This window comes from Cibotium barometz, chromosome 26 (genome assembly GCF_041138505.1).
Source record: "Cibotium barometz isolate CiBa-2024 chromosome 26, ASM4113850v1, whole genome shotgun sequence".
Classification (NCBI taxonomy): domain Eukaryota; kingdom Viridiplantae; phylum Streptophyta; class Polypodiopsida; order Cyatheales; family Cibotiaceae; genus Cibotium; species Cibotium barometz.
The window spans coordinates 28,657,564-28,729,652 of record NC_141071.1 but is presented as its reverse complement, the minus strand read 5'-3'; positions in this window follow the sequence as shown (position 1 = coordinate 28,729,652).

The window sequence follows — 72,089 nt, the reverse complement described above, 5'->3', positions numbered from 1 at the left end:
GTGAATTTACAAGAATTCCCAGCAAGCTAATTCATTGTTCTTGACTCTCGTTGGACTTCCAAAATGCATCTAACAATCCTTTGAACCCTTCTAATATAGAGGCAGGTTGCCAAGAAGCTCCTTCCTTAGGTAGTCCTCCCCATTTGACGAAGTACTCCCTAAATGTACGGTTGCGAAGAATTCTTTCTCTTGTACCCAAAATTGCTTCCCGCACACCCTCCTCATTCACTAAAGGTACCTCATCTTGCACAAATATCTCCGACCCAAGGTAAGCTTTGAGATGTGACACATGGAACACATCATGAATCTTTGAGGTTGATGGAAGTGCCAATTGATAAGAAACTTCACCAACACGCCTCACCACCTTGTATGGTCCATAGTAGCGACAAGCTAACTTGGTATTTGTGTTGCCTTCGAGAGAACCATATCTTGTCTTGGGAATCCTCAAGAATACCCAATCACCCTCCATGAACTCCAGTGGTCTCCGATGAGAATTAGCATAGTATCTCATCCTTTCTTGAGCTTTCTTCATATTAGCTTTACATTGTTGCAAGAGTGCATCCAACTTTTCAATCTTCTCTTTTGTATTAGGATTCACCCCCTCTTGCTTTTGAACCATCATTGGCATATTCACTTTGTACCCATAGAGAACTATAATTGGCATATTCACTTTGTACCCATAGAGGGTAATTTCTATCCGAAAATCTATCGGGTATACAGAGTTTTTAGTGGGTGAGCCTGAGGGAAAGTCCCACAGTACGTGGGCTCCTTCGGGAGTTCTTGGTCACTGTCATGCCCAAGGTCTTCCGGGTCATGCCTTAAGGAAGTAGCGAAACCGTATACACCATAGAGACGACGAAGCTAATGACATAAGCATTTCTCTGTTCGAGTCTTAGAACGAGCATGCCCGTTTCTGACCTCGGCTCGAAAAACAAAACAAAAGTGCCTCAAGGTGACATGCCAATTCTCTCATGATGCGTACTATTCAAACTTGGCAAGTGAAAACCACTCATCCCAAACACCTTGTTCACCCTTTTGGTTTGTCTATCGGTTTCACAGCGATAGGAGGTGCTAGGTGTCAAAATAATCTCGATCTCAAACATGTCCTCCAAAATGTACTCATAAACTTTATATCTCAGTCACTAACAATTTGTTGTGGCACTCCATGTAACTTGATCCACAAACTATTTTGCAACCATAGATGCTGAAAATTTGACCTTGGAAGGAATAAAATGTGCTATCTCCACCACCACATATATGCTATCCCATCCTCTTCTTGTGTGAGGTAGCCATGTGATGAAATCCATACAAATGTGTTAATTTGCCATCAGGAATGGGCAAAGGCTGAAACAAACCACCGGGCTTATGTGTGGGATCCTTGTTTTGTTGTGATAAGGTAAGCAACTTGTCACAAAAGCATACACACCTTTTCACATTCCTTTCCAATAGAAACTCTTCCGCACCTTCTCAAAGGTCTTAAACAACCCCATGTGTCGCAATAATGGAGAAGAATGCATCTCTTCTAGAACTCTCTTCTTGTAGCTTGATGCACAAGGTAGACTTTGCCTTTGTAGTAAATGAGTCCATTCCGAAGCTCAAAATGTAGCAAATCATCATGGGACCCTTGCTGTAATTTTTGCCACATTGGTGCCACTTCCTCATCCAATAAATACTCATCTTGGATATCCAAAATCCAATCCTTATGAACCTCCGAAATTGCCATGCATGTGTATGCCCACATACGTGATAATGCATCCGCCACAATATTCTCTTTCCCTTTCATGTAAGATTTCGAAATCATAATTTTGCAATGTAGCCACCCATCTTCTTTGCTTGGGAGAGAGTGTAGGTTGAGACAAAAAATATCGAAGTACTCTATGATCACTCTTCACAAAGAAGTGACTCCCATACAAGTAATGATGCCACTTCTTTATTGCATGAAGTATTTCCCACATCTCTTGATCATAGACATGCATAACCATTTCTTTCTCATCAAGCTTTCGGCTCTCAAATGCAATTACTCCATGATCTTGAAACAAAACAAACCTAATGCCTCTTCCACATGCATTGGCTTGAACTATAAATGGCTTCATGAAGTCTGAGCACACAAGTATGGGGGTTGATGTGAGCATTCCCTTGGGTTTCATTGAGACTCAAGGGGTTTTGCAAGTGATTGAAAAAATGTATCTTGATCAACAAAGGACTATGAGCCAATTGCTTGAGAAGATGTATCGGGATGAGCAAAATAATTTGCTAATATTTGGAAAGCTTATGGAGAGTTTGAGCCAAAGATTCCAAGCTAATGATCAATTCTTTAACCGCCTGGATCAAAGATTTGTAGCCATGGATTAAAAATTCCAAAGAATTAGTGACACTTTGCATGATGGGATTGTTGAGATTAAGGAAGGGTTTACTAGCTTAAGGTAAGACTTGGGCAAGGTAAAGGAAGTTCCACGTGAACCAATGGTGTCTTAAGCATTGGGGCCCCAACCTCTTGGATCTACCATGGGCCCTTCAAATGCTAATAATATATATCTACCTCAAGCTAGTCCTCCTCATCAACTTGAACCAAGTCATGGGCCCATGCTTGGAAAGGAGAATTTGCCTCCTCCTAGGATACACCAAGGTGGATATAAGTACATTTAGAATATCGATGTAATAAGGTGGTTATTGGATGCCTATGTAATCAAGTGGAACAAATGTGCCAAACATGTCTATGCACCAAGTGAGTGCTAATATGCCAAATACATCGGTGCATGGTTTGTCTCCAATGCAAGGGAGAAGGTTGGAAAAGGGAAAAGATATTCCATTAGGTGAACCACCTCTATATGGCAATTGGAATGGCTCTCCAAGATTGCATGATCGTTATTCCAATGACTTGGGTGGCCGCTTCATCAATGATTCGGGTCATCATTTCAATGGTTTGGGACCCCATCATATTAGGCCACATCCATTTAATGAGATGGGTGCTCTTCATCCTAGGCCACGTGATCATATAGGGATGATGGTGAGAGGAGTTCAAGGGTGTCAAGGATAAGGTTACTTTCACTAAGTTCAAAGGGAAAGGTTCATCGAATGATGAATTTAAGGAATGGATCGACAAGATGGAGCTTTACTTTGAGCTTAACCCTTGTAGTGATAGGGCTAAGGTGTTGTTTGCTACCTTACATTTCGAAGGTTATGCTCATGCATGGTGGAGACACTTGGTTATGAAATCACTACTTGGGAGGATTTCAAAGGTGAGATGAGGACATTCATTTCAGTCCTCAATCAATCAAAGATGGTGGAAAAATGGGATGACCTTACTCAAACAAGCAATGTCAAAGACTATATGCACAAGTTCATGAAGCTTTCACTTCATGTGGAGGGTTTGAGTGAGGGTCACAAGTTGAAGAAGTTCATCAAAGGGTTACAAAATAGCATAAGAGTTGATGTGCAAGCTCAAAGACCTGACATCATCAAGGAGGCTATTCTCTTAGCGGAGATCTATGAAGCAAAGTATGCAAAGCAAATATGGCTAAATTTTGTGTTTCAAATGTAGGCAAATCTTCAAGCAGTGTCACTCCTTATTATGCTCCTCCAAAATTCCCAACTGTCTATAGAAAAGGGGTGAGAGAAAAATTCAGATTTGTCAACTCTTTTCCTAAGTCTTCCAATGTTGATGATGGAAAGAAATTTGATGCAAAGGATGTTAGCAAGAGAAAGGTGATTGGTGAAGATCGTATCAATGGCTTGAAGAGTAACGGTTTATGCCTAGGAAAATGGGGTAAAGATCATTGGAAAGTGTGCAAATGACTCTTAGCATGATCCTCATCGAGTCTTGCAAAGATGGGGCAAAAGAGGAAGTGGAAGACTATGAAGAGTGATTTGAAGATGCCAATGAAGTTGAAGAGGAGGGTGAGTTCCCTTTTGATCCGGGTGGGTCAAAGAAGTAAAATCTTGATTATGATGATGGATTTCTTCTATCTATGTGTGCTCTCATGATGACAAAGACCATGTGGCTACTTTGTGCAATTTGTCTAGTGATGCCTATGCCGCGGATGCAAAGGTGCATGTACATTGAGGCTCTAGGTATGCATTAATGGGAGAGTAGCACATGTTTTGATTGATAGTGTTGTGCGAGGTTGACATGAACCCATAAAAATGATTGCAATAAATAAATTATTGAAAAATAAATAGAACGAACAATATACTCAATACTCAATATTGGGTCCAATCTGCCCCCACACGAGTGAGCCACGCTTCCTCTTGGTGTACTTAAATATATTTCACAAGTAGCCTTTGGGGCTCAAAAATAGTATACATTTACAAAAATGTCGACTTCCTCAAGAATAGTATTCTTCAAAAGTGGCTTGCTTTAAAAATAGCTTTCTTGAGCATGTAAGCTAGGCTTCCTTTTAAAAATAGGTGTGAGCCTTGAACCTTATAAAAGTGCACGTCTTGAAAATTAAAATATGCACTTGTCAATTAACATTTATACATTGTCAATAAATATGAATAGTGTCCAAATAAATTAATGGCACCTGTCTTCACAAAATTAAATATTATCTGTTGATATCCAAAATTTATCATCTCAAATTATATTTCCTGATCATCACCAAATCGCCTCCATTATCCCGTCCAATGATCTACATTTGCATCAACTAGCCAATCAATCAATAAATTAATTGATTAAAATAAACATCCATATAAAATTTCATATCAACAAGATGATGCAATCAATACTTTCCACGCATGTACAGATTCACCTACGTACGCATAAAGTAAGCTACGATTTGCCCAGGTTTAGAAAGGCATCCCTATCTAAACTCGTCTAGGAGAATTCATAACATAAAAACTTGGGAATATAAATATTCCATGAATTCTTTTAAGAATCCATAATTACACATGGGAATATATAAAATATTCCATGAATTCATCCTCAATAACATGCCTCGGGGGTGACAAGTAACTGTCCTCAATTCTCACACAAAATCATCAAAAATGATCCTGGGGCTAGAATCCCTATAAGATGCAATCAAGGATGGATAGGCGGCAAGGGAATGATGATGTAACCATTGAAAATCTTCGATTGGGTGACCTTTATATTTGACCAAATAGCTTGCGGTCCAAAATAATCTCTGGTTTTACGATTTTAAAATCTTCATCTAGGCATTTGCTCTTCTCCTCAAGTACTCACCACCACCGCTAGGACGAAGAGCGACTTATGGCCAGGTTCATTCAGGGAATGAACGAACCTTTAGACACCCTAGTCAAGAATGCCAAGCCAATTTCCATGGCTGAAGCTGTAAAAATGGCGAAGGACTTCGCCAAATCCTTCATCGTTAAAGTCCTGTCGCCAAAACGAGCTCCCTCATCTTTCAAGAGATTCCAAACACCGGGAAGTTCTTCCAACCTTCCGTTGCTCAAAGAGACACCAAGGTCCCAACCAGAATCTAGAGTCAAAAAGTTTCAGGAATGAAGGAAGAACTTTTCTTGGAAGCTCTTTCTTAGGAACTCCGGCTCTTTTAAGAATGCAGAGGGAAGAGCTTCGAAGTGAGAACATGTGCTTCGGATGTCAGGGATTTGGGCACCAGCTCAAGGATTGCCCATCTCCTTTTGTGGGCCAAGGAAGCCAGGGTCCTAGAGTTCAGAGACGTATCAGTCCAATCAGGGTCCCCCACACCAAAATCAGGGCAACCCCAGAAGAGCGCTAGCTCAGCTTATAGCCTCCATGCAAAGAAATCTCTGAACTCCCTCCTAGAATTGGGGAAACCAAAGAGAGAGAGTTCCACCACCTGAGACACTGTAGCAGCTAGAGCTATCACTATAGTTGAGGAAGTGGAGGAAGAAAAAGGATAGATCTACTGCAATTGAGCATCAGGGGAATAATCGTCAATTTTCAGTCCTCCAGACTCCATCAGAGTACCAGGGTAAGAGCAATTCAAGATTTTGATTGATTCAAGTAGTACTCATTCTTTTATTTCCCCAGGATGTCTGCATAAGTTAGTCCTAAATCAAAAATCAGGAAACCTATGCAAGTGGAATTGGCCAGTGGAAAGATTCTTTTCACACAACTTGAGACAGACCTTATTGAGTTTAATCTAGATGGGAACGTAACAGAGTGCCAGTTCAAAGTCCTACCCTTGGGAATCTATGATGGAATTGTTGGAATGGATTGGCTCCATATAAGAATCAGGCTGACATTCATTGTCACAATGGAACCATCTCTTTCCTTGATGTTCACGGGAATAAAGTTCAAGGAGCTGAAATTTTTAGATCCCCAGTGCTGCAATTAGTCAAGGCTTCTAAATTGTTAAAAGGGATCAGAAAGAGGCAAGCTATTTATGTCGTTAAGATGAATCCGGTAGATATAAAATGCAAGGCTAAAGAACCAGAGTGGTTAAGTGAGTATGCAGATGTGTTCCCACCAGAAGAGCTGATTGAGATGCCTTTGTCTCGCGCGAAGTAGATCATGAGATCGAGTTAATCCCCGGCAGTAGCCCAGCGTGCATACAAAATGCCAGTCCCTGAAGCCATAGAACTTAAGGAGCAGTTAAGACAACTGTTAGAGCAGGGATTCGTCAGACCTAGTGTCTCACCTTGGGGTGCGCCCATTCTCTTTCAAAAGAAGAAAGATGGAACGTTAAGACTCTATATTGACTACAGAGGATTGAATCAATTAACAATTAAAAATAATTATCCTATCCCAAGGATTGATGAACTTCTAGATTAGTTAATTGGGACCTAAATGTTCACAAAGATAGATCTCAAATCCGAGTACTACCAGATCAGAATCAAGGAACAGGACATCCCGAAAGACAGCATTCAATACTTGTTGTGGGCATTATGAGTTCCTAGTCATGCCGTTTGGATTGACTAATACCTCGACGACATTTAATCATCCCGAAAGACAGCATTCAATACTTGTTGTGGGCATTATGAGTTCACAGTCATGCCGTTTGGATTGACTAATACCTCGACGACATTTAATCATCTTATGCAGGATATTCTCAGAGAATACTTGGGTGATTTTGTTCTTGTCTTCTTGATGATATCTTGGTATACTTAAAGCATGCAGATCATGAAGATCATGTGCGCAAGGTCCTGGAAATCCTAAGGAAGCACCAACTCTTTGCAAAAAAGAGCAAGTGTTCTTTTTTTGTTGACCAAGTGGAATACTTAGGATTCATAGTGTCTAAAGATGGGATTTCTCCTGACCTCGCAAAGATCCAAGCAGTCGTAGATTAGCGAGAACCCAAGACGGTAAAGGAAGTCAGAGGATTCCTAGGATTAACCGGATGGTATAGGATCTTTATACCCAGGTATGCTCAAATATAGCATCCCCTTTAACTAACCTTCTCAAGAAGAGTACCCTATTTCAGTGGTCTGCTATGTGTCAGAGTGCCTTTGATAAGCTGAAGACAGCCTTAGTAACCAACCCTGTCCTTAAATTGCTAGATTTTGCCAAACCTTTTGAAGTAGTTACTGATGCTAGTGGGTTTGCCTTAGGTGGTGCTCTTATGCAGGAAGGTCATGCAAGGTCCTATGAATCCAGAAAGCTCAAAACAACACATGAGAGAAATTATGCCGTCCATGACTTAGAATTACTCTCAGTAGTTTCTTCTTTGAAGGTATGGAGACATTATCTTTTGGGACAGAGGTTCACCTTGATGAACAGATCATCAAAGTCTAAAGTGAATCTTTTTACCCAAAGGGATCTCAACAAGTGTCAAAGGAGATGGATGCAGACCCTGCAGGAATTCGATTTTGAAATTAATTATCGGCTAGGGAAAGAAAATCTAGTGGATGTGCTCATCAGCAAAAAAGCCTCCTTGCTCCTCCTTACAATTACAGTGGTGTCAAATCCATTAATTTGTGAAGAAAGGGAGAGAATCATGCAGGACAAATTGTTTGCCCCTATTGCTACCCTTCTGATGCAGGAAAGCAAGACTCCTTAGGAAATGAGCGGATGAAGGATGCATGTATTATAATAATCAGTATTATAATAATCAGCTATGCATGTATTATAATAATCAGTATTATAATAATCAGCTATGCATTCCCAACAATGATGAGGGAATAAACGGAAGGATTCTGAGAGAAGCCCATGATAGCATGATAGCTGGACATCCAGGGTTTATAAAAACCTAAATGTCTGTGAAGAAAAGCTTCTTCTGGCCAAGACTCAAAAAGGATGTACTTGATCATGTGCGGCAATGCTTAATGTCTTAGAGAGTCAAGATGCCAAGAAAATTGCAGCCTCTAGACATTCCATAGATGAAGTGGGAATGTATTAGTATGGATTTTGTCACTGGATTACCTTCAGTGCAATCAGGTTACAACTCCATTTTTGTGGTAGTTGACAGACTAACCAAAGTTGCCCATCTGATTCTAGTGATGAAAGATACATACACTACAGTGGATGTTGCTAGAGTTTTCCTTAAAGAGATCTTCAAATTGCATGGCTTACCCAGGAGGATAGTAAGTGACAGAGATCCCAAGTTCACGTCGAGATTCTCGACTACATTCTTCGAAGCAGTAGGAACTTTCTAAGATCTCAATACAGCCTATCACTCGAAATAGATGGCCAGACTGAAAGAGTGAATCGGGTAATAGAAGATATCCTTCGATCATGCTGTGGTAGGAACCCAAGAAGTGGTTAAGCCATTTGCATCTGTTTGAATTCGATTACAATGCTTCTTATCTCATCGAAGCATTGGAATGAGCCCTTTCAAAGCTCTGTATGGACAAGATTGCCTTACACCATTGACTTGGTCCGCCGACCCATTAATCAGAGTTAAAATGTCTAGACAAATTCTTGATGACATGGACCAGCAAATGCAATCAATCCATAAAGATATTAAGGCAGCCCAAGAAAGGCAAAAGCAGTATGCAGATAAAAAGAGATCAGAGAGAGAGAGAGTTTGAAGAATCAGATATGGTCTTCATTCAAGTACGACCAAAAAGAAGTTTCTTATCTTTAGGAGTACAAAAAGCTCTCTCCTAGATACGGTGGACCGTATGCTATTATATAAAGAAAGTAGGTGATCTAGCTTATAAACTTCTTCTGCCTCCCCATCTCAACGTACACAATGTATTCCACGTCAGTTTGCTTAAGAAATATGTACGTAGCCCGAGTCACATGCTTGATGATGAACAATTGATTTCTCCAACTCAAGGCTAGATGGTACTCCACCCTGAAGAAATCCTTGACGTTCGGGAGAAGGTTCTCAGGAGTAGAGTCCTTAGAGAACTTTTAGTCAAGTGGAAGTTCTTCCCTCTAGAAGACGCCACCTGCAAGAAAGAAGAAGAGATGGTAAAAGATTACCCCCACTTTGTGAGATGAGGACATCTCGTGTTTTTCAAGTGGGAGAGGATGTAAGATTCTTCCTCAATCTAAATAATGAATAAGCTTTTACCTCAATCCTCTGTAATCATTCCCTATTTCAGAATGCAAGAAAATATTATTTTTCCTTGTTTTTACCTAGAGAGAAGAAAAACTCTAGAGAAAGGTAATTCAATATTGAGATATTTTTGGATATAAAAATTCTCCTAATATCTAAAATATATTTCCCTGAAACACAAGTTCAAAATAAATTATCCAATGTGCATTAGGAATCAATTAAAAATAATATAAGGGACCTTAGCCTAAGGGTCTAGATTTTCAAAAATTTCTGGATTATGGTCCAATTCAGGTTCTTATGAGCCAATAGGATTACTCCATGTGTTAGGATGAGATAAATCCAATGAATAAAAGAAAATACCCAAAAATGAGTAAATGCTTACATAAGATGAAGAGTTGACTGAGTACAAGGTTTATTAAAAATTGAGAGATATTACTAAAAAAATGAGATATTTTAGAAAAAATGATGAATTGTTGACACCTTAGTAAGGAGAGGGGGACCTTTGAGGTAGGCACCTCCTTCACATGTGTGGGAGGGTTTTTACTTCAAAACATTGTGATATTTTTATCTCTCCTCTAACCTGGATTAAACTCGATCAAAAGGGGAGCCAAACTGGTCCAAATCTTGTTCAAATTCAGTCAAATAATTGAAGTTGGAAAATTCTAGAACCCACTTGGACTCAGTTAGTGGCCTCCCTCACCTATAAATAGACCCTCATTCTTTTGTATTCTCATCTGTGAGCTATATGATGCCAGTATTACATTAAAATAATCATATTTTCTATTATCCCTAAAAAATCCTCTACTTTTGGGGAGCTTGGAGCTTTTCTCTCTCTTCACATCAACAACTCTTGGAGCTCTCTTCTCCACTTGATAAACCAATTGATTGGTTAGGGGCTTCACTTATAGAAAAAGAAGCAAGCTAATCCTTGAGGTAAGAATGAATTTTAAGGTTTTTTGTTAATATTCTCAAATGACTTTTCTCAACCCCTCTCAAGCTTGAGAAGTTTCTAATTGGTTGTTTTAAATTCAAATCAAGCTTTCCCTAAGAATTTTAATGTGTAATCAAGAAAAAGTTAATCTTTATGCTTAATTAGAATGCTTTCTTATGTATATCTCTCTCTCAAAAAGAATAGTCATTCCTATGGCTAATTCTTTAGCAAAAGAATATTTCTTATTGATAAATTCTTAATTCAAAACCAAACTCTAAGCTTGTTAAACTAGAGAATAAGAAAATGGTATTTTTATGCTTTTATGTTAACAAAATAATGGTTAATTCTTTTAGATTATTTATAAGAAGTTAAAAACTACTTTAATTGATTCTAAATGAGAAAGAGATAATCCTATCAATTTGGAAAAAGAGAAAAAATGGAAATAGCTTAATCTAGTGAAATTATGATAATTAAGTTTATGATTATGGTTAAAATTATGATTTAAATTTATAGTTTAGATTTAAGCTTAAGAATTGATTTTTTAATCATATTTGCATTAAAATGTTTTATTATTTTAAAAAAAATTAAAAATTATCAGTAATAACAAAGCGAAGCTATGGCAAATTTTTTTAAAAATAATACATATCTTATTTTATGCATAATGCTAAAAGCGGACTTCCTACCATATTCTAGGATTGGACATCCTACACAAAAAGAATGATTTTCATTATATTCATGTGAAATAAATTTTTAGTATTTTTGCATAAATATTTAATTAAAAGAAAAGGGGAATTTTTGGTAAATTTATTTTTATGCAAAAAGAGGAATTTCCATGATAATTGAGATCCAAGTAATTAAATAGTAAAAGAGAAATTTTTGGCATATTTAAATTAATGGATATTTTTATTTAATTAAAAAAAGAGAAATTTTAGATAAATTTATTTTAGGCATAAGAAATTTTTAAATGATAAAAGAGAAATTCCCATGACATTTGGAATTCAATCATTTAAATGCAAAAAGAGGATTTTTTAGCATATTAAAAAAATTAGATATTTGTATTTAATTTAAAAGAAGATTTTATATTGTATTTTAAGTAGAGAAAGGTTTAAATTAAATTTTGGTGACAAAAGAGGAATTTTCACCATAATTCCACCTAGAAACTTAGGGTTGATAATTAAATTGGTAGAAAGAATATTCTTAGATATTTTAGGTGGATAAATCACCAAATTGATATTTATACAAAATTAGATTAATGGAAGAAGAGTATTTTTATAAAAACCCGATATTCTTATATAGAACCAATTCTTAATCTATTATGGTTAGGAAGGAATGAAATTCATAAAGTTGGACTTTTTCTTACGGTTAGAAGTTCATTAGATTTTTATCTGAAAAAAATCCTTAGGAATCAAAGTTAGAAGTAAACCGAATAATTTTGGTTAGACCACGACTGCGAGAGGGGCGGCCAATAAACTACTTGCCCATCTCTCGAATCTGAATCAAGCAAAAACCTCGTGGATGACCAATTCCAATTCTTGACACAAAGAATAGACTACCGTTGAATTAGCATAGTTTTTCCTTAACCGAAATCATCAAGAATCTAGTTGGAAATTTAGTCAAATGATGAGTAGATTACCCTGATGAGAGACCAATGATTCTCATTAAGAAGATCTAGATTAAGGGAAAAGGGTTTTGTGAAACCAATCTCGAACCGCCGAGAATTCTACTTGCATAGAACCTCTATTTTCTTTTAAAGGATTGTTTTACGCCAGAATGTTGGAGGAAGCATTTGGTATGTGATTTAACTAAGGAGAGACTTGTTTGCGATAGCTGGCGGGGGAGTCGTCGAGACGTCGGTCGCGGCAAAACCTATCGAGGTCTTGACCAGCCTCAGTATGGTTAAAATGGTACGCTTCCGGTACGATGGGCGAGGATCGACGAAGCGGTCCCTGAGTGAAGTGCTAGGACACCTAAGTAGGATCCTAGATGGTTCTGTGCTAACCACGTGATGCACGAGCTTGCGGCTGCTACGACACCCATGCATACATCAAGGAAGATACGGATGTACCGAAAAGAATGACTTTTGTGAATTGAATTTTGATATTGGATCTCATTGGTTGACCAGCTGATCCAATGGAGAGTTCGGATGATATATTTTGTAAAATAATGGACTCAATATTTTGGAGGATTATGATCAGTAATACTATGATTTCGTTAAAAGATTGTTTTAAAGACAACCGAATATGTTAAAATGGCAATTTCATATTGGGTGTGTAAGTGGTATGACTACCTTGAATTTTGCTTGAGACACCAACTAGGGGGTACGATGGGCGAGGATCGACGAAGCGGTCCCTGAGTGAAGTGCTAGGACACCTAAGTAGGATCCTAGATGGTTCTGTGCTGACCACGTGATGCACAAGCTTGCGGCTGCTACGACACCCATGCATACATCAAGGAAGATACGGATGTACCGAAAAGAATGACTTTTGTGAATTGAATTTTGATATTGGATCTCATTGGTTGACCAGCTGATCTTCAATGGAGAGTTCGGATGATATATTTTGTAAAATAATGGACTCAATATTTTGGAGGATTATGATCAGTAATACTATGATTTTGTTAAAAGATTGTTTTAAAGACAACCGAATATGTTAAAATGGCAATTTCATATTGGGTGTGTAAGTGGTATGACTACCTTGAATTTTGCTTGAGACACCAACTAGGGGGCCTGGGAACTCTTTTCCTCGGTACGCGGGTAAAACAGAACCAATTTTTCATAAAGGAATCCCACCAATACACTGGTTGGGCGGTTGACTACTAACCCATGGGCCAGTTGGGGTTAGGCTGGATTGGGAGATTTCTATGATACAAATAGTTATGCGATTAAGTTACGTTAGTTAGAATAAGTCCTAGGAAGACCCTTGTTCTGTGGGAGAGAATCAGCGGCTGTGCCTCGCTAAAAAGCAGTGATTCTATGGACCAAGTGCAAGTCTCTTCCTTGATCTGACCATGTGACTTTCGGGTTCGGTCGGATCAGTTTGGTTAGTTAAGACTTTGACTCGTTAGATCGATTCTCCCATTAGATGATTTCCCTGGTGGAATTGCTCGTGCCTTCCGAGCGAGGAAAGTTTTTCCGGGTTCGATTTTGGAGGAGCTACCGAGCTAGTCGCCTTCGGAGGGGGCGGGGGTCTCACAACTGGTATCAGAGCGTTGTTGAAAGCTAATAAGGAAAAATGAATTCTTATCAGAAATTTATAATAAAAACTCAGAAAGAGCATTTATGTATTATATTTTCATTCCTTAAGCTTCATTAAATCAAAGAATTTGGTTTTATAGATGGAAGTTCCACACTTATCCGGTATTCTTGATCTCACCCAGTCACAAGATATGACTGCTTCCGCCTTCGAGCATCTCATATCTTCCGCTACAACTTGAACGAGTTGAGCCAGACTCGCAAGACATTTCGAGGATTTATATTTCCCAGACCCAGGAGAGAGACGACAGCATAAGTGGTTTACAAGGCAGTATGTCCATGCCTCTTGCGATCAACGTGTAATGATGAGGAAAAATATCTCGTTGGCCATGATTCTAATGAGACTAAAAGTGATTCATGGTGTCATTTTATATCACCCTATGCCTCGCGATTTCAGACTTTCCTGCCATATCTACAGACTTCTTAGCCACTTTATTCCAAAGGAGAAGATAGTAGCTCCCTTGGCACTAAGGGAACGTTTGTATCAGGGCATGTCTGTAGCCCAGTATCACCATCTTATGCATATTCCGAGGAGGTTTTGACTTTCTGGAGCCGAGATTCTCTATGTACATATTTTGCAACCTTTATATAAATAAAGAAATGTTTTGTGGAAAAATTTCCTGTTGTATAAGTGATTGTTTATTATATGACGAATTGATGAAGCAAAATCTACTACTTGGACATATGTCATAGATCTCCAATAAGATCTTTTATCTTGTTTAAGAAATTATTTTCCGAACCTCTTAAGTCTTAGGATCTCGTTGTGACGAAATCAAAATAAAAATTTAATAATGTATCATTTTTGGCAAATTATGAGGCAAGGGAACCGTGGGCCGACAGCCAGATCCTCTCATTGATGAGGAAGAGCTTGACCTCGACGTTCGCAAGGCTCTTCACAGAGCTCAGCCAGGACCCTTCAAAGGTGAAAGGGGAGAACTTGGGCGAGGCTGTGGAGAAGTGGGTTGAGGCCATGGAGGAATATTTTGATGTCACCGGATACAATGAGAGGAGCAAAATGGCTCTCGCTAGGCTGAAGATTATGGAAACAGCCACGGTGGCATGGGGAAACCATTGCGACACCAACCATCTGGATAGGAATACCCACTCTTGGAATGATCTCAAAGCTTATCTAAGGAAGAGATTTTGTCCCCCCGGATTTTTAGAAACCAAGATGACTGATTTTTTAGAGCTAAACAAGGGGGGTAAAACTATTGAAGAATATCACCAGGCATTTGCTCTTCTCCCCCTCCTCAAGTACTCACCACCACCAGGCATTTGCTCTCCTCAAGTACTCACCACCACTGCGCCGCTAGACAAAGAGAAACTCATGGGGCAAGGTTCATTCGGAATGAACGAACCTTTAGACACCCTGGTCAAGAATGCCAAGCAAGTTTCCATGCTGAAGCTGTAAAAATGGCGAAGGACTTCGCCAAATCCTTCATCGTTAAAGACCGCCAAAACCAGCTCCCTTATCCTTCAAGAGATTCCAAACACCAGGAAGTTCTTCCAACCTTCTGTGACCAAAGAGACACCAAGGTTCCAACCAGAATCTGGAGTCAGGAAATTTCAGGAATGAAGGAAGACCTTTTCCTGGAAGCTCTTTCTTAGGAACTCCGGCTCTTTCAAAAATGCGAAGGGAAGAGCTTCGAAGTGAGAACAGGTGCTTCGGATGTTAGGGATTTGGGCACCAGCTCAAGGATTGCCCATCTCCTTCTGTGGGCCAAGGAAGCCAGGGTCCTAGAGTTCAAAGACAGACTCTTTTGTAATCAGTCCAATCAGGGTCCCCCATGCCTTAGGGCAACCCCAGAAGAGTGCTAGCTCAGCATGTAGCCTCCATGCAAAGCAGTCTCCGAAATCCCTCCCAAAATTCGGGAAACCAAAGAGAGAGAGTTCCACCTCAGATTGCAGCAGCTAGAGCCGTCACTAAAGCTGAGGAGAAGTGGAGGAATAAAAAGGACAGATCTATGCCGCAATTGAGCATCAGGGGAATAATCTAGTCTTACAGACTCCATCAGAGTACCAGGGTAAGCAATTCAAGCTTTTGATTGATTCAGGCAGTACTCATTCTTTTATTTCCCCAGGATGTCTGCATAAGTTAGTCCTAAATCAAAAATCAAGGAAACCTATGCAAGTAGAATTGGCCAGCGGAAGATTCTTTTCACACACCTTAAGATAGACCTTATTGAGTTTAATCTAGATGGATTGGCTCCATAAGAATCAGGCTGACATTCATTGTCACAATGGAACCATCTCTTTCCTTGACCTTCACGAGAATAAAGTTGAAGGAATTGGAATTTTCAAATCCCCAGTGTTGCAATTAGTCAAGGCTTCTAAATTGTTAAAAGGGCTCAGAAAGAGGCAAGCTATTTATGTCGTTAAGATGAATCTGGTAGATATAAAATGCAAGGCTAAAGAACCAAAGTGGTTAAGTGAGTATGCAGATGTGTTCCCAAAAGAGCTGTCTGAGATGCCTCTGTCTCTCGCGAAGTAGATCATGAGATCGAGTTAACCCTGGGAGCTTAGCCAGTAGCCTAGTGTGCATACAAAATGCTAGTCTCTTAAGCCATAGAACTTAAGGAGTAGTTAAGACAACTGTTAGAGCAGGGATTCGTCAGACCCAGTGTCTCACCTTGGGGTGCGCCCGTTCTCTTTCAAAAGAAGAAAGGTGGAACGTTAAGACTCTGTATTGACTACAAAGGATTGAATAAATTAAAAATTGAAAATAAGTATCCTATCCCGAGGATTGATGAACTTCTGGATCAGTTAAGTAGGACCCAAATGTTCACAAAGATAGATCTCAAATCTGGGTACTACGAGATTAGAATCAAAGAACAGGACATCCCGAAGACAACATTCAATACTCGCTGTGGGCATTATGAGTTCACAGTCATGCTGTTTGGATTGACTAATGCCCCGGCGTTATTTAATTATCTTATGCAGGATATTCTCATAGAATACTTGGATGATTTTGTTCTTGTCTTCTTTGATGATATCTTGGTATACTCAAAGAATGCTGCAGATCATGAAGATCATGTGCGCAAGGTCCTAGAAATCCTAAGCACAACTCTTTGCAAAAAAGTGCAAGTGTTCTTTTTTTGTTGACCAGGTGGAATAGTTAGGATTCATTGTGTCTAAAGATGAGATTTCTCCTGACCCTACAAAGATCCAAGCAGTCGTAGATTGGTCGGAACCCAAGATGGTAAAGGAAGTCAGAGGATTCCTAGGATAAACCGGATGATATAGGATCTTTATACCCAGGTATGCTCAAATAGCATCCCCTTTAACTAACCTTCTCAAGAAGAGTACCCTATTTTAGTGGTCTGCTATGTGTCAGAGTGCCTTTGATAAGCTGAAGACAGCCTTAGTAACAACCCTGTCCTTAAATTGCCAGATTTTACCAAACCTTTTAAAGTAGTTATACTGATGCCAGTGGGGTTTGCCTTAGGTGGTGCTCTTATGCAGGAAGGTCATGCAGTGGCCTATGAATCCAGAAAGCTCAGAACACATGAGAGAAATCATGCCGTTCACCCCATGACTTAGAATTACTCTTAGTAGTTTATGCTCTGAAGTTATGGAGACATTATCTTTTGGGACAGAGGTTCACTTTAATGAACAGATCATCAAAGTCTAAAGTGAATCTTTACCCAAAGGGATCTTAACATGCATCAAAGGAGATGGATGCAGACCCTGCAAGAATTCGATTTTAAAATTAAGTATTGGCCACCAGGGAAAGAAAATGTGGTGGCAGATGCGCTCAGCAGAAAAGCCTCCTTGCTTGCAATTACAGTGGTGTCAAATCCATTAATCCGTGAAGCAAGGGAGAGAATCATGCAAGACAAATTGTTTGCCCCTATTGCTACCCTTCTGATGTAGGAAAGCAAGACTCCTTAGGAAATGAGCTGAGTTATTGGGTACAAATTGGATGAAGGATGCATGTATTATAATAATCGGCTATGCATTCCCGATGATGAGGGAATAAAGGGAAGGATTCTGAGAGAAGCCCATGATAGCTTGATAGCTGGACATCCAGGGTTTATAAAAACCTATATGTGTATGAAGAAAAGCTTCTTCTAGCCAAGATTCAAAAAGGATGTACTTGATCATGTGCAGCAATGCTTAATGTGTCAGAGAGTCAAGGCAGAGAGAGTCAAGATGCCAAGAAAACTGCAGCCTCTAGCATTCCATAGATGAAGTGGGAATGTATCAATATGGATTTTTTCACTGGATTACCTTTAGTGCAATCAAGTTACAACTCCATTTTTGTGGTAGTTGACAGACTAACCAAAGTTGCCCATGTGATTCTAGTGAAAGATACATACACTGCAGTGGATGTTGCCAGAGTTTTCCTTAAAGAGATCTTCAAATTGCATGGCTTACCCAGGAGGATAATAAGTGACAGAGATCCCAAGTTCACGTCGAAATTTTGGACTACATTCTTCGAAGCAGTAGGAACTTTCTTGGATCTCAGTACTATAGCCTATCATCCCGAAACAGATGGCCAGACTGAAAGAGTGAATTAGGTAATAGAAGATATCCTTCAGTCATGGTGTGGTAGGGAACCCAAGAAGTGGTTAAGCCATTTGCATTTGCTTCTTATCATCAAAGCATTGGGATGAGCACTTTCAAAGCTCTGTATGGACAAGATTGCCTTATACCATTGACTTGGTCCGTCTAGACAAATTCTTGATGACATGGACCAGCAAATGCAATCAATCCATAAAGATATTAAGGCAGCCCAAGATAGGCAAAAGCAATATGCATATAAAAAGAGATCACAGAGAGAGAGTTTGAAGAATCAGATATGGTTTCATTCGAGTACGACCAAAAGGAAGTTTCTTATCTTTAGGGAAGTACAAGAAGCTCTCTCTCAGATACTGTTTCAAGTGGGAGAGGATGTAAGATTCCTCCTCAGCCTGAATAATGAATAATCTTTTACCTCAATCCTCTGTAATCATTCCCTATTTTAGAATGCAAGAAAATATTATTTTTCCTTGTTTTTGCCTAGAGAGAAGAAAAATTCTAGAGAAAGGTAATTCAATATTGAGATATTTTTAGATATAAAAATTCTCCTAATATCTAAAATATATTTCCTTGAAACAAAAGTTCAAAATAAATTATCCATTAAAAATAATATAAGGGACCTTATCCAAGGGTCTAGATTTTCAGAATTTTTTGGATTATGGTCCAATTTAGGTTCCTATGGGCCAATAGGATTAATCCATGTGTTGGGATGAAATAAATCCAATGAATAAAAGAAAATACTAAAAAATGAGTAAATGCTCAGATAAGATGAAGAGTTGACTGAGTACAAGGTTTATTAGTTAAAAATTAAGAGATATTACTAAAAAAATGAGATATTTTAAAAAAAATGATGAATTTTTGACACCTTGGTAAGAAGAGGGGGACCTTTGAGGTAGGCGCCTCCTTCACATGTGTGGGAGGGTTTTTAATTAAAAAACATTGTGATATTTTTATCTCTCCTCTAACCTGATCAAAAGGGGAGCCAAACTGGTCCAAATCTTGTCCAAATTCAGTCAAATTGAAGTTAAAAAATTCTAGAACCCACTTGGACTTAGTTAGTGGCCTCCCTCACCTATAAATAGACCCTCATTCTTTTGTATTCTCATCTGTGAGCTATACCATGCCAGTATTCCATTAAAATAATTATATTTTCTATTATCCCTTAAAAATCCTCTACTTTTAGGGAGCTTGGAGCTTGGAGCTTTTCTCTCTCTTTATCAACAACTCTTGGAGCTCTCTTCTCCACTTGATAAACCAATTGATTGGTTAGGGGCTTCACTTATAGAAAAAGAAGCAAGCTAATCCTTGAGGTAAGAATGAATTTTAAGGTTTTTTGTTAATATTCTCAAATGACTTCTCTTCTCAACCCCTCTCAAGCTTGAGAAGTTTCTAATTGGTTGTTTTAAATTCAAATCAAGCTTTCCCTAAGAATTTTAATGTGTAATCAAGAAAAAGTTAATCTTTATGCTTAATTAGAATGCTTTCTTATGTATATCTCTCTCTCAAAAAGAATAGTCATTCCTATGGCTAATTCTTTAGCAAAAGAATATTTTTCATTGATAAATTCTTAATTCAAAACCAAACTCTAAGCTTGTTAAACTAGAGAATAAGAAAATGATATTTTTATGCTTTTATGTTAACAAAAAAATAGTTAATTCTTTTCAGAAAATAATACATATCTTATTTTATGCATAATGCTAAAAGAGGACTTCCTACCATATTCTAGGATTGGACATCCTATGCAAAAAGAATGATTTTCATCATATTCATGTGAACTAAATTTTTAGTATTTATGCATAAATATTTAATTAAAAGAAAAGAGAAATTTTTGGTAAATTTATTTTTATGCGAAATGAGAAATTTCCATGATAATTAAGATCCAAGTAATTAAATAGTAAAAGAGGAATTTTTGGCATATTTAAATTAATGGATATTTTTATTTAATTTAAAAAAGAGGAATTTTAGATAAATTTATTTTATGCCTAAGAAATTTTTAAATGATAAAAGAGGAATTCCCATGACATTTGGAATTCAATCATTTAAATGCAAAAAGAGGGATTTTTGGTATATTCAAAAAAATGGATATTTGTATTTGCTTCTATTTATAGGAAAAAGTGAGCCTCTAACCAAGCAAACTGATTCTAGAATTTTCCAGATCAGTTTGGTCAAATTTTGATCATTTTTTGGTCAGTTTAGCTTACTTTTTGGATCTAGATTTGAAATAGGAGAGAGGAGAGATGAAAATATCTCATTTTATTGATTAAAAATTAGGGGTAATGATGATAAAAAGGTGCCTACTTCATGAGGGGAGATCCCCACACTGACGTGTCAAAATTCAGTTTTTTAATTCTTTTCTTTGGTCCTTAGTTCACTCTTCATCTTATGTGAGCATTTACTCATTTTTAGGGGGGTTTTTCTTTTATTCTTCAATTTATCTCCTCCCTACATTTGGATTAATCTCATTGGCCTGTCAAACCTTTGTTTGGACCTCAATCCAAAATTTTCTGAAAACAGGGGCCCTTAGGCTAAGGTCTTTTGTGCACATTATGATTTATTTCTAATGCACCTTAGGAATTTCTTTTTAAACTTTTGTTTCAGGGGAATTTATTTTAATAAGAAGGGATATTTTTCCATCCAAAGATATCTAAAAACTGAATTATCTCTCTCTAGAATATTTTCTCTCTCTAGGCCAAAACAGGTAGAAACAAGATCTTTTATTATTTTGAAAAGGAAATTGATTACAAGGAAAGAAACTGGACATCTTGAGGGGCTGGGGAGGAATCTTACATCCTCTCCCACTTGAAAAACGCGAGATGTCCTCATCTCGCAAACTGGGGATAATCCCGCGTATGAGGTCGGCTTCTTTCTCCCAGGTGGTGTCTTCAAAAGGATTGAACTTCCATTTGACTAATAATTCTCTCAAAATTCTATTCCTGAGAACTTTCTCTCGAACATCAAGGATTTCTTTAGGTTGGAGTTCCATCTGCCCTTGGGTTGAAGAAGTTAAGAGTTCATCTTAAGCACATGATTGAGGCTCGATACATACTTCTTAAGTAGGTTGACATGAAATACATTATGTACTTTAAGATGAGGAGGCAGAAGAAGTTCATAGGCTAAGTCACCTACTTTCTTTGTAATCAGAAGTGGCCTACAGTATCTGGGGGATAACTTCTTGTACTTCCCAAGAGATAGAGAACTTCTTTTGGGGCGTACTCGAATGAAGACCATATATACTTCTTTGAATTTTTTGCCTGACCTCTTCTTATTTGCATATTGCTTTTGTCTATCTTGGGCAGCTTTATATCCTTGTGGATTGACTACATTTGTTGCTCTATGTTGTCAAGCATCTATCTGGACATCTCGACCCTAATCAATGCATCGGACCAAGCTAATGGTGTTAGGCAGTCTTGTCCATATAGAGCTTTGAAAGGGCTCATCCCGATACTTCGGTGTGATAAGAAGCATTGTAGGCGAATTCGACTAGGTGCAGATAGCTTAGCCACTTCTTGGGTTCCCTGCCAGAGCATGACCAAAGTATATCTTCGATTACTTGGTTCACCCTTTTTGTTTGACCATCGGTCTTGGGGTGGTAAGCTGTGCTAAGATCCAAGAAAGTTCCTACTGCTTCAAAGAATGCAGTCAAGAATCTTGACGTGAATTTGGGATCTTGATCACTTACTATTCTCTTGGGTAGGCCATGCAATTTGAAGATTTCCTTGAGGAACACTCTGGTCACATCCACTGCAGTGTAGGTTTCTTTTACTGGAATCAGATGGGCAACTTTGGTTAGTCTGTCAACTACCACGAAGATGGAGTTGTAACCTGATTGCATTGAAGATAGTCCAGTAATAAAATCCATACTGATACATTCCCACTTCATCTGGGGGATGTCTAATGGATGTAACTTCCCAGGCATTTTTACTCTCTCGGCTTTGACTTTCTGACATATCAGGCATTGACGTACATGATTAAGTACATCCTTTTTTAGTCCAGGCCAAAAGAAGCGTTTCTTTACAGACATGTAGGTCTTGATGAAACCTGGATGTCCTACTATAAGGCTATCATGGGCTTCATTTAGAATTTGACCCTTATTCCCTCATCATTGGGAATGCATAGCCTGCTATTATAATACATAATTCCTTTATCTAGGCTATACCCTTGAGCTCGGTTCAACTCCAGGAGTTTTGCTTTCCTGCATAAGTAGGGCAGCAGTAGGGCCAAAGAATCTATCCTGCATGATCTTCTCTCTTGCTTCATTAATCAATGGATTTGACACCACTGTGATTGCAACAAGCAAGAAGGCTTTTCTGCTGAGAGGGCATCTGCTACCACATTTTCTTTGCCTGGGCGGTACTTGATTTCAAAATCAAATTCTTGCAGGGTCTGCATCCACCTTCTTTGGCGGCGCATGTTGAGATCCTTCTGAGTGAAGATCCACTTTAAGCTCTGATGATCTGTCATATCAAAGTGAATCTTTGACCTAGTAGGTAATGTCTCCACAACTTCAGGGATAGACTACTGAAAGTAGCTCTAGGTCATGGATAGCATAATTTCTCTCATGCGTTCTGCGTTTTTGGGCTTCATAGGCCACTGCATGACCTTCCTGCATGAGCGCACCTCCCAGGGCAAAACCATTGGCATTAGTTTACTACCTCAAAGGGTAGAGAGAAATTTGGCAATTTCAGAATGGGATTGGTTACCAAGGTGGTCTTCAGCTTATCAAAAGCACTCTGACACCTGGCAGACCATTGAAACGGGGTATTCTTCTTGAGAAGATTAGTCAGCGGAGAAGCTATGAGAGCATACATTAGGGGAAGGTTGAGGTCTATAGTGGCCCTTTAAGCTGCCATATTATGGTTTTAATGACTTTTTGTTAAAGTTTGAGCTCATATTTAGAAGTTATGGATGTCCGAAATTTAAAAAACTTTCCCTCCACTTTTTGGGAATGAAAAGTATAAAAAAGGCATCTTCTAGAGAATCTTTTGACCACCTTTAATCACCCAACATTTTTGTATACATGGCATCACATGATTGGCCTTTTCCTTAATAACCTTTTAATCACATGGCATCTTAAAGGGCCTGTATAGACCTCAACCTTCCCCTAATGCTTAGGTATAAAAATTTTATACCAACCAGTTAATCCCAAGAATCCCATGACTTCTTTCACTGTCTTTAGTTCAGGCCAATCTATGACTGCTTGGACTTTTGCGAAATCTGGAGAAATTCCATCTTTGGATACCAGAAAGCCCAAGTATTCAACATGGTCGATAGAGAAAGTGCATTTGATCTTTTTTGCAAAAGAGTTGGTGCTTCCTTAGAATCTCAAGAACTTTACGGACGTGAGCTTCATGGTTAGTTGCATTCTTTGAGTAAATCAGAATATCATCAAAGAAAACAAGAACAAAATCATCCAAGTATTCTCTGAGAATGTCCTGCATTGGCGATTGAATGTAGCTGGGACATTTGTCAATCCAAATGGCATGACAATAAATTCATAGTGCCTATAGCGAGTATTGATGGCTGTCTTCGGGATAGCTTGATCATTAATCCTGATCTGGTAATACCCGGATTTGAGATCTATCTTTGTGAAGATTTGGGTTCCATTTAGCCTGTCCAGAAGCTCATCAATTTTGGGGATAGGATACTTATTCTTAACTGTCTCAGCAGAGCAGAGCTGATTGAGACCTCTGTAATCTACACAGAGTCTTAACGTTCCATCCTTCTTTTTCTGAAAGAGAACTGGTGCTCCCCAAGGTGAAACATTGGGTCTTACAAACCCTTGTTCTAATAGCTACCTAAGCTATTTCTTGAGTTCAATGGCTTCAGGGACTGGCATTTTGTACGTGCGTTGGGCTACTGGCTGAGCTTTGGGGGTCAATTATATCTCATGATCTACTTCCCGAATTGGAGGCATCTCAGTTAGCTCTGCTGGGAATAAATCATCATACTCCCTTAACCATTCTGGTTCTTTAGCCTTTAACTTTGTGTCTACCAGATTCATTCGGACAACATAAATGAGCTGCTTCTTCTTTCTAAGTCCTTTCAACAATAACCTAGAAGCTTTTACTAATTGTAGATATGGGGATCTGAAAATTCTAGTTCCTTGAACTTTTTTCCTGTGGTGAAGGTCATGGAAGGAAATGGTTCCATTGTGACAGTGAATGTCAGCTTGATTTTTTTGGAGCCAATCCATTCCAAGGATTCCGTCAAAAACTCCCAAAGGTAAGACTCTGAACTAGTAGTCAGTTACATTCCCATCTAGATTAAACTGAATACAATCTGTCTCATGGTGAGTGAAAAGAATCTTTCCACTGGCCAATTCAACTTGCATAGGTTTCCTTGATTTCTGTGGTTCTAAGACTAGCTTACGCAACAAGCATCCTGGGGAAATAAATTAATGAGTACTACCTGAATCAATCAAAAGCTTAAATGGCTTACCCTTATACTCAGCTGGAGCATGGATGACAGAGAATTGATGATTTGGCCCTTAGTTTTCAATCGCGGCATAAATCTGACCTCTTTCCTCTTCCACTAGTTCTGCTATCGTAACTGCTCTGGCTGCTTCTGCAAACTGGGGCGGAACTCTTTCTCTTTGGTTACCCCAGTTTTGGGAGGGAGTTCTGAGATTACTCTGAATAGAGGCAGATGGTTGAGTTGGAGTCCTCCTGGGATTGCCCTGATTTTGGCGAGACTAATTTGACTGATACGAAGGGGCTGGTCTCTGCACTCTAGGTCCTTGACTTCCCTGTCCTCTTGACATGGCAGGAGTCGGGCAGTCTTTAAGTTGGTGACCAAAACCCTGACACCCAAAACACCTGTTCTCACTACTAAGCTCATCCCTCTAAATCCTTGAAAGAGGTGGGCTCCTGAGCAAGTGTTCTGAGGGAAGGGTCTTCCTTCACTTCTAAATTTCCCACCGTCTTAATTCTGATTAGGGCCTTGTTGCCTCTTTGGGGGTGGAAAGTTTGAAGCACTTCCCGAGGTTTGGAACCTTTTAAAGTTTGAAGCACTTCCTGGGGTTTGGAACCTTTTAAAGTTTGAAGCACTTCCTGGGATTTAGAACCTTTTAAAGTTTGAGGGTGCTAGGCTTTGGCGGGACCTTAACAACAAATGCTTTGGCAAAGTCCTTTGCCATTTTGATAGCTTCTGCCATCATTGAGACTGGTTTGGCAAAAGTTTTTGATATATACATAGAGTGTTCGGCTTGAAAAGTCACCACCTCAATTGCCTATGCATAAAAAGGCGATACTGCCGATGGAGACATGCTATGATATACACGATTCATCACTGATAATGGTGCTGTTATTCTTCTCCCAAGAATAAAGCGACTAAGAAGTCTAAAAATACGACAAGAAATTCTAAAATTCTGGGGTGAGTGATTTTAGAGTTGTACATAATGAACAACTCCCAGCCTTTATCAAGATCATGGCTAGCGAGATATTCTGTCTGAGTCTCTATCGTTGTGATTGGTATTGACGTGAATACTTCACCCTCCAAAGAGCCACATATGCTAACATCGCTCTATTGGATCAGGAAAGTATAGATCCTCAAAGTGACGAGCGAGCCTCACTTTGCTTCCTCGGGTTGTAGCAGAGTTGATGAGATTTTCGAAGGCAAAGGTGATCATATCCTGACTCTGGGAGAGTCTAGGAATGCTAGACAGATTTGGGGTATCCATCTAAAATTCTAGTTCAATTTATGAGTTTTCAATTTATGAAGTTCATTTCAAACATAATCTTAACAAGTGAAAACATTATTTCCTAGATTTACTTTAAAATCTTAGGCAATTTCTACTGCTGTTTCGTAAGTTTACAACAGCACTTTGATACCAGCTGTGAGACCCCTCTGCCCCCTTCGCGCACCGAATTCCCGATTGCTAGCGCAGCGGAAGTAGCTTCCTCTTGCGCAGGGCAGGGTTTCCCACTCGGGGCCTCGCCCTCGAATGTCCGGACACGAGAGTAATCTAGTGGTCATTCCGAAACCAAAATCGAGAAAATTTTCCTTGCCTGAAAAACGGGGACGATTCCACCTTTTTGATTTTCTTAACGAATTTTCTAACGGGGTCAAGAGACTAAACTATCCTTCACTTGATAAAAGGAAAACTATCACTGACTTAGTTTGAAGAAATCAACAATTTTTTCCTAACCAAAATCAGGCATAGCCGTTGATCTAATCATTTGAGGAAATCAACGCTTTTTTCCTAACCGAAGTCAGGCACAGCTATTTATCTACTCATTTGAGAAATTCTTCATGTTTTTATTTAACTACTTGAATTCTAAGCGTATTTCTATTATTTCAATTTAATTATTAAAACTCAAATGATTCCAGCCATCCGGACAAATTGTTTACCCCTATTGCTATCCTTCTAATGCAGGAAAGCAAGACTCCTTAGGAAATGAGCCAAGTTCTTGGGTACAAATTGGATGAAGGATGCATGTAATATAATAATCAGCCATGCATTCCCAATGATGAGGGAATAAAGGGAAAGTTTCTGAGAGAAGCCCATGATAGCCTGATAGCTGGACATCTAGGGTTTATAAAAACCTATATGTCTGTGAAGAAAAGCTTCTTCTGTGGAGAGGACTCAAAAAGGATGTACTTGATCATGTGCGGCAATGCTTAATGTGTCAGAGAGTCAAGGCAGAGAGAGTCAAGATGCCAGCTATGGCAAAATTTTTAGAAAATAATACATATCTTATTTTATGCATAATGCTAAAAGAGGACTTCCTACCATATTCTAGGATTGGACATCCTATGCAAAAAGAATGATTTTCATCATATTCATATGAAATAAATTTTTAGTATTTATGCATAAATATTTAATTAAAAGAAAAGAGAAATTTTTGGTAATTTATTTTTATGCGAAAAGAGAAATTTCCATGATCATTAAGATCCAAGTAATTAAATAGTAAAAGAGGAATTTTTGGCATATTTAAATTAATGGATATTTTTATTTAATTTAAAAAAGAGAAATTTTAGATAAATTTATTTTATGCATAAGAAATTTTTAAATGATAAAAGAGGAATTCCCATGACATTTGGAAACCAATCATTTAAATGTAAAAAGAGGGATTTTTAGCATATTCAAAAAAATGGATATTTGTATTTAATTTAAAAGAAGAATTTTTATGGTATTTTAAGTAGAGAAAGGTTTAAATTAACTTTTGGTGACAAAAGAGGAATTTTCACCATAATTCCACCTAGAAACTTAGGGTTGATAATTAAATTGGTAGAAAGAATATTCTTAGATATTTTAGGTGGATAAATCACCAAATTGATATTTATCCAAAATTAGATTAATGGAAGAAGAGTATTTTTATAAAAACCCGATATTCTTATATAGAACCAATTCTTAATCTATTATGGTTAGGAAGGAATGAAATTCATAAAGTTGGAATTTTTCTTACGGTTAGAAGTTCAGTAGATTTTTATCTGAAAAAATCCTTAGGAATCAAAGTTAGAAGTAAACCAAATAATTTTGGTTAGACCACGATTGCGAGAGGGGCGGCCAGTAAACTACTTGCCCATCTTTCGAATCTGAATAAAACAAAAACCTCGTGACCAATTCTAATTCTTAACATAAAGAATAGACTACCATTGAATTAGCATAGTTTTCCCTTAACAGAAATCATCGATAATCTAGTTGAAAATTTAGTCAAATGATGGGTAGATTACCCTAATGAGAGATCAATGATTCTTATTAAGAAAATCTGGATTAAGGGAAAAGGGTTTTGTAGAACCAATCTTGAACCGGGAATTCTACTTGCATAGAACCTCACTTTTCTTTTAAAAAGGAGTGTTTTATGCGAGGAAGCATTTGGTATGTGATTTAACTAAGGAGAGACTCGTTGCAACAGCTGGGGGGGGAGTCGTCGAGGGATGTCGCTTACGGCAAGACCTGCCGAGGTCTTGACCAGCCTCGATATGGTTAAAATGGTATGCTTCCGGTATAATTAGCGAGGAACGACGAAGCGATCCCTGAGGAGTGAAGTGCTAGGACACCTAAGTAGGATCCTAGAGGGTTCTGACCAAGTGGTGATGCACGGGCTCGCGGCTCCTAGGACACCCATGCATACATCGAGGAAGATACGGATGAATCGAAAAGAATGACTTTTGTGAATTGAATTTTGATATTAGATCTCGTTGGTTGACCAGCTGGTCTTCAATAGAGAGTCCGGATGATTATTTTTCTTTGTTAAACAATGGACTCAATAATTGGAGGATTATGATCAGTAATACTATGATTTCATTGAAAGATTATTTTAAAGACAACCGAATCTGTTAAAACGGCAATTTCATATTGGGTGTGTAAGTGGTATGACTACCTTGAATTTTGCTTGAAACACCAGCTAGGGGGCCTAGGAACTCTTTTCCTCGGTACCCGGGTAAAACAAAACCAAATTTTTATGAAAGAATCCCACCAATACAGTGGTGGGCCGGTTGGCTAGATCGGGGGATTTCTATGATACAAATAGTTACGATTAAGTTACATTAGTTAGAATAAGTCCTAGGAAGACCCTTGTTCTGTGGGAGGGAATCAGCGGCGGCGGTTGTGCCTCGCTACTAAAGGAGGAAAAAAGCGATGATTCTATGGACCAAGTGCAAGTCTCTTCCTTGATCTGACCATGTGACTTTAGTTAAGACTTTGACTTGTTAGATCGATTCTCTCATTAGATGATTTCCCTAGTGGAATCGCCCGTGCCTTCCGAGTGAGGGAAGTTTTTTCGGGTTCGGTTTTGGAGGAACTGCCGGGCTAGTCTCTTGTCCGGATATCCATGGGTGAGGCCCCGAGTGTGGATCCCTGCCCCACGCGATAAACTGATGCTGCTTCCACCGCTAGCGCCCTCGGAGGGGGCATCACGGAGGGGGCGGGGGTCTCACAGCTGGTATTAGAGCATTGTTGAAAGCTAATAAGGAAAAATGAATTCTTATCAGAAATTTATAATAAAAACTCAAAAAGAGCATTTACGTATTGTATTTTCATTCCTTAAGCTTCATTAATGAAGATTTTTAATCAAATAATTTGGTTTTGTAGATGGAAGTTCCACACTTATCCGGTATTCTTGATCTCACCCAGTCACAAGATATGACTGCTTTCGCCTTCAAGCATCTCATATCTTCTGCTAAACAAGCCGAGCCGCCAGACTCATAAGCCATTTCGAGGATTTATATTTCCCAGACAACCCAGCGGAGAGACGACATCACAAGTGGTTTGCAGGGTAGTATGTCGATGCCTCTTGCGACCAGCGCGTAATGCTGAGGGAAAATATCTCATTGGCCATGATTCTAGTGATTCATGGTGTCATTTTATATCACCCTACACCTCAAGATTTCAGACTTTCCTGCCATATCTACAGACTTCTTAGCCGCTTTATTCCAAAGGAGAAGATAGTAGCTCCCTTGTGGCAGTAAGGGAACATTTGTATCGAGGCATATCTGTAACCCAGTATCTCCATCTTATGCATTTTTCGAGGAGGTTTTGACTTTCTGGAGCCGAGATGCTCTATGTACATATTTTGCAACCTTTATTTAAATAAGGAAATGTTTTGTGGGAAAATTCCCTGTTGTATAAGTGATTGTTTATTATATGACGAATTGATGAAGCAAAATATGCTACTCGGACATATGTCATAGATCTCCAATAAGATCTTTTATCTTGTTTAAGAAATTATTTTTCGGACCTCTTAAGTCTTAGGATCTCGTTGAGAAAATCAAAATCAAAATTTAATAATGTATCATTTTTGGCAGAATTGTGAGGCGAGGGAACCGTGGTGGCCGACAGCAGCCAGATCCTCTCACTGATGAGGAAGAGCTTGACCTCGACGTTCGCAAGGCTCTTCACAGAACTTAGCCAGGACCCTTCAAAGGTGAAGGGGAGAACTTGGGCGAGGCTGTGGAGAAGTGGGTTGAGGCCATGGAGGAATATTTTGATGTCATCGGCTATACACAACAAGAGGAGCAAAATGGCTCTCGCTAGGCTGAAGATTGTGGAAACATCCAGGGTGGCATGGAGAAACCATTGTGACACCAACCATCTGGATAGGAATACCCAGTCTTGGTATGATCTCAAAGCTTATGTAAGGAAGAGATTTTGTCCCCTCGAATTTTTAGAAACCAAGATGAATGCATTCTTAGAGCTAAACCAGGGGAGTAAAACTATTGAAGAATATCACTAGGCATTTGCTCTTCTCCTCAAGTACTCACCACCCACCACCGCTTAGACGAAGAGCAACTTATGGCCAGGATCATTCGGGGAATGAACGGACCTTTAGACACCCTCGGGCCAAACCAGTTTCCATAACTAAAGCAATGAAAATGGCGAAGGACTTTGCCAAATCCTTCATTGTTAAAGTCCCGCCAAAACCGACTCCCTCATCCTTCAAGAGATTCCAAACACCGAGAAGTTCTTCCAACCTTGCGTTGCCAAAGAGACACCAAGGTCCCAACTAGAATCTGGAGTCAGGAAGTTTCAGGAATGAAGGAAGACCTTTTCCTGGAAGCTCTTTCTTAGGAACTCCGGCTCTTTCAAGAATGTAGAGGGAAGAGCTTCGAAGTGAGAACAGGTGCTTCAGATGTCAGAGATTTGGGAACCAGCTCAAGGATTGCCCATCTTCTTCTGTGGGGCAAGGAAGCCAGGGTCCTAGAGTTCAGAGATAGACTCCTTCATATTAGTCCAATCAGGGTCCCCCGTGCCAAAATTAGGGCAACCCCAGAAGAGTGCTAGCTCAGCTTGCAGCCTCCATGCAAAGCAGTCTCCGAACTCCCTCCCAGAATTGGGGAAACCAAAGAGAGAGAGTTCCACCTCAGACTCCAGCAGCAGCTGGAGCCGTCACACTACAGCTCAGGAAGTGGAGGAGGAAAAAGGATAGATCTATGCCGCATTGAGCATCAGGGGAATAATCGTCAATTTTCAGTCCTCCAGACTCTATTAGAGTACCAGGGTAAGCAATTCAAGCTTTTGATTGATTCAAGAGGTACTCACTCTTTTATTTTCCTAGGATGTCTGCGTAAGTTAGTCCTAAATCAAAAATCAGGGAAACCTATGCAAGTGGAATTGGCCAGTGGAAAGATTCTTTTCACACACCTTAAGACAGACCTTATTGAGTTTAATCTAGATGGGAATCTATGATGGAATCCTTGGAATGGATTGGCTCCATAAGAATGAGGCTAACATTCATTGTCATAATGGAACCATCTCTTTCCTTAACCTTCACGGGAAGAAAGTTCAAGGAACTAGAATTTCTGGATCCCCAGTGCTGCAATTAGTCAAGGCTTCTAAATTGTTAAAAGGGCTCAGAAAGAGGCCAACTATTTATGTCGTTAAGATGAATCTGGTAGATATAAAATGAAAGGCTAAAGAACCATAGTGGTTAAGTGAGTATGCATATGTGTTCCCAGAAGAGCTGACTGAGATGCCTCTGTCTCTCACGAAGTAGATCATGAGATCGAGTTAACCCCTGGAGCTCAGCCCCCACGAGTATCCTGGCGTGCATAAAAAATGCCATTCCCTGAAGCAATAGAACTTAAGGAGCAGTTAAGACAACTGTTAGAGCAGGGATTCATCAGACCCAGTGTCTCACCTTGGGGTGCACCCATTCTCTTTCAAAAGAAGAAATATGGAACGTTAAGACTATCTATTGACTACAACGGATTGAATCAATTAACAATTAAAAATAAGTATCCTATCTCGAGGATTGATGAACTTCTAGATTAGTTAAGTGGGACCCAAATGTTCACAAAGATAGATCTCAAATCCGGGTACTACCAGATCAGAATCAAAGAATAGGACATCCCGAAGACAACATTCAATCCTTGCTGTGGGCATTATGAGTTCACAGTCATGCCGTTTGGATTGACTAATGCCCCACTAAAATTTAATCATCTTATGCAGGATATTCTCATAGAATACTTGGATGATTTTGTTCTTGTCTTCTTTGATGATATCTTGGTATACTCAAAGAATGCTGCAGATCATGAAGATCATGTGTGCAAGGTCCTAAATATCCTAAGGAAGCACCAACTCTTTGAAAAAAAGAGCAAGTGTTCTTTTTTTGTTGTACAAGGTGGAATACTTAGGATTCATAGTGTCTAAACATGGGCTTTCTCGTGACCTCACAAAGTTCCGTCGTAGATTGGCCGGAACCCAAGACAGTAAAGGAAGTCAGAGGATTCCTAGGATTAACCAGATGGTATAGGATCTTTATACCCAGGTATGCTCAAATAGCATCCCCTTTAACTAACCTTCTCAAAAGAAGAGTACCCTATTTCAGTGGTCTGCTATTTGTTAGAGTGCGTTTGATAAGCTGAAGACATCCTTAGTAACCAACCCTATCCTTAAATTGCCAGATTTTACCAAACCTTTTGAAGTAGTTATTATTACTGATGCCAGTGGGTTTGCCTTAGGCGGTGCTCTTATGTAGGAAGGTCATGCAGTGGCCTATGAATCCAGAAAGCTTATAACACATGAGAGAAATTATGCCGTCCACCATGACTTAGAATTACTCTCAGTAGTTTATGCTTTGAAGTTATGGAGACATTATCTTTTGGGACAGAGGTTCACCACCTTGATGATGACAGATCATCAAAGTCTAAAGTGAATCTTTACCCAAAGGGATCTCAACATGCGTCAAAGGAGATGGATGCAGACCCTACAAGAATTTGATTTTGAAATTATCGGCGAGAGAAAGAAAATCTGGTGGCAGATACGCTCAGTAGAAAAGCCTCCTTGCTTGCAATTACAATGGTGTCAAATCCATTAATTCGTGAAGCAAGGGAGCTCTAGAATCATGCAGGACAAATTGTTTGCCCCTATTGCTACCCTTCTCATGTAGGAAAGCAAGACTCCTTAGGAAAGCAAGACTCCTTAGGAAATGAGTCGAGTTCTTGGGTACAAATTGGTGGATGAAGGATGCATATATTATAATAATCAGCTACGCATTCCCAATGACGAGGGAATAAAGTGAAGGATTCTGAGAGAAGCCCATGATAGCCTGATAGCTGGACATCCAGGGTTTATAAAAACCTATATGTCTGTGAAGAAAAGCTTCTTCTAGTCAGGACTCAAAAAGGATGTACTTGATCATGTGCGGCAATGCTTAATGTGTCAGAGAGTCAAGGCGGCAGAGAGAGTCAAGATGCCAGGAAAATTGCAGCCTCTAGACATTCCATAGATAAAGTGGGAATGTATCAGTATGGATTTTTTCACTGGGTTACCTTCAGTGCAATCAGGTTAAAACTCCATTTTTGTGGTAGTTGACAGACCAAACCAAAGTTGCCCATCTGATTCCAGTGAAAGATACATACACTGCAGTGGATGTTGCCAGAGTTTTCCTTAAAGAGATCTTCAAATTGCATGGCTTACCCAGGAGCATAGTAAGTGACAGAGATCCCAAGTTCACGTCAAAATTCTGGAGTGCATTCTTCGAAGCAGTAGGAACTTTCTTAGATCTCAGTACAGCCTATCACCCGAAAGAGATGGCCAAACTGAAAGAGTGAATAAGGTAATAGAAGATATGCTTCGGTCATGCTGTGGAGGGAACCCAAGAAGTGGTTAAGCCATTTGCATCTGGTTGAATTTACTTACAATGCTTCTTATCATTAAAGCATTGGGTTGAGCCCTTTCAAAGCTCTGTATGGACAAGATTGCCTTACACCATTGACTTGGTCCGACCCATTAATCAGAGTTAAAATGTCTAGACAAATTCTTGATGACATGGACCAGCAAATGCAATCAATCCATAAAGATATTAAGGTCGCCCAAGATAGGCAAAAGCAGTATGCAGATAAAAAGAGATCAGGGAGAGAGTTTGAAGAATCAGATATGGTCTTCATTCGAGTATGACCAAAAAGAAGTTTCTTATCTTTAAGGAAGTACAAGAAGCTCTCTCCTGAATACTGTGGACCGTATGTTGTTATAAAGAAAGTAGGTGATCTAGCTTATAAACTTCTTCTGCCTCCCCATCTCAAGGTATATAATGTATTCCATGTCAGTTTGCTTAAGAAATATGTACCCAACAACTGATTTCTCCAACAACTTAAGACCAGATGGTACTCTAGCAGCCTGAGAAATTCTTGACATTCGGAGAAGGTTCTCAGGAGAAGAGTCCTCAGAGAATTTTTAGTCAAGTGGAAGTTCTTCCCTCTAGAAGACGCCACCTGGGAGAAAGAAGAAGAGATGGTAAAAGATTACCCCCACTTTGCGAGATGAGGACATCTCGTGCTTTTCAAATGGGAGAGGATGTAAGATTCCTCCTTAGCTTGAATAATGAATAAGCTTTTACCTCAATCTCCTGTAATCATTCCCTATTTCAGAATGCAAGAAAATATTATTTTTCCTTGTTTTTGCCTAGAGAGAAGAAAAATTCTAAAGAAAGGTAATTCAATATTGAGATATTTTTGGATATAAAAATTCTCCTAATATCTAAAATATATTTCCCTGAAACAGAAGTTCAAAATAAATTATCCAATGTGCATTAGGAATCAATTAAAAATAATATTAGGGACCTTAGCCTAAGGGTCTAGATTTTCAAAAAATTTTAGATTATGGTCCAATTAAGGTTCCTATAGAGGCCAATAGGATTAATCCATATGCTGGGATCAATCCAATGAGTTAAAAAAAACCCAAAAATGAGTAAATGCTCAGATAAGATGAAGAGTTGACTGAGTACAAGGTTTATTAGTTAAAAATTAAGAGATATTACTAAAAAAATGAGATATTTTAGAAAAAATGATGAATTGTTGACACCTTGGTAAGGAGAGGGGGACCTTTGAGGTAGGCACCTCCTTCACATGTGTGGGAGGGTTTTTAATTCAAAAACATTGTGATATTTTTATCTCTCCTCTAACTTGGATCAAACTGGATAAAAAGAGGAGCTAAACTGGTCCAAATTTAGTCAAACTAAAGTTGGAAAATTCTAGAACCCACTTGGACTTAGTTAGTGGCCTCCCTCACCTATAAATAGACCCTCATTCTTTTGTATTCTCATCTGTGAATTATACCATGCCAGTATTACATTAAAATAATCATATTTTCTATTATCCCTTAAAAATCCTCTACTTTTGGGGAGCTTGGAGCTTCTCTCTCTCTTCAACAACTCTTGGAGCTCTCTTCTCCACTTGCTAAACCAATTGATTGGTTAGGAGCTTCACTTCTAGAAAAAGAAGCAAGCTAATCCTTGAGGTAAGAATGAAGTTTAAGGTTTTTTGTTAATATTCTCAAATGACTTCTCTTCTCAACCCCTCTCAAGCTTGAGAATTTCTAATTGGTTGTTTTAAATTTAAATCAAGCTTTCCCTAAGAATTTTAATGTGTAATCAAGAAAAAGTTAATCTTTATGCTTAATTAGAATGCTTTCTTATGTATATCTCTCTCTCAAAAAGAATAGTCATTCCTATGGCTAATTCTTTAGCAAAAGAATATTTTTCATTGATAAATTCTTCATTCAAAACCAAACTCTAAGCTTGTTAAACTAGAGAATTAAAAAATGGTATTTTTATGCTTTTATATTAACAAAATTATGATTAATTCTTTTAGATTATTTATAAGTAGTTAAAAACTACTTTAATTGATTCTAAATGAGAAAGAGATAATCCTATCAATTTGGAAAAAGAGAAAAATGGAAATAGCTTAATCTAGTAGTGGAATAATCATAATTAAGTTTATAATTATGTTTAAAATTATGATTTAAATTCATAGTTTAGATTTAAGCTTAAGAATAGATTTTTTATCATATTTGCATTACAATGTTTTATTATTTTAAGAAAAAATTAAAAATTATCAGTAATGCATAATGCTAAAAGAGGACGTCCTACAATAAAAGAGGACGTCCTACAATGTTTTATTATTTTAAGAAAAAATTAAAAATTATCAGTAATGCATAATGCTAAAAGAGGACGTCCTACAATATTCTAGGATTGGACATCCTATGCAAAAAGAATGATTTTTATCATATTCATGTGAAATAAATTTTTAGTATTTATGCATAAATATTTAATTAAAAGAAAAGAGAAATTTTTGGTAATTTATTTTTATGCAAAAAGAGAAACTTCCATGATAATTAAGATCTAAGTAATTAAATAGTAAAAGAGAAATTTTTGGCATATTTAAATTAATGGATATTTTTATTTAATTTAAAAAAGAGAAATTTTAGATAAATTTATTTTATGCATAAGAAATTTTTAAATGATAAAAGAGGAATTCCCATGACATTTGGAATTCAATCATTTAAATGCAAAAAGAGGGATTTTTAGCATATTCAAAAAAATGGATATTTGTATTTAATTTAAAAGAAGAACTTTTATGGTATTTTAAGTAGAGAAAGTTTTAAATTAAATTTTGGTGACAAAAGAGGAATTTTCACCATAATTCTACCTAGAAACTTAGGGTTGATAAATTAAATTGGTAAAAAGAATATTCTTAGATATTTTAGGTGGATAAATCACCAAATTGATATTTATCCAAAATTAGATTAATGGAAGCAGAGTATTTTTATAAAAACCCGATATTCTTATATAGAACCAATTCTTAATCTATTATGGTTAGGAAGGAATGAAATTCATAAAGTTAGAATTTTCTTTACGGTTAGAAGTTCAGTAGATTTTTATCTGAAAAAAACCTTAGGAATCAAAATTAGAAGTAAACCAAATAATTTTGGTTAGACCACGATTACGAGAGGGGCGGCCAGTGGCTCGTGGTAAAACCTGCCGAGGTCTTGACCAGCCTCAGTATGGTTAAAATGGTACGATTCTAGTATGATGGGCGAGGACCGACAAAGCGGTCCCTGAGTGAAGTGCTAGGACACCTAAGTAGGATCCTAGAGGGTTCTGACCAAGTGATGCACGGGCTCGCAACTGCTAGGACACCCATGCATACGTTGAGGAAGATGCGGATGAACCAAAAAGAATGACTTTTGTGAATTGAATTTTGATATTGGATCTCGTTGGTTGACCAGCTGGTCTTCAAAGGAGAGTTCGGATGATATATTTTGTAAAACAATGGACTTGATTATGATTAGTAATACTATGATTTCATTGAAAGATTGTTTTAAAGACAGCTGAATCTGTTAAAATGGCAATTTCATATTGGGTGTATAAGTGGCATGACTACCTTGAATTTTTCTTAAAACATCAGCTAGGGGGCCTGGGAACACTTTTCCTTGGTACCCGGGTAAAACAGAACCAATTTTTATAAAGGAATCCCACCACCAATACAGTGGTTGGGCGGTTGACTGGGCTGGTTGGGGTTAGGTTGGATCAGGGGATTTATGCGATACAAATAGTTACGATTAAGTTAGGTTAGTTTAGAACCTAACCCCGCAAAAGATCCAAGCAGTAGTTGAATGGCTAGAACCTAAGTCAGTAAAGGAAGTCAGAGGATTCCTAGGGTTAACCGGATGGTATAGGATCTTTATACCTAGGTATGCTCAGATAGCATCCCCTTTAACTAACCTTCTCAAGAAAAGTACACTTTTTCAGTGGACTACAATGTGTCAGAGTGCCTTCGATAAGCTGAAGACAGTCTTAGTAATAACCAACCCTGTCCTTAAATTGCCAGATTTAACCAAACCCTTTGAGGTAGTTACTGATGCCAGTGGATTTACCTTAGGCAGTGCTCTAATGCAAGAAGGTCATGCAGTGGCCTATGAATCCAGAAAACTCAGAACACATGAGAGGAATTATGCCATCTATGACTTGTACTCTCAGTAGTGTATGCTCTGAAGTTGTGGAGACATTATCTTTTGGGACAAAGATTCACCTTGATGACAGATCATCAAAGTCTGAAGTGGATCTTCACCCAAAAGGGATCTCAACATGCGTCAAAGGAGATGGATGCAGACCCTGTAGGAATTTGATTTTGAAATAAAGTATCGGTCGGGGAAAGAAAATGTGGTTGCAGATGCGCTCAGCAGAAAAGCCTCCTTGCTTGCAATTACAATGGTGTCAAATTCATTGATCAATGAAGCAAAGGAGAAAATCATGCAGGACAAATTTGTTGCCCCTATTACTACCCTTCTGATGCAAGAAAGCAAGACTCCTTAGGAAATGAGTCGAGTCCTTGGATACAAACTGGATGAAGGATGCGTGTATTATAATAATCGGCTATGTATCCCCCCAATGTATCCCCCCCAATGATGCGGGAATAAAGGAAAGAATTTTGAGAGAAGCCCATGATAGCCTGATAGCTGGACATCCAAGGTTTATAAAAACCTATATGTCTGTGAAGAAAAGCTTCTTCTAGCCAGGACTCAAAAAGGATGTACTTGATCATGTAAGGAAATGCTTAATGTGCCAAAGAGTCAAGGCAGAGAGAGTCAAGATGCCAGGGAAACTGCAGCCTCTAGACATTCCACAGATGAAGTGGGAATGCATCAGTATGGACTTTGTCTCACTGGATTACCTTCAGTGCAATCAGGTTACAACTCCATTTTTGTGGTAGTTGACAGGCTAACCAAAATTGCCCATCTGATTCCAGTGAAAGAAACATACTCTGCATTGGGATGTTGCCAGAGTTTTCCTTAAGGAGATCTTCAAATTGCATGGTTTACCTAGAAGGATAGTAAGTGACCGAGATCCCAAATTCACATCAAAATTTTGGACTGCATTCTTTGAAGCAGTAGGAACTTTCTTGGATCTCAGCATAGCCTATCACCCCAAAACAGATGGCCAGACGAAAAGGGTGAATCAAGTAATTGAAGATATCCTTCGGTCATGCTGCACAGCAGGGAACCCAAGAAGTGGTTAAGTCATTTGCATCTAGTCGAATTTGCTTACAATGCTTCTTATCATCGGAGCATTGGGATGAGTCCTTTCAAAGCTTTGTATGGACAAGATTGCCTTACACCATTGACTTGGTCTGACCCCCATTGATCACAGTCAAAATGTCTAGACAAATGCTTGATGACATGGACCAGCAGATGCAATCAATTCGTAAAGATATAAAGGCAGCCCAAGATAGGCAAAAACAGTATGCAGATAAAAAGAGATCAGAGAGAGAGTTTGAAGAATCAGATATGGTCTTCATTCGAGTACGACCAAAAAGAAGTTTCTTATCCTTAGGGAAGTACAAGAAGCTCTCTCCCAGATATTGTGGGCCGTATGCTGTCATAAAGAAAGTGGGCGATCTAGCCTACAAACTTCTTCTGCCTCCCCATCTCAAGGTACATGATGTATTCCATGTTAGTTTTCTTAAGAAGTTTGTATCTAGCCCGAATCACGTACTTGATGATGAGCAATTGATCTCTCCGACACCCAAGGCCAGATGGTACTCCAACCTGAGAAAATCTTTGACGTTCGGAGGAGAAGATTCTCAGGGAGCAGAGTCCTCAAAGAATTCTTAGTAAAGTAAAAGTTCTTCCCTCTAGAAGACGACACCTGGGAATAAGAAGAAGAGTTGGCGAAGGATTACCCCCACTTTGCGAGATGAGGACATCTCACGTTTTTCAAGTGGGAGAGGATGTAAGATTCCTCCTCAACTTGAATATCAAATAAGCCTCTACTTCAATACCTTGTAATCATTCTATGTTTCTGAATACAAGAAAATATCAATTTTCCTTGTTTTGCCTAGTGAGATAAAAAGATTCTAGAGACTGGTAAATCAAAATTGGGATATTTTTGGATAAATAAATTCTTCCAATATCAAAAAAATGTTTCCCTGAAACAAAAAATTAAAATATATTTTCCAAAGTGCAATTGGAATTAATTAAAATTGATTCAGAAGACCTTAGCTTAAGGGTCCAGATTTTTAAATTTTTTTTGATTATGGTCCAATTAAGGTTCCTATGGACCAATAAGATTAATCCAAGTGTTGAGACAAGATTAATCCAAAGAAAAAAAGAAAATACCCAAAAATGAGTAAATGCCCACATAAGATGAAGAGTTGACCAAGTACTAGGTTTATTAGTTAAAAATTATGGTGTATTAATAAAAAAAGAGATATTTTAGAGTAATCATTCATTTTTGACACATGTGTAAGGAAAGGGAGACCTTTAAGGAGGCATCTATTTCACATGCTTGGATGAGTTTAAAACTAAAAAATAATAAGATATTTTTATCTCTCCTCTCTCCTAAATCAAACCAAATCAAAAAGGGAGCCAAACTGGTCCAAAACTTGTCCAAATTCAGCCAAACTGAAGCTGGAAAATTCTAGAACTCAGTTGGACTCAGTTAGTGGCCTCCCTCTCCTATAAATAGACCCTCATTCCTTTGTATTATTATCTATGAATTAAAAGTATGCTGGTATTACTCTAAACAAAGCTTAATTTCTATTATCCTCTAAAAACCTCTACAAAATTAAAGAGATTGGAGCTTCTCTCTCTCTTCAATCTTCCTTGGTGACTCCTACAACATACTAAACCAATTGATTGGTTGGGGGCCTCTACAGTGACTAAAGAATCAAGCATTTTACGAGGTAAAGAGTGGATTATGGTCTTTTTTTTAATAATTTCTAAATGTTTCTTTTATTCTCAACCCCTCTCAAGCTTGAGAAGCTTTAATTTGAATGGCTTTTGAGTATTATTGAAATGCTTTAATGTATTGTAATAAAGAAACACATAAATTTCCATTTATGCTAAATTTTAATGGTTTTTTAAGCATTTCTCTCTCTCCCTCCAAAAAAGGTCATTCCTATGACCTATTCTCAATCCAAATGAAGCTTCTCTCATGAAGCATTTCTGTAATCCAAAAGTAATTTTTATGCTTGTTTAATTGGAGGCCAAAATAATGGCTTTTTAATACTTTTTATGATATTTATTTCATAGAGAAATTATGAATCAATCCATAATTGGATAATGATCCAATTAGTGGTCGTTCTAATCATATTAATAATATTAACTTCATTCTCTCAATTAAATTGAGAATTATCAGTAATAGCAATGGAGCTATGGCAAAATTTCTGTAAAATAAACACATAAAATATTTTCATTCATAATATAAAAAGAGGACTTCCTACCATATTCTAGGAATTATCATCCTATATTAATTGCATGATTCTCATTGTAATCATGAAGAAATTTATTTTTATGATTATGCATAATTAATAAATTAAGAAAAAGAGAAATTTTTGGTAATTTATTTTTATGTTAAAAGAGTAATCCCCGTGACATTGGAAATCCATGTATTCCAATGATTTAGAGAATAAAATTGGAATGCTAAAATAATGTATAATTTATGAAAGATTTTAGTTAAATTTATCTTTTTGTATAGATAAATTTTTATGATGAAAGAGAAATTTCCACTATATTGAAATTTAAATATTTAAATAAGGAAAGTATAATTTCTAGTGCAAAGGAATTAATGAATATTTTTATTTAATTTTTAAGAGAAAATATAGTTAAATTTATCTTTTTGTATAGATAAATTTTTATGATGAAAGAGGAATTCCCACCATATTGGAATCCAATTATTAAATGAAGAAAGTGTAATTCCTAGTGCAAAGGAATTGAAGGAGATTTTTATTTAAATTTTAAGAGAAAAATTTAGTTAAATTTATCTTTTTGCATAGATAAGTTTAAATGATAAAAGAGAAATTCCTACTATATTTGAATTCAAATGTTTAGATGAGAAAAGTGAAATTTTTAGCTTAAAGGAATTAATGGTTATTTTTAGCTTAAAGGAATTAATGGTTATTTTTATGTAATTTTTAAGAAGAATTTTAATAGACTTAATTTAGGGAAAAGAGGAATTCCCATGATAATTGGATTGCACTCATTGAAATGAGAAAAAGAAGGATTTCAAGTTTATTCAAAAAAATAGGTATTGATATTTTAGTTAAAAGATGAACTTCCATGATAATTGGATTGCACTCATTGAAATGAGAAAAAGAAGGATTTCAAGTTTATTCAAAAAAATAGGTATTGATATTTTAGTTAAAAGATGAACTTCCATGATAATTGAGAAAAGATGGATTTGAATTAAATTCTAATGTCAAAAGATGAATTTCCATCATAATTCTACCTAGTAAATTGAGGTTGAGAATTTATGTGGGAAAAAGAAAATCTTGGATAATTGAATTGGAAAAATCACTAAATGGATATTTACCCAAAAATTAGATGTTTAGTTGAAAGGAATCCTGGTAGAACTAAACTGAATGAATTTAGTTAGACTACGTGAGGTCGGACAGTAAACCTAATTGTCCTTCTCTCGAACTGAATCAGACAAAAACTTCGTGACCAATTCCAGTTACTAAATCCAAAGAAAAGACTATCAAAACTAATCTAGATTTTCCCTGACCAATCTCACCAAGAATCTAGTTGGATAAATGGATAAAATGACGGGTAGATTACCCTCTTGAGAGATTAAGGATCCTCATTATTGAAACTGGGAATTATTGGAAAAAGGGTCTTTGGAACTGATCTCAAATTGGAATCTCACTTGCATTGGAAACTCTGTTTTTCATTTAAAGGATTGTTTTACGGCAGAATGCTAGAGGAAGCATTTGGCTTATGTTTTTCTAAAGGAGGTTTGTTTGGAACAGCTGGCGGGGAGACGTCAAGAGATGTTGCCTGCGGCGGCGGCAGAGCCTGTCGAGGTCTTGACTAGCCTTAGTACGGTTAAAATGGTACGCTTCTGGTACGATGGGCGAGGGCTGACGAAGCGGTCCCTGAGTGAAGTGCTAGAACACCTAAGGAGGATCCTAGAGGGTTCTGACCAGGCGATGCACGGGCGCGTGGTTGCTAGGACACCCACGCATACGTCGAGGGAGATATCTAATGGACAAAAAGGAAAGGTTTTTGGGAATAAGAATTTGATACTGGATCTCATTGGTTGGCGAGCTGGTCTTCAACGGAGAGTTCAGATGATGCATTTTTGTAATACAATGGACTTGGAATTTTGGAAAATGATGATCGAAAATATTATGATTTTATTCAAGGATTGTCTTAAAGCCAGTCGAATCTGTTATAAATGGCAATTTCATATTAGGTGTATATGTGGTATGCATACTTGATTTTTGTATGAATCGCCGACTAGGGGGCCTGGGAACTCTTTTCTTCGGTACCTGGGCAAAAACCCAATCAAATCTTTATAAAGGAATCCCACCAATTCAGTGGTCGGACCCATGGGCCAGATGGGGTTAGGCTGAACCAGAGGATTCCTGACAAACAACTAGATACAATTAGTTACGTTAATCAGTTTAAATTCTGAGAAGACCTTGTTCAGTGGGAAGGGATCATCGACTGGTGGCAAGTCTCTTCCTGATCTGACCATGTGACTTCAGGCTTGGTCAGATCAGTTTCATTTAGTCAAGACTTGACTCGTTAGAGTAATCTCCTAGTTAAAAGATTTTTCACCTTCTTGGCGGAATCGCCCGTGCCTTCCGAGCGAGGGGAGTCTTTCGGGCCTGGGACCCGCCCCCGGGCTAGCCTCTCTTCCCAAACATCCGCGGGGACGACGCTCGAGTGCGCAGGACCCCCGCCCCGCGCGGGAGGCCGACGCCACTTCTGTCGCCGACGGCAGGAGCCCCGGAGCAAGCGCGGGCAGGGATCTCACACGAGATTGATTGCACAAATTATGTGGTTGAGAAAGCATGTGAGGAATTTGATAATTCTCTTACCAAATTAACAGTCTTTCAAAACCTCATTTGGAGGAATGCTGTTCTCTCAAGGTAAAGCCAACATAACATCAGCACTTGCACCTTTAAGGGCTTAACATGAGTTATACAAAGACATAAAGAGCTCCATAGAACAGGACTGTGAGGATTCACAAGTTATCAAACAGACCTCATTTAGAATTGTCAGAGGGCCAAGTGTGCCAGTGTACACATTGAGTACTCTTGAAAAAGTTGAGAGTCAAAAAGAGGATGAAAGCGAATTGGAATATGAAACAGAAACGAGATTTGAAGCTGACACAAAAACTAAAAAAATCCATGGTTCCTCTTGAAGATTCTATCATGGTATGGTTGGATTTTCCTACAAGCAATGATGTTAAGCGCAAACACGCATTGATTAGCCCTCGAGCTAGTCATAACATCATGACAATAGACACTTGGGTGTTATTGGGACAACCTAAACTCATCCCTATAGACAATGGTCTTGCAAGAGGACAAAACATTGAAGTTCCCGGTTATTTTAGCTATGCTACTCAAATAATTAGTGGAGATGTGGAATCTACATTCCATGTTACCCTAGATTCCCTTGAGTATGATGTCAGAATCCATGCAAACAGTCACCTTGAACACTCCTGTAGGCATTGTACAATTGTTATCACGAGAGGAAGAGACCCTGGAGGAGCTAGAACTTCCAACATATCTTACTAAAAAGATCCCTAGGATTCTGGTTGGATTGGAACTTTCCAATAAATTCACCACATCTCAAGCACAGCTTTATCCAACACGAGAATACAATCTTATGACCCTCGAGTTATGGGATTTGTTAGGTCACCCAACACTCATGGCTCATCCTGAAAGAATTCCCTTTACACAAGACTTGAACATGCCATGTTTGGGGTACATTGAACATACAATGTATATTGAAACTAACCCCCTTACTTGTAAGTTTTTGGTGGTTGAGTATGTGTTGGAAGCAGATTTGATCTTGGGACATAAATGGACTATTACTACCCAAGCACCACTGTGTTTTGCTAGCGATTGAGTCATCTGATTTTTGGAAGCAGATTTGATCTTGGGGCATAAATGGACTATTACTGCCCAAGCACCACTGTGTTTTGCTAGCGATCGAGTCATCATGATGGTCAACGACAAAAAGTTGACAATACCATATTGCAAGGAAGAGGATCCAACTTTAATGGATTTCTATGATGTTGACTGCAAAAGGTTACAAGCCTCTTCCATAGAAGTCCCTCTACACAATGACCTACCATCTGCATCAACGACTGACTCTGATAAAGCATCTACTCCTTCAACCCCATCCTCACTAACTAAGTTAGATGCCAATACCTCGTAATCAACAGCTATTCCTGAAGAACTTTAATGGATTTCTATGATGCTGAATGCAAAATGTTATAAGTCTCTTCCCAACAAGTCCCTCTACACAATGACCTACCATCTGCGTCAAACACCGACTCCAATAAAGCATCTACTCCTTTAACCCCATCCTCACCAGATAAGTTAGATGCCAATACCTCGTAATCAATAGCTATTCCTAAAGAATTTTCCACAGTGCAAGCATCTATCTCTAACAAGGAACTCAAAGGAAAAGCCGCGGAGCCTATGCCTCTTCATCGACAAACCCCACCAAAGGAGACAACTGCATGCTCGAAAGCCTCATCATCGTCAACAATGTCCATGAGTCTCAAACCTACAGCCTCAGTGCCAACCAGTGTGAAGGAGGGCTCCAAATCTTCCGCATCAACCAAAAAGAAAACTCCACCAAGACAAACAAAATCAAGGTATCTTAATGGTATCAAGATGTGGGTGGAGAAGTAGCTACTTGTAGCTCAAGGCTACTATGAAGGTGCCATTAAAATTTGGGTGCCTAGATAGTCAAAGCCTCTTCCTCAATGCAATACTCAAAGGCCAAAGAAAAAGAAAAGTAATCCACCGTCCACAAAAGCCTATGCAAGTTCCTCAACGAACTCCACCAAGTCAACAAGTGTGGGTACCAAAAAGATTACTACAAGCACAAGGGTACTACCAAGGAAGAAATACCAATGCTTGGATTTCTAAGCACATCACAAAGCCCCCTAAGCTTTCACAAAGAAGAAAACCTCAGCACCAAATGCATCAGCCACCAATTTATAATGTTCATCAACGATGGGTGCCTGTGCATGTGCTTCAACAACAAGGATACTATGATGGTAATCCCATCATATGGTTGCCAAAATCAAACAACGTGAAGAAAACCTCACCATTGACTTCAACCCCAACAGCTTCACCTAAAGTTTGACAAGAATGGAGGCCCAAGCAACACCAAGAAAGTCACTCAACCACTCTCGTGCATTCAGCACCTACACAAGAGCTTGTGTGTTTGAACAACCCCAATGGTAACCAACCAGCAGTCTTACCTACTGCCTCGATAACATTTGAGCCAAATATTTAATAATCAATTCTCACGTCTGCAATAGAGACTTATGAGCATATCAAAAACAAACTCACAATGCTCTTTTCACCCCTCTCTGGATGTGAAGTGTAAGTGTAGAAGCTATGCAGCAGACATACAAACCTATTCTCTCAAAAAGGATAATAGCCACAAGGACCTGTTTCTTGTAAGGTGGTAACAAAAACACACACACACACACACACACACACACACATAAGGGAATCGCACATATGGCCCAAACAACTCCCAAGGATCTTAAATAGCCATTCCATTTTTTTAAAGCTTATATCTTACTATTCTTTTGGCTATGATAATGAAGCGCTGATGTCTTGCTTATAAGAGTTCTTAAATATAATAAACTCTATGATCAACTAAGGCCTACCAAACTAGTCTATATATAGTACCCAAGGTGGGCTGGACAGCCACGTCAGCTAACCTATTACGATCCAAAATGACCAACCGACCACATTATCTAACTGGGACCATATTAGACTACAACATGATTCCATAGAGACTTTGCATAGCTCCCACTGCCATCTGAGACTAACTGGACCCTCAAATTGTCTCGTAACCCGAGAAGAGTGTGTCCTTGATTTCTTTTCCAACACTCACTAATGTGGTCACATAGCCCACACAAGCATACATCCTACTGCCATTGAGACTATCTAGACCCTCAAATGGTCTCACAACCCGAGAAGAGCATGTCCTCAATTTCTTGTCCAACACTCACTAATTTGGTCACATAGCCTATACAAGCATACATCCTACTTGGTAGAGTGCCAAGTCTACACAAGCCATCTCCTAACCATCTAGCCACACATGAAGTGCCTAACCTAGGAACTACTATGGTTGGTGCACTCGGGTGCTCACCATAACAGCTACTCCTCATAAAGGGGACCTTATAAAATAGATCACATCCATCACTTTGTAGAAACAACACAAGGGTAGAGCATTGAGCAAATACCTTTCCAACACCCTCCATAATGTCCACCCAGGTGAACTACCTTTTCGGTCCATCGATGAAGACGGCACTCTAGCAAATCTCTTCCCAGAGACTACAAAATTCTTTATATTTGGGCAGTAGACAAGCTCCACCTCTCCATCCATAATAAGCTCTTGCACATAATGATAATGTATCTCAATGTGCTTCATGCAAACATGAAACACCAGGTTCTTGGTGATTGCCATGCAAATCTGATTGTCACACAGTAACACTGTCGCTCCCTTTTGAGTCACACTCATGTCTCTTAAGATCCTTCTCAAACCAGACTACTTTACATGAAGCAAAGCATGTTGTCTTGTACTCACCCTCTATAGAATAAATTGTAACTGTAGGCTTCTTGTGTTAGTATATACTCAATGCTCGTCTCTCAGCATGTATCTCACATCTATGTTTGGTGCACATTTGTAAAGGCCTCCATTATGAGGAGAAGCCATTGGTGCACGTGTCTGTGGGAACCCTAGCTTAGATGCTCCGATGGGTTCATTATTATGACCATTGATGGTGGTTAGGATAAGTTCAAGGGTACAAATGTTAGCTTGGGCTCAGGGTAACGCCCTAACTAGGCAGTCCTAATAAGGAGACCAACGGCCTCCCTGGCGGGGCCTAGGGGCGGGAGCCCTTGGCTTAATAGTATGGGTTCATTTTTAGTGGGGCAATGGTCAGTTGGCCACATTTTGAGGGTAGTGACCATGTCTATTCCACGTGATCATCCGCATTGTATAAATGTATACTACCACACCACCTACAATACTACATATGGACATATTTATCACAAGCTAAGGTATCCAATGCTTTTGCAAGTATCCACACCCTATACACTTACTACTTCCTCCATATAGAGTCTATCTAGGGGTGGTTGCAAGATCAGGGTGCCCAGTTTTGTCCACTCAGGCACCCTGTAAACAGTAAAAAAACAGGCATTTGTTTACCTTTAGTGGCTAATCTCTCCTAGTAAATAAAGGAATTTCGTTTCAAGTTCTTTTGTTGGAACATCATATTCAAAGTTGGAAATATAGTTGCATAATTTGATTAAGCATTAGATAGTCAAAAGTCCTCATTTTCTTAGGTACAAAGTCAATGTATACACCATGTCCCAAATTTGAACTGATTCCATAAAATGCTAATATCTTTTACATATAAACTCATATGAGATTCCCACTTTGTACCTTAGATCTTCACATAATATGGAGCTTAATTTGATTTTTTGAGAAAATTTTAAGATATTTGTCTATTTTCTTTAAATATTTCAAGGTCTTTAAAGTGTTATAATATGCGCCACTTTTTGTACCCACAATAGCTACCACTTACAATCCTTAATATTGTAGATCAAAAGAATGGGTAGACACTTAGACATTAGTAGAATGTGGTGGTTAGTAAAAATTGCAAATCCAATGGTTGGATTTTTAATGATCTCTTTTTCAAAATTCTTCCAGACTATCAGAAGGCCTGCAAATATTAATAATCTAATTAGTAAAATTACATTTTTGATGTGAATCATCTAAAACCTATAGGGACTAGTGTACTTGTAATGGTGCATCTATGAAAAAATAATTTGGATCACTCTTCGTATGGAAAGATCATTTGTTTATCATTTCATCATATTTTTTATGAATTTTGATTAATTAAACTAATTTATATTAATTTAAGTTATATTGGGTTAATTTAAGGGCAAGCATATTTTCTATTATTTGCTTGATCTCATTTTAAGTACCTTGCCCCCCAAAATTTTCTCTCCAAGCATTGTCCCAGTCCAACATAAACTGGATAAAACTGGACACCCTGATCTTGCAACAACCCCTAGATCACCATCTAAGCTCTACTTGAGAGCGCATGGGGTGGATATCACCAGCACATTGTACTTGTCTTAGAATTTTAAATTCTCTATCTATTGCATTATTTATTGCACTTTGTTTTGTTATCTATCTTTCCCGTTGTGCTATATTCTTATATCTTTTTGGTGATCAAGGATGTAATTCTAGACACAATAAGAAAACAGTAACCAAAAACATATTTCTTGCTATCATAATCTCCTGCCCAATCTAAGTCACAAAATCTAGTTTAGGGATTTTCCAATTTGTAAGTGAGGCCATACCCAATGGTACCTTTGATGTATTTCAACACCCACACCCTGGCCTTCTAATGGTTCTCTGGGGGTTGATTTGAGAACTTGCTAAGGGTACCAACTGCAAAGCTGGTGTTAGGCTATGTTTTTACATAGAAAGATCAAACTCCCCACCAACTTCATGTACTCATTCAGATCCATAAGTGGACTTCAGATCCATAAGTGGAGAAGATCTTTTATAGACAACTTCGCATCAACCTCCATGGGTGTAACCTATTGAGAAATGTGGTTTGTTAGTCCAAAAGGCATTACATATGGTATGCAAAGCATCCCCAAGGGGTCACAAAGGTTATTTTTTTTAATCTTCTAGAACTATTCTGATCTAAAAATAACCATAGTATCCCCACCATCACAAATCGTATAGAGTTCATGACCTGCAACTTCATTGAGTATTTCATCTTGAAATGGGAGAGTGAAATGATCCCTCTTAGTTTCTGTATTAAAGGGTTTAAAGTCCACACATATTCTTCATTTTCCATTCTTCTTTGGTGTTAATGAATGACTCCGAACCTCCTCAACGTTTGAACAACAGGTTTGGCTCTTTCCTTAAGATCTATATGGTGTTGAAATCCTTGCACCTCTTATTTCAGTATACTTAGTAATAAACAGATATGGTAACCTCTTAAGCATCACTAGGTATTGCTCTTTCTCCACTAGAGTGAGATCTTTGGAAATGATCTTGTTCAATTTCTCTTTATGTCTAATTTTTAAAATTTTCCCGAATCCTAAATTTTCTTGAATTTGTTTCAAAGTTGAGGGCTCTCTTTCCTCCTGATTGCATAGAGTTATACCATATAGTTTAGCACTAGAATCCTCTTCATCTATAATGGTAGATCCTTCCTTATCAGTAGTGATGCATTCACTTATACTTTCTTTATCCATTGTGGTCTCATAGTTCATCTTAACCTATTTCCCCTACTTCATATTATAGATGAATGGCAATCCTTTGTTTCCTTCCATCTCTCGCATGAGTACAAGCAAACATGTCTTCCATTTTTGGATAACCCTCATAGCCTTCCAAGTATGATGGGGTAGCCACATCTCCCTTTGTTGGCATCACATATGGATATCCACTTCAGATTCTATACCACATTATAATTTTTAGAGCTTGTATAACTCCAACACAATTTACCCTAGAGTTATTGACCAACTTGACTTTGAATGGAGAGGATGAGTGTGTCTTCAAACAAATTTTATGCATATGGTATCCTTAGTCTCATCATAATACTAAATTGTGCTCCACCATCTATGTAGACCTTTGAAATTCCGTGTCCCTTTATCCAAGCACCCCAACATTAGCTTGTGGCTTGAGTTTGATCAGATTTGAATGAATAGTTCTTTTCTTCTAGGTGCTAACAACCCTACTCCATTGCCTCCTCATCTTTGGTGATAACTCCAAAAGCTGAGACCATGTGATGTTTGGTCCTTTTCCTATATTTAAGTCTTCCAAAAGTTTGTAAGGTCCCAATGGAAAATTAGCAAGGATTACCTTCCTTTTGATCCTCTTCTTATTCTTACTTGTTTTTGGTTCCTCTTGCATATATCTGCATCTTTGCCTTTGCCATCCTTTCCCCTTTTTTTGCTTACATAGTCTTCATAAATTTCAATTCTTTCTCCTTCTTTCTATTTGATCTGAATTTCCTCTTTTGCACTGGCATGAGATCAGCCTCTTCATCTATGTTCTCATCATCTTCTGATTCAACTTCCTCAACCTCTATGATGTTGATGTTGATGTTTGTGTCACCTCCTTGAATTGGCTAAATAGGTGGATTTATTGGGGCTAGTCCATTTACTTCTGCAGACCTTGTTTCTTGCACAGGTGGTGTGGGGGTAGCCCAATCTCTTGATTAAATACCCTTCCTACTTGTTTTGGTCTCTTTAATATGGCTGATCTGATTCGGATAGGAAGTACTCTCCCCATATCTCCTCTATGGTATGGATAGTTGTTCATTCCATATCTCCTCTATGGTATGGATAGTTGTTCATTCCAAATTGTAACATACATATTTATGTTGTTGCCTCCTAATTGTTTGTTTCGTTCCCTTGGAATAGCCTATCTTTAACCCAAACCTCAAGCATCATATGAAGATTTAAATTTTCCAATTTGTTGAGTAATCCTCTGAAGTAGATGAGAGTCTGTGGCACACCCCCTAACTTCTCTGATCAATAGCCCCCTGATCCTCTTTAGAAATATGATACTCTCTCCCCCTACCCTTAATTATTTCCTATTTAAATCGAATTTCCCTCTATATATTTGCTTAGCTATAGTAATGGATTTATAAATTTTGATGAAATTTACAATGTACCTTACTTTTCCTCTACAATAATTTTCCTCTATAGTAATGGCTTCTTCAAAATTCTGAGGAAATTTACCATGTACCTTACTTTTCAAAATGGAATGTAGTCCTTTTATAAATCTGTCTTTTTTGAAAAGGTCTAGTGTAACTCCTTGTAATGATACTTCATATATGTAATATTCCTTTAAAGTCCTTTGTTTAAGTTATTGGGAGATGATGGTATACAATCCTCAAATTTTCCTCAATAGTGTCCCTTCTTGATTGAAAAAGTAGAAAAGCTCCAACCCAACCAAAAAGTCATGTACACTCTCACGTGATTTTCTATGAAAGATTGGTAAAGATCCCATTGTCCTCCTCTTTGCAGCAAAAAATAAAGATAAGAAACAGTCTTAGAGTCACATATAAAGTCTTATACACTCTCACCTGATCCCTCCATGAAAGATTGGTAAAGATCCCTTTGTTCTCCTCTTTGCAGCAGTAAATAAAGATCAGAAATAGCCTTGCAGATAAAGTGTGTCCTCAGTGGGGGAACCAAACTAATGGCTAATTGTTTCTAGAGATGGCCTCTACACCTCTAGGAAATAACAACCGTCAACTAACTAAACTACTAACAACCCAAGCCTCAAACCCAACACCTCCCTAAGCATTAATCTCCTACTCACCCAAGCCTCGTAAACCACACGTAAGGCAATACATCTTCAACTCATAGTGATATCTCTCCCAAAAGTGTAATGAAGCAATTATATATGCACATGCACATGTATGGGTTTGGGCCTAGGCACATGGATCTTTTGTTCCTTGAGTATATATTTGGGGCATGGGTATATTGTTATCCAATGTGAAATGGTGAGGCACTATATAAGTGACCTTTTTCTAGGCTATTGTACCTTTTTGACACCTTGTGATACCTTTTATGACTTTTGACTATTATGTAATTGCATGGAGCTTATGCCCAATCTTTCATGGCTGATTCATGGCAGTCTTTCCATGTCTAGGTGCTACTCCCTATGATGAGTGGGACATGTGTGTACTCCATGCTAATGAGTGCAATCCCCTAAGTCCCTTCATTGCATTAGTATCAGAGCTCTTGGCTTAGATCTTGATGTTTTGATTAGAGAGTGATTAAGGAATTAACCATTTTTGAATTTGATGGTAGTTAAATTTTTGAATTTAATTTTTTAAAACTAATTTTTAGATTTTTGTTTGATTTTGTTTTGAGTGGATTAAGAATGGGATTAATGGTAATGATTTTTGATTCATGCTAATCATAGATTTTAGAAACCCTAATTCTTATACAAATTTGAGAGAATCTTGATTTTCTTATTTTTTAAAAATTTTGAATTAAGGTTTCAATCTATTTTTAGAGAAATTTTCTTTGAAATTTCTTGATAAATCCTCTTGATTAGTGGTTCCTTTCATCAAATTCATTCATAAACCTTCGTTTTCTTCTATATCTACCTAGTTTCTAAGGGATCTTGGTAGTTTGGAGGATATTAAAGGTTGCTGTGTAGATTTTGGTACAGTTTTTATCAAGAAGTGTGTATATTTAAAGATTTTATGCAAATTTCAATGCAGTTAATAGTTTTGTAGCAGATTTAAGTAGATCTATGTGAAGATTTTAGTTTAGTTAAGGATTTTATGTAGATTACTATACAGTTGGCAATTTAATTGCAAATTTATACAAAGCTTACTATACATAGCCAAGTTTCAAGAATCTTGGTGTAAAATTTTAAAGTTTGCAAAGATTATTGTGTCGAATCAAATCTTGGTGCATTTGAGATAGCTTATTCATCAAGAAAGTGTGCAAATATTGAAGATCTTGTGCAAATCAACCACATCACAACAAGGGATTAGAGCACAAGAATTGATGTAAGTGCTTAATATTCTAACTTATTTTGTAGTTCTTGTTGATTTCTTGTAAAAGTTTGCAAAGAAATATTGCACAAAGGGCAAGACGAGTGGACAACAATGTTTATGCAGAGATTTAACAAGTTTTAGGTTTAATCAAAGTGATTAAGAATAAATCTACAAAGCCTTATTGATCAAGGATCATTTGAATAATTTCTTGATAAAGAAAAATAAATAACAATAGATTAAGTTGAAAAGTTATAAAAGATTATAGAGACAACACAATCCAAATAGTTTACAAAGCTTTTAGCAACAATTTTGTGTACAGCTCTGCTGGGAGTTGAACACAGTCCATTGGTGTAAGGCAATGTGCTCCATATGCCACAAGGTCTCATAACTTGCATACAAGGGTTCTTGAGTGAGAAACTACATTGAGAATGAAAGATGCACATGCAAGGCTAACAAGATTCGTGAATAGCCTTGATGTAGGCTCATTCCCCAGCTCTTTGTTTTGATGAGTCACCTTTCATGACATGGGGTTTGGCATTAGAGGAAATAACAAATTTTGTAAAGGAACCCCTTGCCCTAGACCCACAAAATGAGATAACAAGTCTCACTACCATTAAGGCATTTGCAATTGTAGAGTCTCCTTTGAGGATTGACCTTTCATGTGTGTATTAGAACAAGTCATCATAGAATTGACTACATTCTTGGGAAAGGCAAATCGAGTTTTCAGCGTCCTTCTTTACATTGGGGCCAACCATGTCTTGTCTTTAAAAAATGTTTCAGACATAAAAAAACAAACCATAGAACGCGGCACACACACACAACCTCCCTCACACACTCTCTCTCTCTCTCTCTCTCAAAGCTTAGCATCTCCTTCTCTCTCTCTCTCTCTCACACACACACATCCATACGCACAATCTAACAATTAAAAAACATTTCAGACAATTAAAAAAAACAATGCGGGCTTGCGGGTTTACTTGATGAACGTGGTTGACATTGTTCATAGAGTCCCTTGCAAATGCACAAATGCACCGTGGACCTGCATAACCACAAAAGAGCAATTAGAGGAGAGAGAGAGAGAGAGAGATTCTAACCTTTTAAAGAGTGCAAGAGAGAGAGAAAAACATAGGAATCTGTTAAAAAAGCAAACGTACTAGTTAGGTAGAAAAACACACACATATATATATATATATATATATATAGAGAGAGAGAGAGAGAGAGAGAGAAGAGAGAGAAGAACACAGGAATCTGTAAAAAAAACAAACGTATATTAGGTAGCAACATAGAGAGAGATGCTAAAAAAACCAGAGAGAGAGCTCACGAGCAAAACAATAGCAAACGGGCAACAACGACTGAGGGCAAATTTGAATCCTTAGACTACAGCAGCAAGTTTGGATGGAGGGAGGTAGCAACCTAGTTTGAGGGAGCGCGGCGGCAGTGAAAGCTTGCATGGATGCTGGCAGCTAGAGGGCAGGACCATATGTAAGAAATTATGCATGTTCAGTACAATACTATGGCATATGTTTTCTTGCTCTATACCTAACTTTCTCTTATTTTTCAACAAAAGGAACCTCGTGTGTGTGTGTAAGCCATACAAGTGCCATGCAAGCTTGCGTGTGTGTGAGAGAGAGGGGTTGTGCGTATACGTGTGTGCGCGCTACGTTCTTTGCTCTATTTTTTAAATTGTCTAAAACGTTTATATATAAATATGGTTTTGTGTGTGTGAGAGAGAGAGGTTGTGCGTATGCGTTTGTGTGTGTGCGTGTGTGTGTGTGTGTGAGAGAGAGAGAGAGAGAGAGAGTAGGAGTAGCTTTGCATGTGTGTGTGAGCACATGCACCCGAGAGAGAGAGAGAGAGAGAGAGAGAGAGAGATTGTGCATATGCATGTGTGTGTGAGCGAGAGAAAGATAACCAATGTTGCAATATTGATGAGAGTATTATCAATGTAGGCTACAAATCTTGCATTTTTTTGGAAACCAAATCTATGTGTGGTGATTTTTTAGATACAATATTGATGAGAGTATTATCCATGTCGACCAAAAATCATCACTCTAAGAACATTCAAAACTCCTAATGCCCTTACTACATGCCCTTCGTAAATGTTGATTGTCAAGTGATACCACGATATTTTGCCCCTTAGGAATTACTATGATTTGGATATACATAGTTGCATTTGACATTTGAATTAGCATTATATGCACCTTAGATATAAAAAGGTTTTCCTTGAGACTTGAAGCCTTGGGTCAGACGAAAGGATGAGCCCATAAGTAGGAGAAGTTTAAGTATGCCAATGTGTGTATCTTTGAAAAGACATACTATGTTTCTTTTTTTTTAAATCTTGCTTCTCATATTTTCTAATATTCCCTTTCACATTTGGTCTGTGTGTGTGTGTGTGTGTGTGTGTGTGTGAGAGAGAGAGAGAGAGAGAGAGAGAGAGAGAGAGAGAGATTTCACTTCGTGAGCGTGCGTGCGTGTGTGTGTGTGTGATAGAGGGGGAGATGGGGGGATGAGTGTGATATATAGAGAGAGAGAGAGAGAGAGAGAGAGAGAGAGAGAGAGAGAGAGAGAGAGAGAGAGAGCAAATTAAAGTATACATACGAGGTCAAAATCCATGGGATCACACATTCATGATCACAAAAATACACACAAATACATACAAATATATACATACATAAGCATAGACATCCATACACACACAAACATATACAAATATACACATACATAAGCATAGACATCCATACACACACAAACTTATACATATACATATATATGTATATGGTTTAACTCTGAATTTCTTAGTAATTCGATATGAGTATCTTTTGTGTGTATCTATATGATTATATGTATGTATGTATGTATGTATATTTATATACATATATACATACATGTGTGTGCGTGCGCAGACGTAAGTCAAGCAAAAATACATGTTTACCAGACATACACACACATATATATGTATATATGTATGTATGTATGTATGTATGTATGTATGTATGTATGTATGTGTATATATATATATATATATATATATATATATATATATATAGAGAGAGAGAGAGAGAGAGAGAGAGAGAGAGAGAGAGAGAGAGAGAGAAGACTTGGATGTATTTGTGTGTGTGTGTGTGTGTGTGTGTGTGACAAAGAGAGGGTGAGAGATAAAAAATGGTTTCAACATTCATTCACATAGTTATATCTATGTGGTATGCCAATGTGTGTGTGTGTGTGTGTGTGTAAATTAGTAAGGTGTAAGTGTATAGGTATAGGTATGCTATGTTTGTACTGATGTATGTCTAGAGATAGATAGATTGATAGATAGATGTTGTTCATATGTATAGGTAGTCTATGTGAGTACCATATACTCATATATGTGCAAATATAGATTCTTTACCCACTTATGTACGCATTTACATAAGGATAAGTTAACCATGCATATACATGTATGTATACTTGATTGGTTCTATGCATGTGTGTGTGAACCCAAAAATGTTATCTAATGAGCATAACCAATTGTTTTGTGATACGTGTATGTACATGTCTGAATTTTATTTCAAACGATACGTACTTATTAGATATATGTGAATTTCTATTTCAAATGATATATACTTATTAGACATACACACATACATATATGTATAAATGTAAATATACATACATACCAATATGCATACATACATACATACATACATACATACATACATACATACATACATACATATATATATATATATATATATATATATATATATATATATATATATATATATATAGAGAGAGAGAGAGAGAGAGAGAGAGAGAGAGAGAGAAGACAAAGATGTATTTCTGTGTGTGTGTGTGTGACAAAAAGAGGGTGAGAGAGATAGAAATACTGTTGCGGATAAAATAGGTAATATTTCCTAAAAACGAGAAACATTTGGCATATTTCAAAGATTCCATCTAAAAAGTTCAGTTTTTTTTACCTTTTTAAAAAGTGGTCTACGCATGCATACAACACTACGAAAAAACGATAATATTTTGGGCACTTTATATATTTCTTACTATAATTGACATGAAAAAAGACTTCATTTTGCTTACTTTTTAAGATTATAATTGGAAATTTTACAATAAGTTTTTAAAAAATATACCAAAATAGAGACAAATGTTTATTATTTCCATCTTTAATCCATTAAAAAAATGATACAACTATAAAAAGAAACTATTTTCTAAACATATAGTTTATGGCATAGTTATGGTTCCTTATAATCATTGCTATACCATCACTAGTTGATGTGCCTTTCCCCTGAGAAGGTAGACGAGGCATCCTCTTCTTCACTATCCACATTACATTTTTTTTTCTTATATGTGTACACTTGAAGCTTAGACTCCTCGGGTCATCTGTCATATTAGCATAATTGAGGATGTGCTACAGAGTGCAACTATAAAAAAATATTTATATGATTATATTACAAAAGTATTATCTTGATACAGTTATTATCTTAATTATAAAACCCTATTTTGGCTCTTGATGAGAGTAGTATTAAAATCCATTTTAAAGCTCTTGAGTATCACAATTTCTTAATTGATATTATATACTTTTTTAAAAAGAGTTTGTTACATACAGATATGAATAAGCTATTAAAAAGTTATCTAATTTTGAAAAATAATTACACACTCGTTTTTAAAGAAGATGTGTCCTTGATGTGACAAAAAGGGGTTAAATAGTAATTTTAGTTATTAAATGAGTTTAGTGAGCATGAAAAAGCTCGCTTTAAGAAACAAACGTTTACACTTTCCAAAATACTTTTTTGTAAAATATTAGGCAGGGACTCAGGTTCGAATTCTAGTAGTTACTACACATGGTAAGGATGTTTTAGCTACAACATTTGCGGCCAACTTAATGCTGAGTAAGAACTTCTCCGGCTAAGAGTTGATGTTTTTTATCAACTTGATACAAAACATCAACTTTTATGAAAATTTGATATTTTGCATGATGTAAAATATCAACTTTATATGTAAAACATTAACTTTCTATGCAAAAGATTAACTTTTTTACAATACTTAATGTTTGTATTAACGTTATGCAAAACATCAACTTCCCATATGTGAGACCCTTGCCCTCTCTGTGCATCGAACTCTGGAGTGCTAGCAGCGGAAATAGCAACGTATGCACAGGGTAGAGCTTCCCACTCGGGGCCTCGCCCACGAATGTCTGGGCAAGGGACTAGTCCAGTGGCTCTTCCAAAACCGAACCCTGAAAAAAACTTTCCTCACGCCCAGAAAGTATAGGCGATTCCTCCAGGAAAATCTTTTAAACGAAAATTTATCTAACGGGGTCAAGAGCCTAAGCTATCCTTTACTCGCAGGATGACCGACTTGAAGGAGGAACAATCTTTACACTTGATTCATAGAAACCAATACTTTTTTTCCCATCAAAAGCAAGGCACAACTGTTGATTCCTACTACTTGATTTATAGAGACCAACGTTTTTCTTTTTCCCTCAAGAGAGGCACAGCCATTGATTTGATCTCTTAAAGCAGATTGTCTAGGTTTCTAAGCTACTGAGCACATCCTAAACGAACTCCTATCGAGATAAACCTTTATTATTTAATTTATAAAACTTCTACCGTTCGAGCCTAACCCCATCCAATCCCATGGGTTAGCCGACTGCCCAATCACTGTACTTAGTGGAATATTCAGTTACTCACACACCCATAATTGAAATGTTATTCTTAACTTTAGCTTTCGAATACAATCATGCACGCACACCTCGTACGCACACACTCCTCTTTCAAAACATGGAAGAGTAATCAAATATCACACAATACATTGATTACAAAATATCATAACTCAAAAATAATCCAGTTCCATTGTTTTCCAATCAAGTGTCATCCGGACTCTCCGTTGAAGATCGGCTAGTCAACCAACGAGATTCAATTTCACAGTTTCCAGTTTACTTAAATATATACATAGTACATCGCTCCAACTCCTTGAATCTCCCTCAAATACACCTAGGTGCCTTCGGTAATCGTCGCAAGCCCGGCATCGTCTGGTCAGGGCCTCTAGGATCCTCCTTAGGTGTTCTAGCTCTTCACGCAGAGGTCGCTTCATCGATCTCTCGCCCATTGCACTGGGAGCGTACCATTTTTAACCATGCTGAGGCTGGTCAATACCTTGGCATGCTTTACCGAGATGTCCTTCACACTGACTCCCCGGCTGTTGCAATGTAAACTCTCCTTAGGTCCACGACCTCATTTAAACAATAAACCAAATGCTCCCTCTAGTATTCTGGCGTAAGACAGACCTTTACAAAAAAAAATAGAGTTTCTATGCAAGTAGGATTTTTCCATTGAGTGTGTTTTTTATCTCTCGAAAAGCTATTTTATGAGAAACATCTCTAGGGTGGTTCCACGAGGTCTTTTGTTCAAACCCATATTTCCTAAAGGTAGACATGTATTCCATGTCTCGGGTGGTCCACAATTCAGAATGAATTTCCTACTTGACTCTGGATGATCCAGTTCCTAGGGAATTTTTTTTCTAAATTAGGGAGCTATCCTTTCTTCATGTTTGAGACAAGGCGATGGTCACAAGGCCATTATCTTGATTTAAGACTCGAGAATGGATATGCATCTTTTTCTAAGATGGTGATGATGGTCTAGCATCAAAATGCTTGACTTTATTCCTAAATTAATTCTATTTCCACTCTAGAAAGTTTTGCCATAACTTGGCTACATTTCAGTAGATAATTTTTCAATTTGAAATTCAATATTTATGGAAATTGAAAATAAGCATTTATACTTATAGCTAATATAAAAAATAAGAACTTCTTTCTTTCCCTTTCTCAAGGAATTGAATAAACATAATTTCCTAGAAAATAAACATAAGAATAATTCTCCATTCTTCATAAAATAAATGAGAATGATATTCACATTAATAAACATCAAGAATATGAAAATTTATTCCAACTTGGATATAAAGGAACTATAAATAATTATACTCATGAAAATTAAGCATAGATATTCCTTTTCTAGATTATCCTCCAATAAATATATAAGCATGAATTCGTTTAAAGTATTTTTATGAAAATATTCTTAACCTTCTCTTTTCCATTTAGAACCCAGGCATCGTTATACCATAGATATATATGCATTATAACAAAACATTCTCTTTTAATACTAAAAACATTTATGCATACTCATATTTAAAAAGATGATGCAAATTCTTCTTTTGATAAACAAAAATATTCATATATATACATACCATGAATATACACATTAAAATATATTCACACATCCACTTTTAATATTTAAAATGTCTAGGCATAAGCATACCATGACTATACATAATAATATATTCACATAACCTCTTTTGTCATCTAAATAATCATGCATACACATGCATGAATATAATTATGAAAATATAATAAAATTTCATCTTTTTGACATTTAAACATTTATGTATACACATACTAAGAATGTATACACAAAATGTAATGAAGTAGTAGGTTTGGGTGCACATGGGGAATGGGACCTAGGTACTTGGGCTTAGGTACATTTACATGTGTACCTTTAGAGGATCCTTTATGAGGCATAGGGATGATGGACATTATACCTTTTTGATCATTATACTTTTTGATATCTTTTGATATTGGTCATCTCATGACTCTTGGAACCTCATGGCTTTCAACCTAGGCCTATAGAAAACTGTTTCCATCCTCTTAGTGGAAGGTTAACTCACTTAGTCATCATGGCCATTGTATGAGATTATTCTTAATCTTATATTAATCTATGATTATTTATCCCTAATCTACGCTTTATGATTCACTCCATTCCAATTGGTATCAAAGCTCTTGGCTTAGATCCCTAAGATTAAAGCCTTTGGCTTAGGTCCTTGCTTAAGAAGTGATTAATATTAATCATTTTTAAAATTAATTTTCACACAATTTTTAAATTTATTAATTTTTGTTTGACAAGATTAACAAAGAGATTTATGTTAATTATTTTTAAATTTATATTAAATACTATTTTTTGAACCCTAATCCAATTTATTGTTTGGTTCTTGATCTTCTTGATCTTGATTTTCTTGATTTTTGAATTAAGATTTATATAGATTTTAGCAACCAAAATTGAAAGATTTTCTTGCATTATCCTACTTAAAGAGCTTATAGTTCCAATTATTAATCCATTAAATCTCTATTTCTATTTTATTTTCTAAAATCTTGGAGTTCTTGGAGCAAATTTACAAGAAGAAGGTTTCTTAAGCAGTTTTGTAGAAAATTCCATTGCAGCTTCAAAGATTGTTGTACAACTTTCAAAACTCTATGCAGATTATTGTGCAGAGTGCAAATTGCTGTGCAGAACAGAATTCTGGTGCAGATTATTATAATAGTTGCACATTCTGTACATAAAATTGAAGACTATTCCAGTCCATTGAAGTTTGTGTAAAGTTTCATGTAACTGTGTGAGGTTCCTTGAAATAGTGATAATCAATGCAAAGATTATGAAGAAAATCCATAAAGATTATCAAGAAAACAATGCAGAGCAGAGAACTTAAGTGTTTAAAGCAAGATTGGTGTAAAGCTTTACATCAATAGTGATCTTTACCCTAAACTTCATTCTATTCTTGATTTTCTTATTTCTGTACGTAAGAGAAAGTGTTCAGAAAGTTGACCTTAGCAAGAAAAGTCAAAGACATAGCAATCCCTCTCAGAATTGAACTGAGATCATGGGCAAGCCAATGTGTTACCATTTACACCAAGAGATTCTCCTGCTATACAAGAATTGACAATCTTGCTAGATATCTAGCAAACAAGTCAACAGCTATACATCTTAATGCAATCAAGGCAGTTGATGAACGCTTAGCAAGAATGGTTTGAATCAGTCCAAGATTGAAAAATTTACAAATAGTTGAATGTGTGCATAAAGAAACCAGTGAAATGCATCTATACAGACAGTTTGCAAGCCAGCTATTGGATGTACACTTGTGTGTCACTGACTGACATCAACAAAAAAAAGCAACAGAGAGTGCAAATTTTGGAAGTTGTGCAGAACTCTACAAAGTCTATTCAAGGCTTCAAATGAAGCATACAGGATCAAATGCACATGCAGATCGCACCATTTGCATTGACATCAGATCGCACCATTCGCATAACAGCAGATCGCGCAGCCTACATAGTAGATCGCAGTTCGCTGATGATTAGATTGTTCCGACCTGCAGCATAATTCAAAGCAAACCTGCACTTTGGCAACATGGCTCAACACGCTGGCACGCTGGTGAACAGGGGGAGGTGCAAACGACTGCAACCAGCGGCTGCAACTAGCTCAGCGGAGGCGTAACGGCTCGCTGCAACCAGTGGCTCAGACGCAGCTCAGCTCCTCGTATCACAGACGAGGTTTCAGCAGCGCCTCAGAAGGCATGCGGTTCAGCTCCTCAAGCGTAGCAATCAACGCAGCTAGTCGCACTACGCTCAGCTAGGCGTCGTTTCAACAGTGCCTGTACACAATACGGCTCAACTGGGCACAACACGGCTGCAACCAGTGGCAGCGGAGGCGTAAACGGCTGCAACCAGCGCCTGCAACCAGTGGCAGCAGAGGCGTGAACGGCTGCAACCAGCAGACAGACAACTGGTGAGAGCAGGCGACTCTAGCAGGCAGACAACTTCAACGCCTCTGTGAGTCTCAGCTGCTGCTGCTAGCGCACAACGAATGGCACGTTGGTGACTCAGCACAGGGGAGGCAATGCGGCTCCGTTTCAGCAGTGCAGTTCAGAATAGGGGAGACACAGCGCCTTCACAACAGCTAAAAAAAAAACAGGGGAGACACGGGGCCTTCACACAGCTTCACAGCCTTCTCAGAAGGCTCAGCTTAGCCTAGTGCAGAGACAAGGCTGCTGCCAACACCAAAGTGGGGAGGAAGAAGCATCCTTGAGCTGTTGAGCTCTCACAGTGTGCAGAGAAAAAAAAGTGAGAGTGAAGAAAAGTAAAGTGAGAATAAACGTTCCAAGCTTTAGGGTTTTCTATTTTCTTTTCACATTTCCCACACCATTTTACTTTGTCCAACCCATTTCTTTGGCCCATACCCCAATTGTCCACACCTCCCACCTTCCCATTTACATGGTTGTGCAACCATCTATCATTGGGTCATTTCACATGCATGGTGTTGCGAGTATGTTTATACATTTTTAAGATTTTGTGGAGAGTGTTCATGTGCGCTTGACATATTGGGTGATTGTTCACACGTGTGAGGTGTACTTTTATTTGGGGTTGTTCACATATTTTGAGCCTCGTGGAGGTGGTTAGTGTGCCGTATGGTTGATTTGGTGCATTTTTTTGGCATTCATGTGTACACTTTGGTGGGCCATTTTAGTGTATTTTGGACGTTCACGTGCACAGTTTATGCCATTTAGTGTATTTTGAATGTCTTTGAGCTTCTTTGATGGATACCTTTCATGCCAGATTCACATATTTTGAGCCTCGTGGAGGTGGTTAGTGTGCCGTATGGTTGATTTGGTGTATTTTTTTTGGCATTCATGTGCACACTTTGGGCCATTTAGTGTATTTTGGGCGTTCACGTGCACAGTTTAGGCCATTTGGTGTATTTTGAACGTCTTTGAGCTTCTTCGATGGATACCTTTCATGCCAGATTCACAGTGTGGTCATGAGGATGAGCTTATGAGTTTTCTTTTTGATCCTGGTACTACTATCTCTTTGGACTCGAGCTCTACTTTTGATCTAAGAGCTACTACCATTCCAGCTTTGATGGTTTAGGATATATACCATACATATCCCTTTGATCCTGGAGGATACTAGACTAGATTCGTCATCGATAGTGGTTCTTTATCTACTCCACTTGCACCATCATGGAGCCATTGCCCTGGATTTTGTATGCCTAGGAATTTTTTTTGATCTAGGAGGTTGCATATATAGCCTCATCATCGACCGGAGTCCTCTTTCCTTTGCATTTGATCCAGGGGGTCATATGATTCATGCACAGGTCTTCCGTTACATTCAGTCATGGATGTGATTTTTTTTTGGCTTTTGTACATAGCCACTTGTATATGTTTTCTTTGGGCATGACCACCCTTCGATTTCGAGGACAAAATCATTGTATGGGGATGGTTTGTAATGAATTAGTAGGTTTGGATGCACATGCACATGGGGAATGGAGCCTAAGCAGTTGGGCTTAGGGACATTTACATGTGTACCTTTAGGGGACCCTATATGAGGCATAGGGATGATGGGCATTGTACCTTTTTGATCATTATACTTTTTGATACCTTTTAATATTGGTTATCTCATGACTCTTGGAGCCTCATGGCTTTCAACCTAGGCCTATGGAAGGCCGTTTCCATCCTCTTGGTGGGAGGTTAACTCACTTACGCATCATGGCCATTGTATGAGATTATCTTTAATCTTATATTAATCCATGATGATTTGTCCCTAATCTAAGCTTTATGATTCACTCCATTCCACAAAAATATAATGAAAATCCTTCTTTTAGCATTTAGAATATTTATGCATAGAATATCATGAAAATTCCTCTTTTAGCATTATAATATTATGCATAACATACATAAGTATTTATACATAAAAATATCATGAAACTTTATCTTTTAGCATTATAAAATTTATGCATAAACATACTTAAATATTTATACATAAAAATATAGTGAAACTTCCACTTTTAATATAAAAATTAATTTATGCATAGACATGCTTTGAATAATTACATAACAATATGATGGGACTTCCTTTTTTAATATACAAATTTATTTATACATACTTAAGTATAAACATAAACATAAATACATTTAAACATCATTATAAACCTTAAAATAAAGTATTAAGCATGAGGGTTAACATCTTTACCATTAATCATCTACTTGATTTAGAAAGCATGGTTTAAAGAGATAACCATGAAAATAACATGCTACCAAGGCATGTGGAAGAGAAGAGAAGAAGGAGATTCATCGTTCATGGATGCATAACCAAAAAGAACATTAACTTTACTCTAAACATGAGTATTAAACATAAATCATGACCATAAGCATTAAAGATTAGCATAAAAGCCCACTCCACATGGTACTTAGTGAAGAGAATCATGCATTTCCATGCTTCTAAAGCATGTAGAGGAGAAGAAGATAGTATAAACATCATTGTTTAGGCTTACCCTTGATGAAAGCTTGCTTCTTGTAAGGAGATGTGTAGCCCTCGAGGAAGAGGCTTGGCCACTAAGAGAAGAGGATAGTCTTCAAGAGAAGAAGGGGCTTCAAGAGAAGAAAGCTTGCCTTCAAGAAAGGGTTCACCTTCAAGAGAAGAGGCTAGACCACCATGAGAGGATTAGCCTCCTTCAAGAGAAGAGAGGTTTAGTGAAGCACCAAAGCTTCACAATGGAGAGGCAAGGAAGAGGAAAGAAAGAATTACACTAAAATGAAAATTACACTAAAGTTGAAATACACTGAGGGAGGCCTCCAACCAAGCCCAACTGGGATCTAGAGGCTTCCAGCTTCAGTTTGGGCCAAATTGGACAAGATTTAGACTAGTTATGTCCACTTTTTGATCTAGTTTGGAAGAGGAGAGATGAAATATCGCATGCTTTTGGAGTATTTTTGAATTTAAAAATGGGGGTTTGATGGGACTTCTAGCCACCTTCTTGAAGCTTGCTGCCCACTCCATATAGGTGTCCAAAGGCTCCCCCCAAGTCTTCTTTACATATCAGAAGCTCATGATTGCAATATCTTCACCTCTGGATAAGGATATCACATTTTTAAATTCAAAATAATTTAATAAGGCTTAGAACTTTGAACTAGGAGCTTCCTTGGTCCACCCACCATCCAAATGTAATGCAACTTAGAAATTTCAGACTAAAATTATGTTTCAGGGGATTAATTTTGTGGATGACTCCGCCGGTCCTTGCTAGGGAACTCAAAGACAACCGCCACAAACAGTATGGTTGGGGGAGAAGGGAGTGTAGATCCTCTCAGAGAAGTATACCCGCCAAGGTTGAGTCGACCTCACTGGCTACACATGCTACACATGCAAGACCTAGGCTCTACACTGTCTACCATGCTCTCTGACCACCACCTAACACCGTAGTACCCCTATAGGCCTCTCACACACACCACTCACACCTCACTCACCTCGCTCACCCAAAGAGATAGACAAAACACCAAAAAGAGCACAACACTACCATCACAATACCAAAAAGGAGTGATACAAGGGAGACTCTGCTCTGATAGGACTGTGCTAGAACTCCTGGTGATACACAAGAGAGTGTCCTCTTCTGGGAGAGTATGTCCCAAACTGTCTGAATGCTACGGAGAGAGTGTCCTCTTCTGGGAGAGTATGTCCCAAACTGTGTGAATGCTACTGAGAGTATGTCCCAAACTGTCTGAATGCTACTGAGAGAGTGCTCCCCTTAACTCCTCCTTGGGTGTCCTCCTCCTCGGGTGGTGCTCAAGAGGATCTCTCCCTGCCTTGAGAAAGGGAGAGGCAAAAGGAAGATGGTGCTCAGGATCTCGAAGAGGATCTCTCCCTGCCTTGGGAAAGGAGAGGGGTGTTGCCTCCATGAGTGCCATCAGAGTTAGCCATGCATGTATGAGATGTCGAAGGGGACCAGCGGTCAGAGGGGTCGAAGAGCACTGGTAGTCGGAGGGCACCGGTGGTGATGGTGGTCGGAGCAGTCAGAGGTCACTGGCGATGACGGTGGTTGGAGTCATCGAAGGGCACTGGCACGGTCGGAGTGGTCGGAGATGTTGGAGGTGATGGTGGCAACTCTTGGTGGAGTGTGAGCGGTCGGAACGGTCGGTGGGCACTAGCGGTTGGAGTGGTTGGAGCAGTCAGAGGGCACCGGTGGTGGTCGGAGTGGTCGGAGCACACCGATGGTTTGACGACGATCAGAGTCATCGAAGGGCACCGACGGTGACGACTGTTGGAGCGGTCGATGGAGTGTGGAGGAACTGGCTTCCCGTCCACAGGTCGTCGCCCACTACTACTCAATTCATCGTCCTAGTGAATGTCAAGAAAACATAGGTGAGCCTCCGAGAAAAACATCCGCCGGCAAGCAGGCTGCTATGCATACCTCATACAATGATCCTTCCAGGCAAACCTTCTGGAGAGATACAAAGTAAATAAAAAATGAATCAACTAGGCTCCTGGTTGGGCAACTTTATCCAGCGAGCTGTTGAAAAAAATGAATAAACAAGGAGATCTTGGGCACTTCATCCAGCAAGCTATTTCTGAGAGCTCCTGGGCACTTCATCCAACAAACTTCATCCTAAATAGAGGGGTACTGCTAATAGGTTAGGAGAGTGCTTGCTTGATATGGAATTTGCATAGGCAGGGGGTTGTATGTTAGGGTTACTCCGGAATGAGGGGTATTGGTGTATGCTACCGTGGCTACTTGAGCTCCCTGCTGATATGAAGTGGCTTGGGGCGGTGGAGAGGTTTGTACAAAAGTAGCCATGGGGGAGGGAAGGGTATGTGGGGTAGCTAAGTAGGAGGGACCAGTGGGGGCAGGGCTAATATAAGCTTGGGGGGCTGATTGAGGGTTCTAGAAGGGTGTTGGTTTTGGTTGGTGGTTAGGAGCCTGGGAAGAAGAAGTTGAAGCACTATTGGTTGGGGTCACCATGTAGTCTTCGGCAAAGGGATTAAGCGGGGAGGCACCTTGCTTAAGTTGTTGTTGCATAAGGCGGAGTCCCTTGAGGTAGTAACACTCCTTGTCCTCATGGCCCGCCTTTGAGCAAAATGAGCAATATTTCTTGGAGGGACAATCATTTGGAAGATGGCCTTGCGAGCTTCATACCGGGCACCATGGACTCGTCTTGGGATCTTTTACCTTGAGCTGCTCAATCTCCTTCCGGAGAGCGCTGCCATGGCCGCATCCTCTTGTTGTGACCTTTTGAAATCTTCAAGCTCCTTCTTGAGCTTGGCTAGCTCGTCCATGGAAGTGGATGTAGAAGCTACTGTCGGGGCTAGAGGAGCGATTGGAGGAGCCAAAGACATGCCCGGGGATAAGTGGGGAGACCAAGAGGTACTATGCTCCACCATGAGGCGAGCATTCTCCAGTTGTGTAGCTCTATCTTGGAAGTCTTGGAGGGTTCCTTGGGGTGGAAAAGTCTCGCTCATCTTCATTGTCGTTTGAGTAGGGAGTGCTCGAAGCACCCACTGTTGTAGCATGTAGTTTCCAGGATCTTGGGGTAGCCGAGCGACCAAAACTTTAGCTCTTGTGACAAGTTGGGCCACTGACTCCCCCGCCTTCATGGAGACTTGGTTGAGCTCTTGAGTGATGAGGTCAAAGTAGTTCCCTGGCCCGAAAGGTAGCCAAGAACTATAGCCTGAGGGTGGCCCAATCCGGGAAGTGCTTGATGGGAAATTGATTGTACCACCGGTCGGCACTTTCTTCCAACGTGGTCGGGAACAAGACCAAGCGTGCATCATCTCGGTTGAGACCTCTTGAGTCACACATAGTGAGGAACCGCCGCACATGGTCTTCCGCATATTCAATGATGGTACCTTTGAAGGTTGGTAGATTAACTTGCACGCGGTTAAGGACAGTAGCCAATGGCTCTGGCCCTAGAGCTGCCATAGGGTTAGAAGAGGAAGATGTTGAGGGAAGAGTAAGGGAACGAGGAAGAACCCTACGACTAGTTCGAAGAGGAGAATGAAGGGGTGAATCACCTCCAGAAGCTCTAGTCTTAGGGGGCATGCACAACACTCCTCTCACCCATGATCAAAAATCACCAAAAAAGAAAAAAAATGTTTTTTTGAGATTATCCTTGACCTCTAGGAGAGTCCCACCATGATCGCCAAATTTTGTCTAAGCTGTGGTGGATGACTCTGTCGGTCCTTGCTTAGGGAACTCAAAGACAACTGCCACAAACACTATGGTTGGGGGAGAAGGGAGCATGGATCCTCTCAGGGAAGTATACCCGCCAAGGATGAGTTGACCTCACTGGCTAGACATGCAAGACCTAGGCTCTACACTGTCTACCGTGCTCTCCGACCACCACCTAGCACCGCAGTACCCCTATAGGCCTCTCACACACCACACACACCACTCACACCTCACTCACCTTGCTCACCCAAAGAGAGAGACAAAACACCAAACAGAGTGCAAAACTACCATCACAATACCAAAAAGGAGTGATATAAGGGAGACTCCACTCTGATAGAAGGACTGTGCTAGAACTCGGTGATACATGAGAGAGTGTCCTCTTCTGTGAGAGTATGTCCTAGACTGTCTGAATATTGCCGAGAGAGTGCTCCCTTTAACTCCTCCTTGGGTGTCCTCCTCCTCGGGTGGTGCTCAAGAGGATCTCTCCCTGCCTTGGGAAAGGGAGAGGGGAAAGGAAGATGGTGCTCTCCGGATCTCTCCCTGCCTTGGGAAAGGAGAGGGGTTTGCCTCCATGAGTGCCATCGGAGTTGGCCATGCATGTATGAGATGTCAAAGGGGACCAGTGGTCACACAAGGGTCGAAGAGCACTGGCAGTCGGAGGGCACTGGCGGTGACAGTGGTTGGAGTCATGGGAGGGCACCGACGGTTGGAGTGGTCGGAGATGTTGGAGGTGATGGTGGGTGGTCAGAGAAGTCAGAGGACATCGATGGTCAGAGTGGTCGGAGCACACTGACGGTGACGACGGTCAGAGCGGTCGGTGGAGTGTGGAGGAACTGGTTTCGCGTCCACAAATTCCTATTGGCTGGAAGAAAATACTTATCCAAAAATATTTTTAATTTTTATTACCTCTCTCTAGAATATTTTCTCTCTAGGCCAAAAACAAGGGAAAACAATGCCTTTTTGCATTCTGAAAAAGGGGATGATCACTGGGACTGAAAGGAGAACTTACACATCTTTAGGAGCTAGGGAGGAATCTTACACATCTTTAGGAGATGGGGAGGAATCTTACATCCTCCCACTTGAAAAATGCAAGATGATCTCATCTCGCGAACTGGGAGTAATACTTTACCAGTTCATCTTCTTTTTTCCAAGTGGCATCCTCTAAAGGGTATAACTTCCACTTGACCAAAAATCCTCTAAGGACTCTATTCCTGAGAGCCTTCTCCCGAACATCTAGGATTTCTTCGGGTTGGAGTTCCATCGGACCTTGAGTTGAAAAAGTCAATTGCTCATCATCTAACACATGAATTTGGCTGGGTACATACTTCTTAAGCAAACTGACATGAAACACATTATGTACCTTCAGATGCGGCTTCAGATGCGGAGGTAGAAGAAGTTCATAGGCTTGATCTCCTACTTTCTTCGTAATGACGTACGGTCCATAGTATCTAGGAGATAGCTTCTTGTACTTCCCTAGAGATAAAGAATTTCTTCTGGGTCGTACTCGAATGAAGACCGTATCTGATTCCTCAAACACTCTATCCGTTCTCTTCTTATCGGCATATTGCTTCTGTCTATCCTGGGCTACCTGAATATCCTTACGGATTGACTACATCTGCTACTCCATATCATCTAGCATCTGCTACTCCATATCATCTAGCATCTGTCTGGACATCTCAACCCTGATCAATGGGTCGGACCAAGTTAATGGTGTAAGGCAATCTTGTCCGTATAGAGCTTTGAAAGGGCTCATCCCGATACTCTAGTGATAAGAGGCATTATAGGCAAATTCAAATAGAGATGCAAGTAGCTTAACCACTTCCTGGGTTCTCTGCCCACAGCATGACCAAAGGATATCTTCTATCAATTGGTTCACTCTTTCTGTCTGGCCATCTATCTCGGGGTGATAGGCTGTACTGAGATCTAGGAAAGTTCACATTGCTTCGAAGAATGCAGTCTAGAACTTTGACGTAAACTTAGGATCTCGATCACTCACTATCCTTTTGGGTAATCCATGCAACCTAAAAATCTCTTTGAGGAAGACTGGCAACATCTACTTTGGTGTAGGTTTCTTTTACTGGAATCAGATGGGCAACCTTGGTTAGTCTATCAACTACCACAAAAATAGAGTTGTAACTTGATTGCACTGACAGTAGTCTAGTAACAAAATCCATACTGACACATTCCCACTTCATCTGTGGAATGTCTAAGGGATGCAACTTTCCTGGTATTTTAACTCTCTCTGCCTTGACTCTTTAACATACTAAACACTGATGCACATGATTAAGTACATCCTTTTTTAGTCCTGGCCAAAAGAAACTCTTCTTTACGGACATGTAGGTCTTTATGAAACCTGGATGTCCAGCTATCAGGCTATCATGGGCTTCCCTCAAAATTTTACCCTTTGTTCCCTCATCATTGGGAATGCATAGCCGATTATTGTAATACATGCATCTATCATCCAATTTGTACCCATGAACTCGACTCATCTCGTGAGGAGTCTTGCTTTCCTGCATAATTAGGGTAGCAATAGGGGCAAAGAAATTGTCCTGCATGATCTTCTCTCTTGCTTCACTGACCAACAGATTTGACACCAATGTTACTGCAAGCAAGGAGGCTTTCCTACTGAGTGCATCTGCTACCACATTTTCCTTCCCTGGCCGGTACTTAATCTCAAGATCAAATTCCTGCAAGGTCTGCATCCACCTTCTTTGATACATGTTGAGATCCTTCTGAGTGAAGATCCACTTTAGACTTTGATGATCTGTCATCAAGGTGAATCTCTGTCCTCTAAGAGATAATGTCTCCACAGCTTTAGAGCATAAACTACTGAGAGTAACTCCAAGTCATGGACAACATAATTTCTCTCATGCGTTCTGAGCTTTCTGGATTCATAGGCCACTACATGACCTTCCTGCATGAGTACATCGC